At 44.4% G+C, this 72,089-nt stretch overlaps 1 long non-coding RNA gene across 1 annotated transcript; it reads right to left on the reverse strand.

Moving 5' to 3' along the window:
- Positions 1 to 10,967: 10,967 nt before the first annotated feature.
- On the reverse strand, positions 10,968 to 39,326 carry LOC134986915 (uncharacterized). Its single transcript, XR_010193075.1, has 4 exons — positions 39,228 to 39,326; positions 20,348 to 20,467; positions 16,833 to 16,913; positions 10,968 to 11,054 (listed from the first exon to the last, which is right to left on the reverse strand). It is a non-coding gene; the product is annotated as an uncharacterized LOC134986915 (long non-coding RNA).
- Between the last annotated feature and the right edge of the window lie 32,763 nt (positions 39,327 to 72,089).

Raw genomic sequence — 72,089 nt, forward strand, 5'->3', positions numbered from 1 at the left:
ATGTAAGGTTTTTGAGATATTTAGAAAAATGTAAATTCAATAATTATAGTATTTAATCGCAGTAAGTGCTCAGCGGCACTCGGTAAGTGCCCCTGATCTATGCACATGCACTGGACATAAAATAAACTTACGAAAGTATGTCTGTGTTGCTGGAATCAAGTATAAGGATCATGGATGAAACCTTTGTTGTGACTTAAAGGTAGTTGCACTGCTGTTAGGTTTGCAAGGTGTATTCACAAAGTACTGCTGTTTTCTGCAATTATGGGAAAGCAGAGACACTAAGGGGGATATCCAATTAGCCCTGGTTTTTTACCGGGGCTAATTGTCCCGATGGGGGCTATCTAAGTAGCCCCGATAAGCCTGCGCGTGCCTCCGTTAGGCGAAGCAGAATCCCCGGAAACAGCCCCGTTTTCGTCGTGAAACGGGACTGTTTCACGCGAAAACACACAGGTTTCACTGAACCTGTGTGTTTTCGGGAGAAAGGTTTGTTTTTTTTACAAGCGATCTGTCTGGATAGCCTGTTAAAAAAAAAATCGGTGAAACATCGGAAAAAAGTCTGATAAACGGCCGTTTTTCGGACCCAATGTTTTAACGGGCATAATTGGATATCCCCCTAAAAATCACTATATGGAAGATGTATCAGAGCTTGGAGACATATAAAGTGGACAGAGATAAAGTACTAACCAATCAGCTCCTAACTGTCATTTTTGAAACACAGGTCACTGGGACAAAGTTAAGACAACCTATTCTGTTCCAATCAGGTTTGTTCCCACAGTGGTGGATCAAAGTTTAACACATCTGAAGATTTACCCCTGATGAAGTCTCATCAAGAGACGAAACGTGCTGGGTATTACTTGCAAGCATGATCCCCATTCTTCGCAACAGAAAGTGTGGAGATGATTATTAATCAGTTAACGAATACTGTTAATTGAATGTACAATTTTTATTCGCTATATATTTGTCCCCCATCGGGACATGTTTTTATAACATTTTCTAAATGGAATACTTGTTTTGAATGATGTTGGCTCAGAGGAGCTATATATTTAGGTCTTAACATATAGATATATTTAGGTCTTAACATATAGGCACTATTTCACTATTGTTTCATATATATATATATATATATATATATATATATCCAATATGTGGACCGGCACTCCACTAAATAATGAACTTGCTGCTCCGGTGCCTCCAATATCAGGTAGCTTGTAGACAATCAAGAAAAAACTGCGGCACTCGGAGACTTAAAGCAAAAAACGGTGTATTAAATATAACACATGAACTCCAACGTTTCGGGGCCGGCACGCCCCTTCGTCAAGGATATACAGCAATAAAGAAACAAGTGAACCCACTTACCTAAATACCCCGGAGAAGCCCGCCAAGTGAACAAGCGCTTCACGGAGCTCCGTCTCCAGAGCCCGGTTCCGGCGCACACCCTGCGCGTCATTGGTGACGTGGTGTCGGGTTGTCTTGGTAACACAGACGCCCGGCGCCTCTGTCACCTCGCGCTGAAAGATAAACAAAGTGTGAAAAGATTACAGACACCGCTTAGAAAAGCCCAAAGCAAAAAGGTTGCTCTATATAACAGATGATTAAAAGGGACACTCTGATACCTTCCCCTGTGGCACATATGATGCTATAGCTATATCAGTATTAATAAAACATGTGACCTGTGCAAAAATCACCCCTGGCAGTGGCATTGGACTGTGTAAACCAGTCGGTTTGTGCAATGTGTCGTTTAGAGTAAAAATTATGATAATGATAATGAAAAAATACTGATAATAATAATAAAAGTAGTCGAAGTGACTGAAGGCACTACTGGAGTGTATTGATAATGTTGAAAAATAAAAAAAAGTGTTTAAATTAGTAAAAGTGAATAGCAAACCCAAACTAAATAAACAAAGTGATGTGTGAATAAAAACTTAAGAGAAAAATATTGTATGTCGCATCACATTGTATATGAAAATTGTACTTAAACAGTGAATGCTGATATCTCACTGGGGATTTATCAGAATGTCCCCCTGCATAAAGGGGAATCAGATTTCCAAGTCGATCATATGGCTGATAAACAGATGAGGGACAAACGGTTCATCTTTTTTGAATGCATGCATAATAATTCACAGAAACACATTCCAGGGCATGAGTTCATTAAGACCTCGGGGATTAATTGTCGCCAAGTTAAAAATCCATTTGGCCTCTAATTTCAACAGGAAATTATCTTCTATTTTTTGGAATCTGATCAATCACCATTTGCTTCAGATCATCAATAGGATGTCCTTTTTCTGCAAAGTGTTTTGCCACAGGTTGATCTGAGGGCTTTCCGTTTAAAACTTGTTTGATGGCCGATCGGTGGAGGGCCATCCTTTCTCTAACGGATCTGATGGATTTGCCCACGTAATATAATTTACATGGACAAATGATGATGTACACAATGTGTGTGGACGTGCAAGTTAATACATGATTAATCTTGTAGGACCGATCTGAATGGGGGTGTTTAAACGATGTGCCCGTAACCATGTGTGAGCACGTCGTGCACTTGGGGCATTTATAACACCCTGGAGGTCGTTTCAAAAAACCGACGATGTCTTTAGGGCCAGGTCGAAAGTCCGTGATGTCTGTATGGACCACTTGGTCCTTTATACTCCTCCCTCGGATGAAACACATGAGAGGACGTTTGTTCGCCAGATCACTTAAGGATTTGTCGGTGGATATTACCGGCCATAACGCCCTGACTGCTCTAGGCAGTACCGTGCTGGCTGTGTTATGTCTACTTACAAACGGAATCACTTCTTCCTCCTATTTAGGCCGAGTTGACAACAGGCTATTTCTTGGCAAGGCTAAGACTTCAGATTTCTGTTGTAGTAACACGTCAAGGTTATACCCCCTGGCTACAAATTTTGTGATCATGTCATCTAATGTCTGTTCCACTGTTGATCTGTCACTAATGATCCTGCTGGCTCTGATCATCTGAGATCGCGGCAATCCCCTTTTGAGGGATCTAGGATGATGACTGTTTGATCTGAGAAAAGTGTTTTGTCGGTGGGTTTGATGAACAGTCCCGTGGTGATACAGTTCTCTTTTATAGTGACTCTAACGTCTAGGTAGTTAACAGACGTGTAACTGGTTTGGTATGTGTATTTAATAGGCAAGTTTCTGGAGTTGATACTGTCCATTATGTTACAAAAGTCGTGTTCCGAGCCCGTCCAGATTATGAAAAGGTCGAGATTATGGGCCGGCCCAGGGGAAACTCCAAGTTCTTATGCACCTTAGGGACCGTGAAGAACACCGGGACTACTGGGTGATTCTGTTTCAATGCGTTGCACAGTTTCGGTGAAATAATTCCTGTGGTTTGAGCTTCATCTAGGAGTTTATCCAATTCTCTCTTGTAGGATGTGGTCGGATCTGCTGGTAATACCTCGTAAGTCGTTGCATCAGACAACTGATTATGAATATCTTCTTTGTAGTTGATTGTATATATATATATATATATATATATAGAGAGAGATTGTTTTGAAGGCGGCACTCAAAGACTTACACAGATAGTGAAAAAACATCCACGTGTGGATGTTGTTTTAATGCGTGTTACGTTTCGGGGACGTATCCCCTTCCTCAGACAGTGAAACAGTGCAATAGTGCAGATATAAATACATGTACAAATCAGTGCCACTTACCCCCCTTCCATGACTCTCAGCTGTGTGCCTCGCGGTGTTCCAGACCTCCCATGTCCCGCACTTCCGGTTTCTCCGTTACCCGAGCACAGGAAGTAGCGTCATCGGGTCAGCCGGTTACCATGACGACGCGCAGCTTACTGCCACGAAGGAAACAAATATATGAATGCACATTCATAACATCTAGATACTAGATAACCATAAACCACATAGTGAAACACAATTCTACGTGTTGGCATAAAATACTTTAGACATACAAGATATGGTTGCGCCCAATATGGGCTAGAGTATGCCTGCTATAAAATCCTTTAAAAAAAACAATCAAAAAAAATGTGCAATGTGTGCGTGTGCAAACTGCAACGGACAACCTATTACTCAAACTTACTGTTTGGCGAAGCCATAAGAGTATACTACTTTTACCAATTATCTTACACCTCATTATTGTCATCTGATGTTATACTTTTAATACTAGTTCCTGAGTGCCACTGTTCGATTATAGTTCTAAATGTCGTTGTTGCAAAACACAGGAGGGGATTTCCAATGAACTAATGTGGGTTCTACTGATATAAATTGAAAATACAGGAGTATTGGGCGCAACCATATCTTGTATGTCTAAAGTATTTTATGCCAACACGTAGAATTGTGTTTCACTATGTGGTTTATGGTTATCTAGTATCTAGATGTTATGAATGTGCATTCATATATTTGTTTCCTTCGTGGCAGTAAGCTGCGCGTCGTCATGGTAACCGGCTGACCCGATGACGCTACTTCCTGTGCTCGGGTAACGGAGAAACCGGAAGTGCGGGACATGGGAGGTCTGGAACACCGCGAGGCACACAGCTGAGAGTCATGGAAGGGGGGTAAGTGGCACTGATTTGTACATGTATTTATATCTGCACTATTGCACTGTTTCACTGTCTGAGGAAGGGGATACGTCCCCGAAACGTAACACGCATTAAAACAACATCCACACGTGGATGTTTTTTCACTATCTGTGTAAGTCTTTGAGTGCCGCCTTCAAAACAATCTCTACATGTATGTGGGCATGTCCCACAGGGAAGGCACCTGAGCAAGCTGTTCATAGCAGGAGTGCCGGAGCCAAGCAGTTGTGTATATATATATATATATATATATATATATATATATATCTTGATATCGCACACATACTGTATCCGGAAACCCCCCTTTAGAAATCCTGCGCTTGCTCCTAGGATGCAGATTTCCATTGCCCATCCAATGGTTGTCAGTCTTGTATGCGGCTCCGGACACCCAATAACCAGCCAGTTTGCTGCAGTCTTTGATCTAAAGTGGATAGAAACAATGGGGGTAATTCAGACCTGATCGTAGCAGCAAATTTGTTAGCAGTTGGGCAAAACCATGTGCACTGCAGCTGTGGCAGATATAACATGTGCAGAGAGAGTTAGATTTGGGTGGGTTATATTGTTTCTGTGCAGAGTAAATACTGGCTGCTTTATTTTTACACTGCAATTTAGATTTCAGTTTGAACACACCCCACCCAAATCTACTCTTTCTGCACATGTTATATCTGCCCCCCCTGCAGTGCACATGGGCCCTCATTCCGAGTTGTTCGCTCATTGCCGAATTTCGCTATATTGCGATTAGTCGCTTACTGCGCATGCACAATGTTCGCAGAGCGCATGCGCTTAGTTATTTTTCTCAAAAGTTAGGTATTTTACTCACGGCATTACGAGGATTTTTCTTCGTTCTGGCGATCGGAGTGTGATTGACAGGAAGTGGGTGTTTCTGGGCGGAAACTGGCCGTTTTATGGGTGTGTGTGAAAAAAAGCTGCCGTTTCTGGGAAAAACGCGGGAGTGGCTGGAGAAACGGGGGAGTGCCTGGGCGAACGCTGGGTGTGTTTGTGACATAAAACCAGGAACGAAACTGACTGAACTGATCGCAGTGGCAGAGTAAGTGTCGAGCTACTCAGAAACTGCTAAGAAATTTCTATTCGCAATTTTGCGAATCTTTCGTTCGCAATTCTGCTATGCTAAGATACACTCCCAGAGGGCGGCGGCTTAGCGTGTGCAATGCTGCTAAAAGCAGCTAGTGAGCGAACAACTCGGAATGAGGGCCATGGTTTTGCCCAACTGCTAACAAATTTGCTTCTACGATCAGGTCTGAATTACCACCAATATTGTGAGCTGTAAGGTGTTCAAAATTGACTGGAAATGAATAGAAATTAATGGTTTTAAGGTTAATAATACTCTAGGATTACAAAATATGTTATTTCATTTTTTTTGTAAATTTTTGGAAAAAATACAATACCAAAACCAAAACCAGTCATGGCCAAAATCTAAAACTGAATCCAATAGCAAAGCTGGATGATGAATTAGAACTAAAACCAAATAAAAACCAACAAATATGGTCGGCACACATCTTTAATTTAAGGGACTGTAAATAAATACAGTATGTATCTGTTCTGGGCATAATGAGAGAGGGTTAACACATTATCCTGAATAATCACTTGGTATGGTTTTCAGATAAAACAACAGTGTATTCGCTTTATGGAAAGGTGTGAGAAAAACATGCTAGTGAAGTCTTTCTATATAAATATATAGCATTCTTGGAACAGGGGTCTTCCACTCCATCTGTTCCTTGTGTACAGAGTTAGATCCTGATGCCAGTTATGAGTATGTTACATCATTACTGTATTTAGAGCTTTCAAACTTAAAAGAAAGATTATCTGTTACCATAAATGGCAAATATCTACAGTGCCAACCATGTACTGATTCACACAACCTCACCACAGTGTGTCCTTGTAACGGGTTGGGGCTTAAATGGCGTAGGTCGGGATGCCGGCGGACAGAATATCCACCACGGCATCCCCATGTTTAGAATCCCCGACAGGGGTTGGGAAAGCATGCTACCCTTCACCCCCTAACACTCCTGTACCACAGCCTAAACCTAACCCCCCTAGCTGCATCCTAACCCTAACCCTCCCCTGTAGCCTAAACCTACCCCTCCCCACCGTGCGCCTTACCTCTCCGTCGGGCCGGCAGTCACTCATTCGGGATCCTGGCACCGGGATTGCAATGTCATTCGGGATGCTGGTGCCAGCATTCCAAGCAGTGTTGGGACTCCTCTGGCGTCGATATTTTGACAGCCAAGATCTTGACCGCTGGAATATTTACCAGATTCCCTGGTAACATCCCCAGGTGTCTGGCTCATGCAGCTGATGACATGACAGTAACTATTACAAGTGTGACTGACAACTAATGCAGTGCAGATTATACAAAAAAAATTAAAAAGGGGATACTACTGGACAATATTTCCCTATGTGCCTCAAATGCCCTATGTGTCACATGCCCCACCAGCGTGTTCAACTACATGCTCCTCTGTGTGTCCCCATACATTGCACTATATCATAACACTTTATCACTGCACTACATTCCCCTATCCACTGCACTACATCACTATACAACATCCCCTACACGCTGAACTACATCACCACACTACATGCCCCTATACACTGCACTACATACCCTATATGCTATACTACATCACTACACTACATCCCTTTATACAGTATGCTACACAACATTAGTTCACTACAGGCCCCTATATACTGCAATACATTACTACACTACATACCCTATATGGTACACTACATCACTACACTACATCCCCCTATAAGCTACACCAAATCCCCCTTTCTTGGAGACAAAGTGGAGGTTTATACTGCTAACTCGGTGCACAGTGCGCTTCTATAGCTTGTACAGTGCACTGTACGCTAGTTGCAGCACTGCATGGCAAAGAAGAGAGTTTAAGACAGTAGCCGACATAGGAGAGATCCCAGGTACTGGAGCTCACTCGCACAGCATCAAAGCCAGCTGCGGGCATACAGGTGGGTCAGAGACATTGCCCATGGAGCCATCTGCTGCCTCAATGGAACAACACAGCACCGACGGTAAAAAAAAAAACCAAAACCCCTGCTCCTCTATAACTCCTTGGCGCCCCCTCAAATTCTGCACCCGGGGAGCATGCCCCCTTAGTTCCCCCCAAGTTACGGCCCTGACTAATGTATGACTATACTATGCTATACACTGTATGACTACTATGCTATACGCTATATGACTACTATGCTGTACACCATATACCAATAAAATAGTATAAGAAAATCGGAAAAACGTTATTCAGAATTTTTTTTAAATTGTAGATTTAATTTCCTTTTTTGTTGATTTTGCAAATAATTATTTAATAACAAGAAACCTTAATAACTCTATTTTGCCTTGAGTCCTATTGGAGAAAGAGCGCTATATAAATAAAATTATTATTATTACTATTTTAACTTGGCAAAGACAACAGCAAAATATTTAATATTGTATGTATTAATACTGTCTATACTGTATGGAAGTCTAATCAGAACTATGTTATTGACTGCTATTGTAGTGGAAACTATCAAGTACCCAATACACCTTCTGCTTAATGCTTCCCGTACAATCTTTTGAAATACCTTTTAAAAGTGACAACTGGAGTTATTGCCTGACCTAAGCCGCCTTCAACAGAGAGACGCATTAATACTAAGTAATATTTCATTTCAGAGCGATCGCTACATTGATAAATTATGTAACAAGACTTTGCTGGCAAAAAGAAATATTATAGCGGAAAGTTATATCTCAGGCTTTTATTAAAAACAAACCCAATATTAAACATGGAGACTTGCTAAATGGAAGAACAAGATGTTCGTGGATGTGCGCTGTCTGGTGTTCAGCCAGCACAAAAAGTTTTGAAGGTAGCAATGTTTTACCAGTATAAAATAAAGATTGATTATGCTGTCATGCAGCAGCGCAAGATACATACTTTCCAATCAAATATTTAATATTTAGTTTTACTTGTCCTTAAGGTTTTATTTGGAGTAAGTGAAATATCAAGAAACGTCCTCTGTGCTTTCAACTTGTAACTTTGACTTGTGCACCTGTAACTTTTTTCTATTAATAACACTACTTTTGCATTATTATATAATCAAAGGCAATTATTATTTATTCAGCAAAAAGCATGTTCGTATCTATAATGGATACAAGCTGGGTACAACGGGGCCCCTGAGTCCAAGGTGGCCCTCACCACACACCGTACCTCATACGCTGCACTTACCCCTCTACAGACGGGCACAGAGATCATCTGGAAAATTGTGCCTGCGACCAGAGCCGGTTCTAGGCATAGGCAAACTAGGCAAATACCTAGGGCATTTGGAATGCCTAGGGGCACAATCAGCTTCTGCTGATTAAAATGATATGCAGCATGCCTATAGTCTGTGTGTGACTACGGCTCTATCTGCATATGAAATGCATTACTAATGTGCGCCATTATGTGTATAAGGTGTACTACAGTACTTTGTGGCATAACATATAGAAAGGGCACTACTGTGTGGTCTAATGTGAATAAAGAGCAATATGGTGTGGTGTAACGTGAATAAGGGGCACTACCGTATGGAGTAACGTGATACTACTGTGTGATGTAAAGTGAATAAGAGACACTATTGCATGAATATATTTGCAGTGCTGGGTGGCGTCATTTCAACTGGGGGTATTATTGAATGTGCGCACTGTTTCTATTTAAAATATAGGGGGTAGCAGCACCAAAATGAGGACTGCTATGGGTGAGGGGTGATGGTGCTGGGAAAGGAGTACAGGGGCAGAGGCGGAACTAGCATCTGTGCAAGGGGCACCAGCCGAAATCTTGCCTAGGTCATCATATTGGTTTGGGCCGGCTCTGCCTGCGACATTTTTCTAGACATTTCTCCACCATCAGAGTCTACTCAGCATATACACCGGTGACAGAAGGCGCTCAGCACAGAGCCTGTACACCAGCCCCCTCCTTTCTTAAACCAGCTCTTGCAACAATCATATTACATACTACCAGCGGCGGCTCCTACCTTTGTGGAGGATGGGGGTTGCCGCTGGCCAGGTCCCAGGAGAGGAGGAAAACCGCTGCTGCTGCCAGCCGGGTCACTTGACCACACATGCTTAGTCAAGCCACCACTTGACTGCTCCCAGGAGATCGCAGCTGGAGGGAGGAAACACCTCCCAATTGAACTGCCTGTACTGGGGTTGACTGGCAGGTAGGACTTCTAATAGAAGTCATCACTGCCAGGGGATGTAGCTGTGCCCTGCGGTCAGGAGATTACCTCCCCCTGCATCCCAAACACACAGAATCCAGACAGTCTGTATGCCGAATAAATGGGACTGTTCCCACTCGTGGGTGTCCACGACACCCATAGAGTGGGAATAGGACATGTGGCGAGCGTACTTCATTACCCTTCCCCACCCCCCTTCCCCGCCGCCGGCATTCTGCATCAGGATGCTAACCGCCGGGATCTCGGCTGCCGGTAATGCCTACCCAACCCGCTGCCAGTCACTGTGTAGCCAGTGCAGTCACAGACTGCACCTGGCTCACTCCCTGCAGTGGCAGATGTTACTGGGGAGGCTGCAGCTCTGCAGCCTATAGGTAAAATCCGCAACTACATACTACTAGTACACAGAGTTTACCACAGTCCCTGCTGCTGTGGAGTTTAGTGTATGTTTATAGACTTTGGGAAAAATCAGTTTAAGGGAAGAATACAGAAGTACATGCAGGATACACCTGGTTAGAATTAACCTTAGAGCTGTGAGGCACCAATGCTAAACATTGTGCTACCATGCTGTCTGATGAATATTAGCCACACATGTATGCATTGTTATTTATTTTATGTTCCACAGCACTTCACAGAGAATTTTTAGCCATTCACATCAGTCTCTACCCAAGTGGAGCTTACAAGCTATATTCCCTACCACATGTACCATGCGAGCCCCCTTCTCTCCGCCATAATGCCAGAGTCTACTGCGCATGCGCAGGTCTCCGGGAACATGGAGCAAGTGCCTTGTTCCTGGAGACATCTCCAGTGCGCATGCGCAAATCACTCGGAAATGGCCGCGGTGGCCATTTTCCAAGTGATTTTTGTCCGCATTGCAGGACTGCCTTTGTGGGTGCAGTATGTGCGGTGTGGGCACACACTGCACCCATCTTAGAAATGCCTATGGCTCTGCTACTGCGTTTTACCAATATCCAACATACCAGGCGGTTGATTTTGCTTCTTACAAAACTAACCTGTGTGTGTTTTTGTGCGGTAGAGAATTTAAACTGTTAGCGCCAATGGGGCAAGGACTGATGTAAATGAGTATTCTCTTTTTCAGCACTGTGTAATATGTAAATCTTTGCTAATTAATATAGTACATCATAGACCATAATACTTGTGAAAGATCATAAAGGAGAGAAATGTTGAATTAAATCATGCAACTTACCTAAATGAATTGGATTTTTATTTGTGCATGTCCCCAGTTCTCTCTGCCAATACACTGAAATCAGTGCAGGTATAATTAAACTTTAATCTGATAAGGAACGAAAAACAGTTTTTATAAGACAGAATATTTTTCTTACATAGTATTATGATATTTTTTTTTTATTTTTTACTACAACTATTGAGTCATGTATTATTAACTTTATATACTGCATATTAGGTACAATTATTTTGGGAAGAATTAATACCCAGTTTGATTTTTCTATAATAATAATTTTCTGCTTATCATTTTCCATCAACAGACACAAAGCTGACAGACACTCTAGATTCACTGGCTTGATTAACGCATATTAACTTTCTAGAGCATAAAGCTTATCAGTATTATTACCGCACAGCATCAGGACATCAGTGGATCAGACAGTTGTTACAGAACTATTTCTTGAGCATGAATATTCTAAGGGTCACCTGCAGGTACTTCCAGCGCACTTCCGCTGCTAACAGACAGATGTTGCGAGATTCCGACGTGTTTCACAAGCCCTTTCCTATCACTGTTCTGCATATTTAATGTTAAACTGAAATATAATTCAATAAGTGTTTTGTTCATATGTTTGTAAATCCAGTCATCAGGACACAGAGACATGTGAGTTCACTGCTGTGCTGCTTTATTCCATCACCAACTACAGGCACACTGCACACTGGACCACCCACTTCCCAGCATCCCCCTGGTCCTAGGGACCATCACTGAAGATTCAGGCTTACACATGTTAGTATGGGAGTGTCTACAAATATTAAGCATTCTAATACACTAACATCACATCCTCTTTTCTTTAAAGATAAGCCCTGTACGTTTCAATGCAACAATTAACAACGTCATATTAAGAACATCATCTAACACGTTTCAATGAGTCTCTCAGGTCTGCGTATTTCCCTTTTGGGTCTTTCACACACAGTCTGTGTTTCATCGACCATGTTGGACCTTTCTAGAATCGTGGTTTGTTCACCATTATGAGGATCATCATACATGTCAGATGAAGGGCATTCTTCAGTCATGTTCTCTTCATTATGGTTAGGTTGAGATCTTAAATCCACCCGATTTCTTCTTACTTCCGTTCCATGCTCTGTACGTATAGTATAAGATCTTGGTGCTATTTGTGCTTGCACAATACCTTTCTGCACCCAAATACCTTTCTCGTGATCTCTGAGACGGACTTGGTCACCCGATTTTAGATCAGATAAGCGTTTTGTTCGTCTGTCATGGAACAGTTTCTGTTTCGCCTGTTGACGTTCCTTACTCAGTCTGACCAACGCTGAGTTATGTGTATTAAGCAGTTCATCATGTATAGGGAGATTTGCTCTAATCCTCCTTCCCATCAGCATTTGTGCAGGAGAAAGTCCATTCTGTAAAGGTGTACTGCGGTAGATTAAAAGACTTTTGTAGAAATCTTCTTTACCTTCTTGAGCTTTTTTCATGAGACTCTTTACAGTTTTTACTGACCTTTCCACCAACCCATTTGAGCGTGGATAGTGGGGACTTGACATAGTATGAACAAATTCCCACTCATCAGCAAATTGTCCAAATTCAGCACTAGAAAACTGAGGACCATTGTCAGTGAACACTTCCATAGAAACACCATGCCTTGCAAAGATTGACTTCATGCAATTGATTACGGCTTTACTAGTAGTTGTATGTAGTGTCTTCACCTCAGGGTAGTTAGAGTAATAATCAGTCACAACAATGTATGTTTTCCCATTACAATCAAACAAATCTGCGCCAACTTTCTGGTACGGTCTCTCTGGCACTGCGTGAGGACTCAGTGGCTCGACTTGTTGTTTCGGTCTATACGTAAGACATAATTCACATGTAGCTGTAGTCTGTGCTATGTCTTGGTTCATTCTTGGCCAATACATAACTTCACACGCTCTCCGCTTACATTTTTCTTCTCCTAAGTGGCCTTCATGTATCTTGCACAGCATAGTTTTTCTTAGTCGTGCAGGTATGACAAACCTATTGCCTTTGTAAATAATACCATCGACAACTGTAAGGTCACTGCGGTACATCCAATAATCATGAATAGACAGTGGGCATGCATGTTTTTCTGCTGGCCAACCTTTCAGAATGATATCTTTCAACACTTTCATTGTGTCATCTGTCTCAGTTTCTTTACTAATCTGTTCTTGTCTTGCAAGAGACACTGGAAGAGAAGCTACGATCAAATTAACATAGGCTTCTATCTCTTCATACATCAGACTTTTGGAACCTTCACTTTTGTCCACAGCACGAGAAAGTGTACCAGCAATGTACATGTATTTGCCGGGACAGTACAGCAAGTGTACATAATATTTCTGTAGTCTGATAAGCATTCGTTGAATTCTCATGGGACAGTCATGTAATGATTTAGTCATGATAGCTACCAATGGCTTGTGGTCAGTTTCCACTGTAAATGTTTGACCATACACAAACTGATGAAATCGCTCACATGCATATGTGATCGCTAGAAGTTCTTTTTCTATCTGAGCATACCTTGTTTCAGCACCTGTCAGTGCTCTTGATGCATAGATTACTGGTTGCCATGTATCCTCATGTTCTTGTAACAGCACTGAGCCTAGGCCAAATTGCGAAGCATCTGCTGAAATTCTTATTCTTTTCGCAGGATCAAAGAATTTTAGCACTGGTTGCTCTGTAATGATCTGTTTCAAGTTTTGCCAACTTTCTTCTTGTTCATGTGACCACATCCACTCGTTATCTTTGTCCAACAACCATCTAAGAGAGGCTGTTCGTTCAGAGAGTTGAGAAATAAACTTTCCTAAGTAAGTAATCATTCCTAGGAATTTTCTGACGTCGTCTTTGTTGTTAGGACGTTCCATGTTCACTGTGACTGATATTTTCCTTGGGTCTGGTTTTACACCTTGATCCGAGACCACGTTGCCCATAAAGGTAAGTGTATTCACGCCAAATTCACATTTGTTCTTGTTTAGCTTTAGATTCACTTTCTTGACAAGTTCCATTACTTGTCTCTATCTAGAATCATGTTCTTCCTTTGTAGATCCCCAAATAATGTCATCCCTCATTGTTTCAACACCTGGAATATGTTCAAAAATCATGTGTATCTTTTTGTGATATACTTCTGGAGCAGACAATATTCCATATGGTAGTCGAAGAAATCTGTATCGACCTTCTGGTGTATTAAATGTACAAAGCTTTTAGCTGGCCTCATCTAGCTTCATTTGCCAGAATCCTGAAGATGCGTCCAATTTACTGAACCATTTTGCTCCCGCAAATTGCGACATGATTTCATCTCTGGTTGGTAGTTTGAAATGTTCTCGTTTACTAGCTTTTTTTAAATCTCTGGGGTCTAGACATATTCTGAGTTGTCCATTTTTATTTTCAACAATTACTAAGGAGCATACCCATTCAGTAGGCTCATCGACTTTCTGTATCACACCCAAGGCTTCCATGCGATTTAACTCTTATTTCAGTTTTTCTCTCAGTGCAAACGGCACTTTTCTAAAAGGGTGTAGCACTAAAGAAACTTGCGTGTCTATATTTATTTTATGCTCTCCTGGCAAACAACCTAGACCTTCAAACAAGTCTCTGTATTCTGTAAACATTGATTTGCAGTCATCTTCTACTTGTGATGTCACCATAAAAACTTTCTTTAGCAAGCTTAGTTTCTCACAAGAACTTAATTCTAGAATCGGTTGCACATTTTTATCCACAATCAGTACAGATGTTTTAAACTGTTGTCCCCTATATTTCAGTCACTAAGCATGTACCTTTCACAGGAATTTCCTCCCCAGTGTACCCTGTAACGTTCACTTTGGCTGGATGAATTTTAGGTTTTACTCTAAAAGTCTTATAGTCTTGAAATGATATTAAATTCACCTGCGCCCCAGTATCAAGCTTAAAGGGAATGACAATCTTGTTCACAGTTAAAGGGACAATCCATTCTTTCTTATCTGCACTGCAAAGTTCAATGCAATGCACAAAGAATTCCTCTGCTTGTTTAACAGCATGCACATTGGTTGTTTCCCTTTTCAGTTTACAGCATTTGGCAAAGTGATTAAGTCTACCACATTTCATGCAGGTTTTACCATAAGCAGGGCACATTTTAGGATTGTGAGCATTTGCACATCTACTATACATTTCCTTATTAGACTGTGGCTTAGACGGCTTCATTCTTGAGAATGGAGGTTTGCTTGGCTCTGTTGTCTGCACTACATGTACATCAGCATCAGCTTCCTTGTGCAACGTTTTGGCTTGAAATCTAGTTATTTCTGCAGATCTGCACATAGTCACTGCCTTTTCTAGTGTTAGGTCTTGCTCTCTCAGCAATCTCTCTCTGAGTCTATTATCAGGTATTCCACAGACAATACAATCTCTAATTAGTGAATCCTTTAATCACCAAACTCACACGTTTTACTGAGTGATTGCAGCTCTGTAACATACTGATCAAATCCATCTACAGACTTCTGATCACATGTGAAAAACTTATATCTTTCATATGTCACATTTTTCCTTGGCACAAAGTAATCTTCAAACTTTTGCATTATAGAAGATAGCACCATATTATGCCCCTCAGCAAACTGAAAACTATTATAAATGTCCAGCACATCCTCTCCTATCACATAAAGGAAAATGGATGCCTTCGTTTTGTCAGCCTCTGTATCAGCTCCACATGCAGCAAGATATATATTAAACCTTTGCTTAAATCTTTTCCAGTTTTCAGACAAGTTACCAGACATCAGCATGCCGGTTGGAGGAGCCAGTTTATCCATGGTTACTCACTGTTTGAAGAGAGGAGCACACGGCAGGTTTTGCAGACACTGAGTATCACAGCCTTTCAGACTTCTGCAAGATTCTTTCACACTCTGAGAGCACTAGCAGTCCAAGTTAAACTTCTTCTGACACCATGTTTTGTTCATATGTTTGTAAATCCCGTCATCAGGACACAGAGACATGTGAGTTCACTGCAGTGCTGCTTTATTCCATCACCAACTACAGGCACACTGCACACTGGACCACCCACTTCCCAGCATCCCCCTGGTCCTAGGGACCATCACTGAAGATTCAGGCTTACACATGTTAGTAAGGGAGTGTCTACAAATATTAAGCATTCTAATACACTAACATCACAATAAGTATATTAAAATGTTTATTTAACGTACTGTATGTTGTTTTCTTATTACATGTGGCTGGTTATTCATCAGTCTAACTCCCACGTAATGTAATTCTTACACACATACAAAGCATTTACTTATGTGCAAAAGAGATACAGTCATTAGGTCAACAATAACAATGGTGACAAAACAATGACGACAGTTATGATGTCAGTATTGTTAAAATGTTGCCAGGTAACGTGACGGCATTCTCAGAATGCTGACATTAGGATTAAGTTGTGGGATATAAGGGTTTGGGTTAGGCACAAGGGTGAGGTTAGGGTTAGGCTGCGGGAAGGTTAGGTTTAGGCACTAGGGGGAGGATTAATGTTAGGGATTAGGGATCGGGCTAGTGTACTCACTGGAACACCACCCTGTCATATGGCTCCGCTGTAGCTGACACACATCAGCTGGAACCTAGAAGACACCGCTGGAGCCTCTGCAGCCATCGGTGGAAGGTAAGTCATCTCTGGACAACCAGGGACAATATGTTGACATTTCTTTAGTGTAGACATGCATGTTAACATTAGAACATGTGGACATTCTCATGTTGACATTATGAATGTTGACATATAATTATCACCCCCCCCTCCGAACACCATTGCTAAACGACACAACTGCACTGTGGGATGTCTTCATATCATAAACAAGGTTGTATTGAGGATCTCCTGGACTATTATCTCTGTTTAACTTTTGTGCTCACTAACCTCACCTGTCAGTGCTGTTGTCATCTCTGCTCAGCTGCTGGTCCCATGCAGCCTAATCGTCAATGTCCTGGTCCATAAGGCTGATTCTGAGTTGAACACAAAGTGGCTGTAATTGATCAATTGACCAAACAGAAACAGACATCTCGCCATTTTGCAGGATTTTATTGGGTTTTGCACAGTTTACCTAAACTTGGCAAACAAATAGTATAGCAATTCCCACTAGTGTTATTAATGAGCACTACTCATAACTGCTAGTCGGGATTCCGGTCACAATACCAATGCCGGGATCCTGAACCCTGACTATCCCGCCGGTCGGCATGCCGACCAACAGGGACTATTCCCACTCGTGGGTGTCCACGACACCCATAGAGTGGGAATAGAACGTGTGCGGAGCGCAACGAGCCACCGAGCCCGCTGTGGAGCGAGCCCACAAGGGGTTTCGCTGCGCTCGCCCCCCTCTTCTGCAATCTACAAGCCGGGATCCCGGCATTGGTATGGTGACCGGCGGCCTCCCAACCCAACACTGCTAGTCCATGGCCACAAACTGTTCAAGGCTAAATTATAACCAAAGATTTAGATAAATAGATAGATGATGACTCCAGTCCAATTATTCTTATAATATTTCATTTACAGAGCTCACAATGTGCTCACCTGGTGACAAAACTCCTTGACCAACACCTAAAAAGGCCAACAATTGTTTCATTGGCATAATATTGCCTTTGCAATTTGGACCGACAGGAAAGCACACTGGGAGTAATTCAGAGTTGATTGTACCAGCAAATTTGTTAGCAGTTGGGAAAAAACCATGTGCACTGCAGGGGGAGCAGATATAACATGTGCAGAGAGAGTTAGATTTGGGTGGGTTATTTTGTTTCTGTGCAGGGTAAATACTGGCGGCTTTATTTTTACACTGCAATTTAGATTTCAGTTTGAACACAACCCACCCAAATCTAACTCTCTCTGCACATGTTATATCTGCCCCCCCCCCTTCCTGCATTGCACATGGGGGGTAATTCCAAGTTGATCGCAGCAGGACATTTTTTAGCAGTTGGGCAAAACCATGTGCACTGCAGGGGAGGCAGATATAACATGTGCAGAGAGAGATAGATTTGGTTGTGGTGAGTTCAATCTGCAATCTAAATTGCAGTGTAAAATAAAGCAACCAGTATTTACCCTGCACAGAAACCAAATAACCCACCCAAATCTAACTCTCTCTGCAAATGTTATATCTGCCCCCCTGCAGTGCACATGGTTTTGCCCAACTGCTAAAAAATTTCCTGCTGCGATCAACTTGGAATTACCCCCATGATTTTGCCCAACTGCTAACAAATTTGCTGCTGCGATCAACTCTGAATTAGGCCCACTGTCTTTGTCTTTGTTTATTAAAATGTTATCTTTGTTTATTATAATTTTCAGAATACTATGAAATTAAATGGCTTTTTAGAAAATGGCCGGATTCTGTGATCTAAGTGTGTTCAACACTTTCTGCAGCTACTGTACTTTGTATATCAAACTCTAAAACGAAATAAAACTACTAAAAAGTAAATGGCTTGCACTTCCTTCGAGAAATTTGGTACAGATCTGCACACCGTAATCACTGAGTCTCACAAAATGTGCCTCTATTAAGTTTTATATTTAGCCATGCAAATTATGCAGATAAGCAGTTGTGTCATTCAGAGCTGCATCAGGTGCACGGGGCATATTTTCAGTGCTGCTCATTAGTTTAACAACTGTAGCATAAATCAAGACTTTGAGTTGAAAAATCTTTTTAATCTTTTCCAATCTTGCTCGAAACACCGTCTACTTTGCACAGTTTCCACAAAAGCCTCCATATTGCCTGTTAAATTATTTCTATTATGGAAGTTTGTTGGACGCAGAAACAAAAGAGTCAACCCCTCTGTGATCATACTAATGCGGCAGCTTAATGTTTCATTAACTTTTCCCAAGTCAGACACTTACGGGTATATTTACTAAGTGCAGGATTTTGAAAGTTGAGATGTTGCCCATAGCAACTTACCTGATTATAGCTATTAACTTCTAGAACAGGGGTGGGGAACCTTTGGCCCTCCAGCTGTTGTTGAACTACACATACCAGCATGCCCTGCTACAGTTTTGCTATTTGGCCATGCTTTAAGTGTTGCAGGACATGCTGGGATGTGTAGTTCAACAACAGTTGGAGGGCCACAGGTTCCCAACCACTGTTCTAGAAGGTGCTAGATAAATGATCAGTAGAATCTGATTGGTTGTTATATACAACATCTCCACTTCTAAAAACCCACACTTTAGTCAATACACCCATTACGCAGTATTCAGACATAAACCTCTCAGCAGGAAAAATGTATGTAAAGAATCCTCCCTTGCGGGTATATTTATTAAAATTATTTGTACTAAAATAATGTGAAAAAGGGTGTTTCACAGGAATGTACTAAAGGGCAATTGGAGGAGAATTTGCTAAATTTTCCTTCAATTCCTTAATTTCACATTCCAGATTGCATTTCCCATTCTTATAAAAGGAAAGACGATCTGGCCGAATGTACTACAGGTTGAGTATCCCCTATCCAAATATTCTGAAATATGGAATCTTCCGAAATACGGATTTGTTTGAGTGAGAGTGAGATAGTGAAATCTTTGTTTTCTGATGGCTCAATGTAAACAAACTATGTTTAACACACAAAGTTATTAAAAATATTGTATTAAATGACCTCCAGGCTGTGTGTATAAGGTGTATTTGAATCATAAATGCATTCTGTGCTTAGACTTAGGTCCCATCGCCATGATATCCAATTATGCAGGGGCAAACGCAGGATTTTTTGAGGGGGGTTTCCGTATTATATATATATATATATATATATATATATACACACATACACACACACACACACACACACACACACATGCAGTATGGCGGCACTCAGAGTCCTTCAATGCTAAGAAAAATCTGCTTTTATTTTCAACGTTTCGGGCCCATGCCCTTCGTCAGGACGGCATAGGCCTGAAACGTTGAAAATAAAAGCACATATTTCCCAGCATTGAAAGACGTAAGGATGGGGACGTTAGGGCGACTACTGGTGTCAGTGATTATATATACACACAATCTACACCAGTATGTATAGTAAAAAGGTAATTCTTTAGTATGTAAAAAAAAATATTTATAACAATAAGAGACAGCAAGGTTTAAAATATGTCACACAGGATTATATAAAACAGACCCCAAAAAATGTAAGAAATTGAAACAGTTGAAAAAATACGCCTAAATTTAAAAAGTCAAACTACCATATTTAAAACAGAGTAGTTAAAAAGTATTTTGGAGAGTAACCATAGAAAATGCTTATCTTTTTGAGGTGAGGTGCATTCAGGATTCCCAACGCATTTTGTCCGCTGGACTTTGGAGTTGTGGAGGGGTGGGGTACCCAGCAGTGGTGGTAGGGGCATTGCCAGTGAAAATGGGGCATGTCGACATGACACGACCCCATTTCTCGTCACTCTGGGAATATTAATTTACATTCCATATGCACCTTACCTTTATGGTGGTTTCTCTTAATAATGAGGAACCTCTGAAGAATTGTATCCTCCCTGGTCAGACAGCGTCTTTAGTCAGTATTTACTATTCATGTAGGAAATCACATGGTCTGGAAGATGCCTGTTTATGTAGGAATATAACCAAAGTAATTGTCATACAACAGATGATCAATCAGACCCATGCCACTAGTGTCACCTTCTACTCCCTGCATCTCTCAGCCACACCATCATATCCCCCCCGATACTCTCTGCCACACCGTCATTTCCCCATAGCGTCTCTCATCCTTCGTTCCTCCACTCCTTCATTTTGTGTTTCTCAGCCTGCACTCCCCCTCCTTCATTCTGTGTCTCTTAGCCTGTGCCCCCCCCCCTTCATTCTGTCTCTCTCAGCCTGCATTCCACTCCCCTTCATTTTGTCTCTCTCTGCCTGCATTCCACTCCCCTTCATTCTGTCTCTCTCAGCCTGCACCCCCCCCCCTTCATTTTGTTTCTCTCAGCCTGCATATCCCCCTTCATTCTATCTCTCAGCCTGTATTCCCCCCTTCAGTCTGTCTCTCTCAGCCTGCATCCCCCCTTTATTCTGTCTCTCTCAGCCTGCATCCCCCCTCCCTTCATTCTGTCTCTCAGCCTGCATTCCCCCTCCCTTCATTCTGTCTCTCTCAGCCTGCATTCCCCCTCCTTCATTCTGTCTCTCAGCCTGCATTCCCCCCACCCTTCATTCTGTCTCTCAGCCTGCATTCCGCCCCCCTTCATTCTGTCTCTCAGCCTGCACCCCTCCTTCATTCTGTCTCTCTCAGCCTGCATTCCCCCCTTTCATTCTGTCTCTCTCAACCTGCATTTCCCCCACCTTCATTCTGTCTCTCTCAACCTGCATTTCCCCCACCTTCATTCTGTCTCTCTCAACCTGCATTTCCCCCACCTTCATTCTGTCTCCATCAGCCTGCATTCCCCCCCCCCCCCCCATTCTGCCTCTCTCAGCCTGTATTCTCCCCCTCCCCCTCTTCATTCTGTCTCTCTCAGCCGGCATTCCCCCCTTCATTCTGTCGCTCTCAGCCTGCATTCCTCCCCTTCATTCACTCTCTCTCTCAGCCTGTATCCCCCCCTTCCCCCTCTTCATTCTGTCTCTCTCGGCCTGCTTCCCCCATCCTTAACTCTGTGTCTCTCTCACTTACTTACCCTCCACTCCAGGCAAAGCAAGGCAGGCATGCATGCAGGAGGCGGAAGCAGCAGCTCTTCCTTCCTGCTATGATGCTGCGCTCCCAGCTCGCAGCATTAAACAAGGAAGAACCGCTGCTTTTGGCTGTGTGCCCATTGGACAGACCCGGCCCCGGGTGGGTGTGTAGCTAGCTCATGGAGTCAGCGGGGGTGCGGGCTTGATTGCGGCGCTTCTTGCCGGGGAGTAGGGGGTGTGGATGCCGGCGCCGCGGATGTATCTCTCTCTGCCAAATCAGTGGATGGGATGGGGGTGCGGGTGTGAGTGCGCGGCTCTATTTGGTGTCACCCCATGGAAAGGTGACATTAGGGTGTGGGCCGCACCCCTGCTCCCCCGTCATGGTGCCACTGCATCCCTGCAATGTATTCGATTTTCGAAGTGCGGATAGGGGCAAATTTTACACATTCCATCTGTATCAAAATATTAATAAGATCCAGTCACTGAGTCTAATAAAGTTCAGAAACAATTAGCAACAATGTCTCACGACATCTGTCTCCAGATGATACTTTGGGAAATGTAAGCCTTTTGTGCAAATGGTATAGCTGTTATCCTAAACAAGAATCAGATAGAGGATATATGTATATACTAATAATAATCCAGAACTACTAACGAATTTATAATGGGTGCAGTGTGAGCAGTGCACACAGGTACCCCGGGTCCAAATTGACCTGCACCGTACACCCTGCACCCATTATTTTTAATACTTTCCCAACGGAGTCCCACTGCGCAGCAGTGCTGCTGCAGAAATCACTGGTGAAATGGTGAGGTGCCATTTTCCCAGTGATTTGTGCAAGCGCAGTAGAAAAATCACTGTGAGAATGGCCGCGGCAACATTTTCCCACCGATCTGCACATGCGCTATACACTCTGGGACTGCGCTAGGGTGCACTTACAGCATTTTAAAGCTAGCTAACCAATGCTACTAATCAGCTTGGCTGCAGTTCATTTCATGGGCAGTACAGATGGTGTAATGGTTAGCATTACTGCCTCACTGCACTGAGGTCATGTGTTCGATTCCCACCATGGCTCTACCTGTGCGGAGTTTGTATATTCTCCCGTACTTGCGTGGGTTTCCTCCCACAATCTACTGGTAGGTTAATTAGCTCCCAACAATTTTTTTTTTAACCCTACTGTGAATGTGTTTGCGTGTACATGTGGTAGGGAATATAAATTGTAAGCTCCACTGGGGCAGGGACTGATGTGAATGGGCAAAATATTCTCTGTAAAGCGCTGCGGAATATGTGTGCGCTACATAAATAACTGGCAATAATAATTCTATTAATAATAGTTTCTGACCTTAAAGAAAACCTGGACTGAATCAATGTTCAACTGCTGTTTCACATTTAAACAAGTGAAATCATGCCACAATATATTTTTCATGTTTTAATGTATGAGCATTATGACAGTGACTGATTTTTTATTTTAACATACACTGTTTTGTTAGTCATATAGTGTATCTTCCACCCAGTGGCGGAACCAGTGAGCGGTGGGCCCAGGTGCGACAAAATGCTTTGGGCCCCCCCATCCCATCCAAGTCCACCCCCTCACCCCTGGAGAGGATCTGGTGAGGGGGACCTGCTCAGGGCCAGGGAAATGGATACCTAACAACAGTGCCGTAACTAGACATTTTAGTGCTGTGTGCAAGAAACGGCATCGGAGTCCCCCCTCTATGTAAAAATAGGGGCAGTGCAAAAAATATGGGGCGTGGCTTCGTGGGGAAGGGGTGTGGCCACAAAATTATACCAATTCATATAACGGTGCACAGTAGTCTCCATTATTCAAATTACGCAGCACAGTAGCACCGCTACACCAGGTTGAGCCCCTTTTACAGATTACGGTAGACAGATTCCCCTTTTTACACATTACGGCAGACAGCGTCCCCTTTTTACACATTACGGCAGACAGCGTCCCCTTTTCTACACATAACGTCAGACAGCGTCACCTTTTTACACATTACGGCAGACAGCGTCCCCTTTTTTACACATTACGGCAGACAGCGTCCCCTTTTTACACATTACGGCAGACAGCGTCCCCTTTATAAACATTACAGCAGAGTCCCTTTTTTTACACATAACAGCAGACAGCGTCCCCTTTTTTACACATAGCGGCAGACAGCGTCCCCTTTTTTACACATTACGGCAGACAGCGTCCCCATTTTACACATAATGGCAGACAGCGTCCCCTTTTTACACATTACGTCAGACAGCGTCCCCCTTTTTACACATAATGGCAGACAGAGTCCCCTTTTTACACATAACGGCAGATAGCGTCCCCTTTTTTTACACATTACAGCAGACTGCATCCCCTTTTTACACATAACGGCAGACAGCGCCCCCTTTTTTACACATTACGGCAGACAGCATCTCCCTTTTTACACATTACGGCAGACAGCATCCCCATCTTACACATTACGGCAGACAGCGTCCTCTTTTTACACATTATGGCAGACAACTCCCCCTTTTTACACATTAAGGCAGACAGACAGAATATATAGATAGATGGATAGATAGATAGATAGATAGATAGAAAGAATAGATTATATTTACTGTCTCCGCTGGCAGTTAGGCTCCTCGGTGCAGTTTGATGGCGAATGATGATCCCGGGCAGGGGAGAAGAAGGAGGAGGGAGGGGGACTCGGGAGCCGCAGCAGCGCTATGTAATTGGTGGAGGCGCTGCTGCTGCTGTCCCTCTCCTTCACCATAGGCTGTCCTCCGACACTGTGAATGCTGGGAAGTGCAGCTCCAAAACGGAATCCCTCACTCCTCCTCCTCCAAACAACGCGTTTCGGTCAATCGGTGACCTTGCTCAAGATTGGATCCAATCAGTAGTCAGTGGTATTCCGTTGACTACTGAGGACCAGGTTGAGGACTTCCCGTTGACCACTACTCGCTGTACCCTGCTATCCAACCAGCTGCTTATCCATGTGCAAATAGTTTTTCCTAGGCCAATCTCCTTTAATTTGATCATCAGTCTCCTGTGAGGAACTATATCGAAGGCTTTTGCAAAATCTAGGAAGACCACATCCATTGCTTTTCCTTGATCAAGATTATTGCTCACTTGCTCGTAGAAGCTAATTAAGTTAGTCTGACATGACCTGTCCCTCACAAATCCATGCTGGTTCTTGCTAATAATCCTAGCGGACTTTAGATACTCCTGTATGACGTCCCTTAGAATTCCTTCCAATATTTTCCCCACTATAGATGTTAAACTAACTGGTCTGTAGTTTCCCGAAAGATTTTTGGATCCCTTTTTAAATAATGGCACTACCTCAGCTATACGCCAATCCTTCGGTACCATGCCTGATCTAATTGAACTATTGACAATCAAGTATAGGGGTCGTGCTAGTTGTGAACTAAGCTCCATAAGAACCCTCGGGTGAAGTCCATCAGGACCAGGTGATTTATTCATCTTAATTTTGCTTAGTCTCTCCTGGACTACTTCTTTGCTTAAACAAGTATCTAACCATGAATCATTACTGTCACAATTGTTATGCTCTACTCCCACCATCAGTTCTTCACTGGTGAATACTGATGAAAAGAATTTGTTCAGTATTTCCGCTTTTATTTCATCATCATCATTTATCAATTCTCCTGATTCAGCTTTTAATGGACCTATATTCTCCTTTTTTAACCTTTTACCATTTATGTATTTAAGAAACTTTTTAGGATTGGTTTTACTCTCTATAGCGATTTGCTTTTCATTTTCCATTTTAGCTGCTCTTATTGCTTTTTTGCATTTCTTATTACACTCCTTGTAATACTTGAAAGACTCCTCCTTTCCATTAGATTTAAATGCTTTGAAAGCCCGCTTTTTTTATCCATTTCTGCCTTAACCTTCTTGTTAAGCCACATCGGTTTGAGTTTAATAGTCTTGCGTTTACTGCCCATGGGAATAAAGTTGTGAATATTGCTATCCAGCAACCCTTTTAAAACATCCCACATTTCTGAAGTGTTTTTGTTATTAAACAGAACCTCCCACTCTATGTCGTTAAGTGCACATCAAAGCATACTGAAATTAGCTTTCCTAAAGTTAAAAGTTTTGGTGGAACCCCTGTAGCTATGTTTCCTGAAACTGATGTCGAATGTGATCATATAGTGATCACTGTTACCCAAAGTCTCCCCAACTTTAGTGTTTGATATAATGTCCACATTATTAGTAATTACTAGATACAGGGTAGTTTTACCCCTAGTTGGGTCCTCGACTAATTGAGACAAGTAGTGATCCCTAAACATATTTAAGAACCTGCTGCCCCTCGCTTTAGCACATGAATCGTTACTCCAGTTTATATCAGGGTAATTAAAATCCCCAATGACAAGGATGTCCCCCAATCCCGCAGTCATTTTGATTTGCTGCAATAGTCGTTCTTCCTCATGTATGCTAATATCTGGCTGTTTGTAGCACGTGCCTATGATTAGTTTTTTTGCATCAATTTCCCCACTTGAGATTTCTACCCATAGTGTCTCCACATTATCGCCAGTCTCCTCATAGATAACCTCCTTTAGGTATGGTTTAAGTGATGGTTTAACATAAAGACATACACCTCCTCCTCTTTTGTTAGCCCTGTCCCTCCTAAAAAGAGAATACCCCTCCAAGTTAGCAACCCAGTTGTGAGAGTCGTCCCACCATGTTTCCGTAATACTTATAATGTCATACTCAGCCTTTGATGCTAACTATTCTAATTCCCCCATTTTACCTGCTAGACTTCTTGCATTTGCAAGCATACATTTTACTTTATCGGTTCCTTTATTTGTTTTCCTAAAGATTTCCCATCCTGGTTAACTAGTGCATCCGTAGAGTTACTGATACAGACTGTCCTACTCGCTCCCTCTCCAACCCCACCGTACTTAGTATTGCCCACCTTACTTTTCTCTTTGGTCAACCCAATGTTCCCGTCTAAAATCACCGCCCTGACATAAGTATTTTCCCTTAAGTCCCGTACAACATTTTCTCTAGTCTGTAATGATGACACATAATTGTTATTATTTAATGCTTTAGCAATACCTTTCTTACCACCCTTAATAGAACCCATGTAAAAACCCTTACCGGCTGCACTTTCCCTCCCCCTTCACCCCCATTTATCTCACTACCACCATCCATACTGTACTCGCTGCATGACCCATAGTTTCTAGCTAAACCCTCCCTCATGCTCCTAGTTTAAAAGCTCCTCCAACCTACTAACCATCCTACCCCCCAGCACCACAGCCCCTTCCTCATTCAGGTGCAATCCATCATGAGAAAAAAGATGGCGCCTAACTGAGAAGTCCGCCCAGTGTTCCAAGAACACAAACCCCTCTTTCCTACACCAGTCTCTGAGCCACACATTTACCTCCCTAATCTCCCTCTGTCTCCCTGGGCTGGCGCGTGGCACTGGTAATATTTTGGAGAAAATTACCTTAGATGTCCTTTTTTTTAGTTTGTGGCCTAAGTCCCTATAATCTTTCTTAAGGACATCCCACCTACCACTAACTTTGTCGTTGGTGCCAACGTGCACCAAGACCGCCGGGTCTTTCCCAGCCCCTCCCAACAATCTATCTACCCGGTCCGCGATGTGCCGTACCCGAGCACCCGGGAGACAACAGACCGTACGGCGATCACGTTCCCGGTAGCCTCCCTAGCTTTCATCCCATCTGAGCCAGAGGGACCACTCTTCCGGTTGCTAGAGTGAGCAGTCTCCTCCAGCTCCATCATTTCGTCGCTATCATCCACCCAGGGTCAGTGCTAGGGTGTTCGGCGCTCTCCTGCAAACTATAAATTTTGCGCCCTACTACTGCCGCATCATAGTCATTGGCCAAAATTTAGTAGGCCTTAAAAGGTGATAATGTGAAGATGGATAAAGAACCAGCCAATCAGCTCCTAACTGACATGTTACAGGCTGTGTTTGAAAAATGACAGTTACAATAGGAGCTGGTTGGCTGGTACTTTATCTCTATTTATCCATCTCCACTTAATCACTTTTAAGGCTTACTACAAGGGGGGGGGGTGGGGGGGTGGGAGGAGGTGACAATGGGAGGTAGAGAGTGACCAGCAGAGGGTGAAAAGAGGATGACAGGGAGAGGGTGAGAGTCAGTGGGTGACAGGAGAGAGAGGTGATGGGGAGGCAGTGACGTGCAGAGAGGTGAGGCAGGAGGGCAGAGCCTTTCCTGTCATACTAACATATAAGACAAGTTTTGACTATATAAAGTATATGAAAACTACAAATAAGATATAAGAAATATCTTTTTGTATTATTCTAATAATTTTTATATTCAAAACTCTGAAGTAAAAAGTCTGTGAAAGTTACGAAAATGCCGCCCCTGCCTATTTTTTCCGCACATCTCTGATCAAAACTCACCAGATTTCCAGCAGTATATACTGCTGCACCTGTGTATAATGCCCACGTGAACCCTAGGGCTCATATATTGTGTAAATCTGGCTCTGGTACTAGACAGTGCCACCTGAGCAATTTACCTCACCGCACGTCCACCTGCAGGTGGCAGATTTTACAGGGCGTACTGCAACCCCTAGTTAAATCCGTCTACTTGCCTGGGACAAAACGTCAGAGCTTCTCATCCCCCATCCACTACAAAGAGCCAAATTTGGAGCAGGAGGAGGGGAGCAGCAGATCAATCTACAAATCCCTCGCCAGGTAAATTTTGGGAAATGTAGCCCACAGGCTACAATAACTATTGCTATCTAAAGATGGTGTCAGCTACTGGGGCCATATAACTCCTGAAAACATTGGTCAATTGCTACAAATACTTCCATATCCTTTACTATTATCATCATTGACTTGTATGGCACAACAAAGGGTTTGCACTACCATACAAAGTTAATAAACAGGAACAGCATAAACAGAACAAGAAAAAAGTGACTTACAGTACAAATCATTGCAGGACATGGCAAGGTTTACAAACATTGTGGCATAAGCAGTCATCGTAACCAAATAAGCAGTGGGACGGCAGAACCATTGAAAGCAGTGGGGAGAAGATGATGGTATATTGGGCCCTACACACTGGGCGACATAAGTAAAAGATATGAATGATCTTGTTCATTAATCAACGAGATACCGTTCATATCTTTCAGTGTGGAGGCACCAGTGATGAACGATGCACGGCACTGCGCTCGTTCATCGCTGGTGCCCCGTTGCTTGTACATGCAGGCCAATGTGGACGATCTCATCCATATTTGCCTGCACCGCTATGGAGCCAGGTGACAGGGGAAGTGAAGAAACCTCACTCCCCCTGTCACTGCCCCCCCCCCCCCCCGCCGCCGGGTCGCCCGTCGGCCGTATCTGCCGTTGGGCAGCTCGGCGGCGGATCGTTAAATGTGTAGGGCCCTTAAGTGTGCATGGTGTGTAAAGTATACACAGTAACTATTGGGAAAGTTCTACCAAGTCCAAACTCTATGGGGGAGATTCAAATGTTAGAAAAGACAGTTGGGAGTCTTTTTCCCCCCTATCTAATAGACAGGAAAAACCAGACACCCAACTGACTTTCAAACATTTGAATCTCCCCCTATATGTTTCATGTCAAACTGCTTTGGGACATCCCATACAATCAGGAATGCCTTCAAGCCAGTTTTTCCTAAAAATCTATGGGGTATATGCAATTGCGGTCGAATTCCTGAAATTGTCGAATTTCGGGAATTTTTCTCCAAAAAAAGTAATTTGACAATGCAATTCAGTACTTTCCGACAAAAAAACGGACTTTCAAAATTCGACTTTTTGAAATTCGACTTTTGACAAATTCGACTTTTTTTGCAATGATACACATGCTGCAATTCGACCAAAGCCTATTCAATGGAAGTTTGGAAATTTGACAACAGTGCTTTTAGACAGTAAATTCGCCATTTTCAATCCGCCACACTTTGGAGGGTGAAACTAATAAAAAAAATTTAAAACATGTTTTTTTTTCTTGGTAATATCATATCTATTTATATTAGAAGGGATTAGGTACTTGGTTTGTCTTTTTTGGAGGCACAAGTATTATTTATATATTTTTAAAAATAATATTTTTTTTTTTTTTTTTTTGGATGGAATGGTAAAATCCCTGAAAAAAATGGCGTGGGGTCCCCCCTCCAAAGCATAACCAGCCTCGGGCTCTTCGAGCTGGTCCTGGTTCTAAAAATGCGGGGAAAAAATTGACAGGGGTTCCCCCGTATTTTTAAAACCAGCACCGGGCTCTGCGCTTGATGCTGGTGCAAAAAATACGGGGGACAAAAAGAGTAGGGGTCCCCCGTATTTTATACACCAGCATCGGGCTCCACTAGCTGGACAGATAATGCCACAGCCGGGGGTCACTTTTATACAGCTCCCTGCGGCTGTGGCATTAAATATCCAACTAGTCACCCCTGGCCGGGGTACCCTGGGGGAGTGGGGACCCCTTCAATCAAGGGGTCCCCCCCCCAGCCACCCAAGGGCCAGGGGTGAAGCCCGAGGCTGTCCCCCCCATCCAAGGGCTGCGGATGGGAGGCTGATAGCCTTGTGAAAAATGTCAGAATATTGTTTTTTCCAGTAGTACTACAAGTCCCAGCAAGCCTCCCCCGCAAGCTGGTACTTGGAGAACCACAAGTACCAGCATGCGGGAGAAAAACGGGCCCGCTGGTACCTGTAGCTCTACTGGAAAAAAAATACCCAAATAAAAACAGGAGACCGACACCGTGAAAGTAAAACTTTATTTCATACGTCGACACACACATACTTACCTATGTTCACACGCCGACATCGGTCCTCTTCTCCAAGTAGAATCCAGGGGTACCTGAAAAGAAAAGATAAATACACTCACCTCATCCATGGTACAGAGGTAAATCCACGAACTTGTCAAAAAAACAAACCGGACACCCGTACCACACGGACTGAAAGGGGTCCCATGTTGACACATGGGACCCCTTTCCACGAATGCAGAGAGACCCCCTCGTGACAGCTGTCACTGAAAGGTCTCGTAAGCCAATCAGCGAGCGCAAAGTCCTTGCACTCTGCTGATTGGCTCTGTGCGCGTCTGAGCTGACAGCGCATCGCAAAGCCTCTCCATTATATTCAATGGTGGGAACTTTGCGGCTAGCGATGGGGTCACCCGCCGGTCAGCGGCTGACCGCGGGTAACCCCACCGCTGACGGCAAAGTTCCCACCATTGAAAGTAATGGGAGAGGCTTTGCGATGCGCTGTCTGAGGTCACACGCGCACAGCCAATCAGGTGAGCGCCACGGAAGTAGCGCTTCCTGATTGGCTGAAGGGACCTCAGTGACAGGAGTCACGTGGTGTCTCGGCATTCGGGGAAAGGGGTCTGATATGTAAACATGGGACCCCTTTCAGTCCGCTGGTACGGGTGTTCGTGTTTTTTCTTTAACAAGTACGTGGATTATCTCCCGGACACTGGATTGAGGTGAGTCTAATTTTTTTCACAGGTACCTCGGATCGTCGGAGACTGTGGCAGTCGGCGTGTCAACATAGGTAAGTATGTGTGTGTCGGCAGTGTGTAATAAAGTTGTACTTGTCACGGTGTCGGTCTCCTGTTTTTATTTGGGTATTTTTGTTCCAGTAGTACTACAAGTACCAGCGGGCCCGTTTTTCTCCCGCATGCTGGTACTTGTGGTTCTCCAAGTACCAGCTTGCGGGGGAGGCTTGCTGGGACTTGTAGTACTACTGGAAAAAACAATATTCTGACATTTTTCTCAAGGCTATCAGCCTCCCATCCGCAGCCCATTGGATGGGGGGGACAGCCTCGGGCTTCACCCCTGGCCCTTGGGTGGCTGGGGGACCCCTTGATTGAAGGGGTCCCCACTCCCCCAGGGTACCCCTGTCACGGTTGACTAGTTGGATATTTAATGCCACGGCCGCAGGGCGCTGTATAAAAGTGACCCCCGGCTGTGGCATTATCTGTCCAGCTAGTGGATCCCGATGCTGGTGTATAAAATACGGGGGACCCCTACTCTTTTTGTCCCCCGTATTTTTTGCACCAGCATCAGGTGCAGAGCCCGGTGCTGGTTTTAAAAATACGGGGGATCCCCTGTCAATTTTTACCCCGCATTTTTAGAACCAGGACCAGCTCGAAGAGCCCGAGGCTGGTTATGCTTTGGAGGGGGGACCCCACGCCATTTTTTTCTGGGTTTTTCCCGTTTTTTCCCGGTTTTTTAATTCGCTGCAAAATCCGGCAAATCGGCCGTTTTTCGCCCGCGGGACTGTCGAATCCGTTTTTCATTGAATATGGTGAATTCCGGCAGCCACCTGCCGGAATTCACCTGTCGAATTGTGTCGAATTAAAAAACGTCGATAATTTGCCGCGATTCGCCGTGAATTGCATATACCCCTAAATCTTTAGGAAAAATGGTCGGAATTGTTATGAACTGCTGTGGTAACCCTCCCAATGACTAATTAAGCAATTGGAATTTTCTAATTAGCTTATTTAGTCTTTAATTACTCACCTTCCGCAGCACTGCCTCTCCTGCAGTTCTCTTCTTCTTCAGTGTCACAGAGCAATTTTCCAGGGACCTGTCGGGCACAGGACAGGTACCTACTCTACCTCCTCCTCCACGCACACTACACTGCAGCCAGGGCCAGACTGGGACCAAAAATAGGCCCTGGCATTTTTGAAGCACACAGGCCCACCTCGGTGTCAGCATCTGACTCCTCCCCTTACTATTCCTGACTCCTCCTACTTCTTAGTCTATGCTCTTACAAATATAATTAATATTATAACAACATACAAGTGTACTTCTCATTTACCGGCCACCTGGAGATGGAAAGATATTTCTACAAGAAATTGCAGACACTGTTGCTGGCCTGGTTCTGGATCATCAAAGATGGCTCATCCTCGGGGATTTCAATGCATGGGTGGATGATGAGCTATCACGCCTTGGCCAAGACCTCCTGTGCACAATGAATGGTCTGGGCTTCACACAGGTCATTCCCTCTGCCACACATAAAAGTGGTCACACTCTCGATCTTGTCTTTCAGATTGTATTAGAAGTCACTGACCTAAAAATAAACCCAGTTATCTGGTCAGACCACTACTCCCTTTGGTTCTCAGTTGCAACCCCTCAAATAAGATCTCTGCCCGTGGAGGTGGCCAGGTATCGTCCAAGGAGGGGTATGACTCCCCAGGCTCTTGCAGCAAATCTGGATTTCTCTGCTATACTGGGTGCCTGTGAAGATCCCTGTTCCCTAGTCCGTTATTATAATAGGGATGTTATGGCTGCAATTGATATTATCGCCCCTATGCGTAGAAGACCTCGTAAACCACAACGTCAAGCTCCATGTTCGACAACAGTGTTAGTGAGCTCAAGAAAAGGGGGCGTAGACTGGAAAGATGATGGAGGAAGACTAACCTAGTGGATGACAAAATAAAACTAATAAAGCATAACGAAGAATGTCAATCGACAATCACTCGTAAGAAATCACAGTTCCTGTCAAATGAGATCACAGCAGCAAACAATAGGCCAGCTCAACTTTTCCGCACAGTGGAGATGCTTTGCAAGCCAGCATGCCTGCAGACTGATGAGACCCTCTCCCAGGCAAGATGCAACGAGTTTGCAAACTTCTTTGCAGATAAAATATCCACCATCTGGGCTGGAATCTCCACAGTGCCATCAAAGGAGTGCCAAACTACAAAGCCTGCCAATATAAGCTACCTGCCTTCATGGACCAGCTTTGACCCAGTGGATGTAAAGGACACTGCTGAAATTGCTCGGATTTTGCATCCCACCACCTGTGATCTGGACCCAGCCTCAAACAAGCTTCTAATAGGTTGTATGGATATAATTGGTCCTGTCTTTGCAAAAATTGTTCAATGCTCTTTGCAGACAGGCATTTTTCCTGGACCCCTAAAGGAAGCAATTGTTAGACCGCTTCTTAAAAAACCTAATTTAGATCCCGACTGCATGACCAACTACAGACCAGTATCAAACCTTCCTTTCCTATGAAAGGTTATTGAGAAAGTGGTTGCAAATCAACTAGAAACCCGCCTGACAACCCATGATATTTATGATCCATTTCAATCAGGATTCAGAAGACGTAGCACTGAAACAGCCCTGGTGTGTATGTTAAATGATCTTCTGATGGCAAGAGACAGAGGTGACTGTTCAATATTAATCCTTCTGGATCTCTCGGCAGCATTTGATACCGTGGACCATGGGCTTCTGATTGAGCGACTGATACATTTCTGTGGTCTGGATGGCATAGTCCTAAACTGGTTCAAATCATTTCTCACAGGTAGGTCACAGAGTATCATCTGGATTATACTCCTCGCCACCAGTGCCATTGCCATGTGGTGTCCCACAAGGTTCTATACTATCCCCCATGCTTTTTGCAGTATACATGCTCCCATTGGGTGAAATAATCAGGCGCCATGGCCTGGTCTACCACTGCTATGCAGATGATACACAACTGTACTTGTCCTTTGCTCCGGGCACTGATAAACCAATAGCAACCCTAAATGGCTGCCTAGCTGAACTACAGGAGTGGATGAGCACCAGTTGGCTGCGACTGAACCCGGATAAAACAGAGGTCCTTATGATACGACCACAACATCAAAGGACAAGACTGCAGCATAGCCAACCAACTGGATTTACACTCGGGGATTCAGAATTACAGACCAGTGATCGTGTGCGGAATCTTGGCGTTGGCCTGGATGGTGGCTTGACACTTAAACATCAGATATCAGCCGCAATCAAATCCTCATTCTTTCACCTGAGGAACATAGCCAGAATCAAGCACTTAATTCCCTCAGATGATATGCCAAAAGTCATCCATGCATTTGTATCATCTCGATTAGACTACTGTAATGCCCTCTACCTTGGTCTCCCAGCAAAAGAATTGCAACGCTTACAGCTGGTGCAAAACACAGCTGTCAGGCTGTTAACCAACCAGCCCCATTCTAGCCACATAACACCCATCCTCTACTCCCTTCACTGGCTGCCTGTAAGATGGCGAATCATCTTCAAGATTGGCTTACTGAGTTTCAAAGCATTACATGACCAGGGCCCAAGGTACCTGAAACAGCTTCTGACCCCATTCTGCCCCACTCGATTACTGCGATCTGTAGATGAAGGACTTTTAGCAGTACCTAGAATCTACCGTAATTCATCTGGGGGTTGAGCTTTTAGTCATGCGGCTCCGACTCTATGGAACTCACTTCCTCACACAGTGCGAGAGGCCCCAACTATAGAATCCTTCAAAAGTAGACTCAAAACTTTCCTGTTTACTCAAGCATTTCCATAGTGTCCCTTTTAGTATCTTCATGCTTCTGTATTTTATGAAAATGTACTTCATTATTTTCTGTACTATATTATGCTATGTATTTGTTAAGCGCCTTGAGTCCTATTGGAGAAAGAGCGCTATATAAATAAAATTATTATTATTATTATTATTATTATTATTACTACATCATTCTGTATTAAAATACACACAACCATTGGTTGAAGTGGAAATGTTGAAGTGGGGGTATGGAAAAATAAAGGTTGTAACTAAGCGTGTGCTCCAGAAAAGGGGCGTGGACATGCACCCGCCCCATTCACTAGAATGAGAGCATCTGTGTGCACTCCCGGCGGGGCTAAGCGGCGACCAATCAGACAGAGAGTGTCCCATAGAGGTACTGCCAAAAATATGGGTGTGGCCAATTAAAATGGGACGTGCTACACAGACATATGCCCCCAATAGTGCAGTGCTAGATCCACAATTGCCCCCACAGTGCCAGGTATACAATTGCCCCCACAGTGCCAGGTATACAAATGCCCCCACAGTGCCAGGTATACAAATGCCCCCACAGTGCCGGGTATACAAATGCCCCTCAGTGCCAGATCCACAAATGCCCCACAGTGCCAGATCCACAAATGCCTCCACAGTGCCAGATCTACAAATGCCCCACAGTGCCAGATCCACAAATGCCCCACAGTGCCAGGTATACAAATGCCCCCACAGTGCCAGGTATACAAATGCCCCCACAGGGCCAGATCCACAAATGCCTTACAGTGCCAGATCCACAAATGCCCCCACAGTGCCAGATCCACAAATGCCCCACAGTGCCAGGTATACAAATGCCCACACAGTGCCAGGTATACAAATGCCCCCACAGTGCCAGATCCACAAATGCCCCCACAGTGCCAGATCCACAAATGCCCCACAGTGCCAGGTATACAAATGCCCCCACAGTGCCAGATCCACAAATGCCCCCACATGCCAGATCCACAAATGCCCCCACAGAGCCAGATCCACAAATGCCCCACAGTGCCAGGTATACAAATGCCCCCACAGTGCCAGCCAATTGCCCCCACAGTGCCAGGTATACAAATGCCCCCACAGTGCCAGGTAAAAAATTGCCCCCACAGTGCCAGCCAATTGCCCCCACAGTGCCAGATCCACAAATGCCCCACAGTGCCAGATCCACAAATGCCCCCACAGTGCCAGATCCACAAATGCCCCCACAGTGCCAGATCCACAAATGCCCCACAGTGTCAGGTATACAAATGCCCCCACAGTTCCAGATCCACAAATGCCCCACAGTGCCAGGTATACAAATGCCCCCACAGTGCCAGATCCATAAATGCCCCCACAGAGCCAGATCCACAAATGCCCCACAGTGCCAGGTATACAAATGCCCCCACAGTGCCAGGTAAACAATTGCCCCCACAGTGCCAGCCAGTTGCCCCCACAGTGCCAGGTATACAAATGCCCCCACAGTGCCAGGTAAACAATTGCCCCCACAGCAGTGCTGCAGCAGCTTACCGCTGCTGCTGCTCCTCCGGCTGTGACTGAGACTGTCAGGAGCTCAGAGCGCGCCAGTGCGGCTATGTCTGGCTGCGTGTAGCGGACTTAAAACCAGCCGCCGGTTCATGAGCCAATCAGAGCTCGCGGACCGGCAGCGGTGGCTCCTGATTGGCTGCCGGTCCGCGAGCTCTGATTGGCTCACGAACCGGCGGCTGGTTTGAAGTCTACTATACGCCGCCAGACATAGCCGCGCTAGCGCGGTCTCCTCTCCTGACAGCTGAGACACGCTGCCGCCGGACTGAGCGGCAGCGTGTCTCAGCGAGCACTGGACCGGCCCACGTGGCCATCGGCCCTTCTGGCATTTGCCAGAAGTGCCAGGTGGCCAGTCCGGCCCTGACTGCAGCCAATACCCTGAACCTCCCTCTCCACACACTACACTACCGCTGCTATGCTGCACCCCTCTCTATACACATTACATTACACTACCGCTGCTACCCTGCACCCCTCTCCATACACACACTACATTACACTACCACTGCTACCCTGCCCCCCTCTCCAAACACACACTACATTACACTACCGCTGCTACCCTGCACCCCTCTCCCCACACACAGTACACTACCGCTGCTACCCTGCACCCCTCTCCCCACACACTACACTACCGCTGCTACCCTGCACCCCTCTCCACACATACACTACATTACACTACCGCTGCTACCCTGCACCCCTCTCCACACACAGTACACTACCGCTGCTACCCTGCACCCCTCTCCACACACACTACACTACCGCTGCTACCCTGCACCCCTCCCCACACATACACTGCATTACACTACCGCTGCTACCCTGCAGACCTCTCCACACACACTACACTACATTACACTACCGATGCTACCCTGCACCCCTCTCCCCACACACTACACTACCGCTGCTACCCTGCATCCCTCTCCACACATACACTACATTACACTACCGCTGCTACCCTGCACCCCTCTCCATACGGTATCCGTTCACATGGTATACCATGTTATGGTCGACAGTCATTAGGTCGACCACTATTGGTCGACATTGACATGGTCGACATGGACACATGGTCGACACATGAAAGGTCGACACATGAAAAGGTCGACATGCATTTTTTTAACTTTTTTTTCTTTTGGGGAACTTTTCCATACTTTACGATCCACGTGGACTACGATTGGAACGGTAATCTGTGCCGAGCGAAGCGAAGGCACCATGCCCGAAGCATGGCGAGCGAAGCGAGCCATGCGAGGGGACGCGGTGCACTAATTGGGGTTTCCAGTCACTTTACGCAAAAAACAATACCAAAAAAAGTTAAAAAACTCATGTCGACCTTTTCATGTGTTGACCTTTCACGTGTCGACCATTTTCACGTGTCGACCATGTGTCCATGTCGACCATGTCAATGTCGACCAATAGAGGTCGACCTAATGACTGTCGACCATAACATGGTGGACCATTCATACCGGAACCTCTCCATACACACACTACATTACACTACCGCTGCTACCTTGCACCCCTCTCCAAACACACAGTACATTACACTATCGCTGCTACCCTGCACCCCTCTCCACACATACACTACATTACACTACCGCTGCTACCCTGCACCCCTCTCCCCACACACTACACTACCGCTGCTACCCTGCACCCCTCTCCACACATACACTACATTAAACTACCGCTGCTACCCTGCACCCCTCTCCCCACACACTACACTACCGCTGCTACCCTGCACCCCTCTCCCCACACACTACATTACCGCTGCTACCCTGCACCCCTCCCCACACATACACTACATTACACTACCGCTGCTACCCTGCACCCCTCTCCACACACAGTACACTACCGCTGCTACCCTGCACCCCTCTCCCCACACACTACACTACCGCTGCTACCCTGCACCCCTCCCCACACATACACTACATTACACTACCGCTGCTACCCTGCACCCCTCTCCATACACACTACACTACATTACACTACCGCTGCTACCCTGCACCCCTCTCCCCACACACTACACTACCGCTGCTACCCTGCACCCCTCTCCATACACACACTACATTACACTACCGCTGCTACCCTGCACCCCTCTCCAAACACACACTACATTACACTACCGCTGCTACCCTGCACCCCTCTCCCCACACACTACACTACCGCTGCTATCCTGCATCCCACTCCACACATACACTACACTACCGCTGCTACCCTGCACCCCTCTCCCCACACACTACACTACCGCTGCTATCCTGCATCCCACTCCACACATACACTACACTACACTACCGCTGCTACCCTGCACCCCTCTCTCCACACACTACACTACCGCTACTACCCTGCACCCCTCTCCCCACACACTACACTACCGCTGCTACCCTGCACCCCTCTCCCCACACACTACACTACCACCGCTACCCTGCACCCCCTCCCTGCACACACACTATCGCCGCTACCCTGAACTCCACACACGACACTGCCACTACCCTGCACCCTCTTTGTCTGCACACACTACACATGCTGGAGCTGGCCCAATGGTCAGAGAGTGCCGCAGCGGGGAACAAATGACAGCAGAGCGCCAAAGCAGATGAACATTCCCCTTTTTCTTTCCTCGCACCGCTGGGTTTTCAAAGCAGAAAACCCAGCCCGCAACATACTGTTAATATTCCACTTCCGCCCCCTCCCCCACCCGCAGCACACACTTTATTTGCCACACCCCAGCACAAATTAATATGACACCCCACTTCCCCAGCACACATGAATTTGATACTTACTATCCCCCTTCCCCGGCACATGCATACATGAATATAATACTAACCCCTTCCCCGGCACACACACAAATATAATACTAACCCCTTCCCCCACAACATGCACACATGAATATAATACTACCCCCCTCCCCAGACACATGAATAGAATGCAACTAACCCCCCCCCCCCCCCTTCTTTTGTTTGTCAGCAGCAGACTGTACCTGAGTGTCAGCTCCTCTGTAGCTGGTGGCTAGTGCTGCAGGCTGTCACACTGGCTGGCTGCTCCTCCTCTCCTGTCTCCTCACAACAGCTTGCTCCTCCAGACAGTGCACACACAGTCACATGTATGTCATGTGACTTCCTGTGGTGTCTCCTATTTGACTTCATAATAACTGATGGAAGGGGAGAGACGGGGGTGGTGCCGAAGACCTGCTGCGTCTTTAGTGACATAAGGGAGGGAAGAGAGGAGTTGGGGGAGGCGACGCTGCTGCCTGTCTTCCACTGACATGGGCAGCGGGGAGGAACAAGGAGGAGAGGGACGGGGAGCTCACTCACACTAGGAGCTCACGCTGTCACAGTGACAGAAGAGCTTCTGTTCACACTTGCGGCGCCGCTGCCTGTCACAGTGTGACATGTGCTGCGGCAGCCAGAAGCAACACGGCGCATCAGCAAGGCAGCAGAGCGGGGATGCGCCTCTCCATCCTGGCGCCTCTCTGCTTTGCGGACCTTGCTGAGTGGGTTGCGCCGGCTCTGCATCCACCGAATCTTCGTCCAATCGGGCAAATTTGTTTGGTTTTGATAGATCCGAGATGTCGTGCCTCCCCCTCTTTTTCTCCCTTCTAACAGTGACCCAACTGCCTACCTGATTTTCCTCATCTACCAGTAACCCCTGCTGCAACTCCTCCTCCGTTCTATCTAAACTTTGCTCGAGATCCACCTCCACCTCCCTCCTCTTCCTTCCCCCCCGTGGCCGCTGCGCTCCTCTCCTCGGCGGGCGTCGGTCAGCGGCATGTAATGAGTCAGTTTGACTCATTACATGCCGCGCTGGCTTTGGGCCCTTTGACAGTGGCGGCCCCAGTGCAAGGCACTGCTTGCACTGGCGGCATTTCCGCCACTGCTTCCACCATTACTGTCACTCCTTTAGCGTGGGTCTCTAGCAATGTTTATCATGTGATTATTCTAGAGTGTTAGGACTAGCTGACATTATAACTACTATGAACAAGAGTTTAACATACAAAATTCCAAAAAATGTTGAATGATGAAAGTTCCTCTACTTCGACTGCAGCACTGGCATTATGTAAGAAACGCAGAGATGATTTATGGACATACTTCAGTTATTGTCAAACTGAAAGAAAGATGCAGTGTATCATTTCCGATGAGGATGGAGTGATGTGCAGATTTAAGATGACTGGATAAACATAAAACATCACAAATTTGAAGAGACACTTGAAGGCACACCATCGCACAGTGTCTGCTAAGGTAAATATATATTATGTGTGTTGATTTGATAACATAACATTGTCCAAGAAAACTGTCATATTGGTAAAGGTGGGTTGTTTGATCCAGTCACACAGCAATCTTGGCCAGGAGGAGTCAGATGTGGAAGTGAAGAAAGAGAAAATACGTGAGGCTATGTGTGGACTGTAAGTGATCTAATTAGATAGGTACAGTAAGTTTATGATGGTTATGTGGGCAGTGGTGGAATTTAATAAGGGAATGCTTGAAGGGGATGTGGTCATGTGAGCATCGCTCGGGATCTCGGCATTCACCATGCCGACGCTGGGTTCCTGAGCAATCAAAATGCCAGCAGACAGAAAGCCAGTGCACAGGGACTATTCCCACTCGTGGCTATCCACAACACCCATAGTGTGGGAATAGAACCAGCTGCATGGCAAGCACAGCAAGCCCGCAAGGGGCATTGTTGCACTTGCTCCCACTGCTGGCACTCTGCTGCCAGGATCCCAGTGTCAGTATGCTGACCTCCGGGATCCGAGCGCCGGTCTCCCAGCCCCAACCCGCTTGAAGATTTGGAAACTAGAAGAGTATTATTGTGCATGGATTACAGTCAGTGTCTTGTGTAAGATGTGCCCGTATTTTGGATGTTTTCTAAATGTGTGTAACATGAATTTGAGTTTGAGTTGAGACAGATTGAATGTGGGGAACAAAAGGACAGTTCAGAGTCAGGGATGACACCACCTAAACAGTTTACTGGGTTGATTGTAAAGTTATCAACAATGATAGATATAGCAGGTTGGTAACAACTATTGGCCAATGACATCCAAGATGAAATGGGAGAAAGTCATTCAGTGATGTGAACCAATACAGATGGTGACAAATCTGGGGAGAAACATTTGTGGTACCCAACTAAGATCTTGATTGACCTTGTGATGCCTATATAAAGATACCAGCTGTTCTACCCGTTCTTCGCACAGGAGTTTCTGAACATTCATAAATGAATGTTAAAAAATTGGTAAATCTATAGAAATTAAAATTTGAGACGTCTTAATGTAAGTAAATATTAATCCATGGTTCTTGGCGTTACCCTAGGTGCACCTGTAGCAGATAAGGTAAATTGTCCATTTGGGCGTTATCGTTCACGCAACGCAAGCCACGCATCAGCAATGATGTCATTATGTCAACCCCCTGTTCATCCCCTTAGGGGAGGATTATTAAAATTCTATTTACTTATTCTTCCTATATCCCACCTGAAGAATACCTATGTTACATTTCAGCTTCTTGACATATCGGGAAACAGGAGAATTAGTGATGAGTGAGTGAGTGAGTGAGTGAGTGAGTGAGTGAGTGAATGAGAGATACGGTAAAAAGTGACAGGACCATTTTTGTAGTTTATTAAATTCTACACACTGGAGGTGCAATCCAAATTTTGATCCAATTGTCCGTTTGGGTGTTATTGTTCATGCAACTCAAGCTACGCATTTGTAGTGACGTCATTATATATACAAAAAACAGAGCGGTCCTCATGCGCTGCTAGTCTTTTCCAAGCAAGTCCCAATGGTGGCAACTTGCGTATTGTCAGTATAGATTGAAGAGATTCCAGGAAACACAATTTAGTGGTGGAGTATGAATCACTGTAGAAAGAGGCCTCCAAACTCACCCTAGCATAGTGAGATACGTTCACATAAAGGTTTCTTTTATCGATTGTTGCAACACTTTCTTCCCACAATAATGATCTCATATGAAATGACTCTCACCTGGGTCATATGACCCTACATGCATCAAAAGGTTTCTTTGTTACTTGATGTCCTCCCCCACCATTTTCTTTGATGGACCGGGTGCAGAATACAGCTTCCACAAGGACTCCAGAAAAATGTACTTAAAAATATCTATCTATCTATCTATCTATCTATCTATCTATCTATCTATCTATCTATCTATATACAAAAAATATGTAAAAAGTCATACAGGTTCCTGGTATGATGGTAAAGGTTTGTTCCTCTCTAAACCCTAAGGCATAAGGACTACAAAAAGAAGAAAAAAAAACAAAGATCTTCTCACCACACTGTTCCCGTGAAATAAAGACAGTTTGGAATAAAGTGCTTACTTCAAAGGCAAACCTAAATGGCAATAGGGTAAACAGTGAGTGGATACTGCCTTCAGGACACCTAAGCACCAACGCATTCTGGAATGCCTTCCTTCCTCAGGGTGTAAAGTCAAACAAACCAAATAGGCTTTTTATACCCTAAAATCCTGGTCACATGATTTATCCTACCAATCGTAACACACAGCTTCAAAAAGTACCACATCATTAATCACTAAATTCCCTGGACATAATACTTGTTGCTAATTAACATATATGATATTTATGCATCATAATATCCACCCAATATAATTAATAACATACTTTATATATACAAAAACTGTAAATTGGTTAAAATAAAGCAAAGGCACAGATTCAGGGAATGGCAAAAGATGTTATTCTTTCAGTTAAGCAAAGTCCATTCCTCCATCGTCCATAATACTTACATTGGAGGCATTTCCATACCCATAAAACACAGCGTCCCATAAATCAGAGATTGGCCTCCCATTGTTATGGAAACATCACGTCCATCAAGTGTAAACAAATCCCGTGCTGAGATCCCTATACAGTATGTTCCAGTTTCGGAAATCCCATAGCGTCACTTCCTGTTTGTGGAACAGAAACAAGAAGTCAATACATGCTGAATGGAACGCATGCATCATAAGTCCAGGATCCAAATCCACGGGTATAGTCATATGAAAAATAAATGAAAGCACATCAGCAATGTCATAATGCCAAAGTGATCACAAGTCACAGTGCACGATCATCTTAAATACACTGCAATAATAGATTATAACAATCTTTTATGTATATTCTGGATCACCCACATCTATCAATACAAAATATACAGAATTTCACTAAGAGTAAAATGTCATTCTCATAGAAACCACTTGGTTTCAAACTCCACGTTAAGTCCCTTGGGAACAAGGGTTCTTAGCTCATAGATGCTCCTCATCTCCTCCTTAGCTAAAATTTATTCTTTATTATTAGTTCTCCAATCAGATTTTATTGTTTTTATTCCATAAAAACTAATCAGGTTTTTAATGTTGCAGTTATGTTTCTCTCTAAAGTGTGATGATACATTGTGGGTTTCCAGGCCCTTTTTTATATCGCGTACATGCTCAGCTAAACGCACTTTGAGCATGCAAGATGTTCGGCCCACATACTGTGCTTTACATGCACATTCCAAAAGATATATACAATCCTTAGAATTACATGTGATAAAGTAATTTATGGTGTAAGACTTCCCAGTCTGGGTTGATTTATACTCAGTAATCTTACTTTCTCTACTTCCACACATACGTCACATTTGACACATTCCGCACCTGTAGAAGCCCTTGGATTTATTTCTAGTCAGTATTTTGGATGTGGATATGGCACTTTTTACCATACTGTCTTTTAAATTACGGGCCTTCCTGTAAACAAATCTGGGGTATTCTGAAATATAAGGTTTTAATAGAGGATCCTTAACCAGAACCCCCCAATGTTTCCTAATAATACCCTCTATTGGTTTATATTGGCTATTAAAACCAGTAATGAAGGGAACCACTTCATTCCAAACAGTTCTACACTTCTTAGTTTTTCCTTTCAGGGCACTTTCCCTATCCATTTTTAAAGCCTCCTCCTTTGCTTTCTTAATTTCTTCTTTATCATACCCTTTCTCTATAAATTGATTACTCAAAGTCTCTGCTTGTTCCTGATACTTATTAGTATCTGTACAGTGACACCTTATCCATTGAAATTGGCTGATGGGAATACTTCTTAGCAAATTTTCATGGTGGTTGCTATTATGTTCGATGAATGAGAAACAATCCGTGGGTTTGATAAAATTTTTTGTGTTTATACTGTTACTTTCCACATATATATTTAGGTCCAAAAATTCCACTTGACTATTACTGATATTGAAAGTCAGAGCTATATTATTGTTATTGGTATTCAAATATCTGCAAAACTGGTCCAGGGATGATCTATCACCCATCCATATAAAACAAAATGTCGTTGATGTAACAACTCCAAGACACCAGACTGGCACCAAACTCATGTCCACTCCATACATATTTATCTTCCCAATAGGCCATGAACTAGTTTGCATAGCTTGGTGCCAAAAGAGGAAGCGGGAAGTTTCAACTTTAAAAGGAATCTACCTTTTATCCCCGACATAAAAAGGGTTGTTTTGTTGAGGCATTTGAGAGATTAATAAAGGAGGACTTAGAATCACTTCAGTTCAAACCGAATCGAAAAAAGAATCTAAGGATGAACAGGAGGCAATTAGAACATTAAGTAAAAATAAGAATATTGTAATAAAACCCACAGATAAGGGGGGAAGTGTAGTGATTATGAATTGGGATGATTACAATGAAGAGTTTATGAGGCAACAGTTGGACAAAGAAACATATAAAAATTAAGGACCAACTCTAGAGGTATACCTGGAGGTATTTTGAAAAAATGTAAAACATTTTTAACATTGTACACTTCTAAAAGAGTTATAACTGAGGAGGAAAGATTATTTATGACCATCAAAAATCCATCAATCCCTGTCATATATGTTTTACCTAAAATCCATAAGTGTAAAGAAAAACCTCTGGGACGGCTGATTGTTGCTGGTACAAACTCCTGCCTATCTCATTTATCTTTATACACAGATCATGTATTCCAACCATTAGTTAGGTCTACACCTTCTTACCTAAAGGACACCTTCGATACAATCAAGAAGATCGATGGGATCCAATGGGCAGCAGGTTTTTTTCTATTAACGGCAGACGTGGCATATTATATACAATTATTAACCATGAAACAGGTTTGGAGGCCACAGAAACCTTTTTGAGACTAAGTGATATGACTGAGTATAAGATACAATTTATCCTGGAAGGTATTTCTCTTATCCTTCAAAACAACTTCTTCTGGTTTGATGACAACTTTTATCTGCAGTTAACTGGAACGTCCATGGGCACCAGACAGGCACCAAGCTATGCAAACTTGTTCATGGCCCATTGGGAGAAAAAATATGTATGGAGTGGACATGAGTTTGGTGCTGGAGTTGTTACATCAACGACATTTTGTTTATATGGAGGGGTGATAGATCATCCCTGGACCAGTTTTGCAGATATTTGAATACCAATAATATAGCTCTGACTTTCAATATCAGCAATAGTCAAGTGGAATTTTTGGACCTAAATATATATGTGGAAAGTAACAGTATAAAAACTAAAAATTTTATCAAACCCACGGATTGCAACTCATTCATTGAACATAATAGCAACCACCATGAAAACTGGCTAAGAAGTATTCCCATCAGCCAATTTCAATGGATAAGGTGTCACTGTACAGATACTAATAAGTATCATGAACAAGCAGAGACTTTGAGTAATCAATTTATAGAGAAAGGGTATGATAAAGAAGAAATTAAGAAATCAAAGGCGGAGGCTTTAAAAATGGATAGGGAAAGTGCCCTGAAAGGAAAAACTAAGAAGTGTAGAACTGTTTGGAATGAAGTGGTTCTCTTTGTTACTGGTTTTAATAGCCAATATAAACCAATAGAGGGTATTATTAGGAAACATTGGGGGGTTCTGGTTAAGGATCCTCTATTAAAACCTTATATTTCAGAATACCCCAGATTTGTTTACAGGAAGGCCCGTAATTTAAAAGACAGTGTGGTAAAAAGTGCCATATCCACATCCAAAATACTGACTAGAAATAAATCCAAGGGCTTCTACAGGTGCGGAATGTGTCAAATGTGCCGTATGTGTGGAAGTAGAGAAAGTAAGATTACTGAGTATAAATCAACCCAGACTGGGAAGTCTTACTCCATAAATGACTTTATCATATGTAATTCTAAGGATTGTATATATCTTTTGGAATGTGCATGTAAAGCACTGTATGTGGGCCGAACATCTCGCATGCTCAAGGTGCATTTAGCTGAGCATGTACGCAATATAAAAAAGGGCGTGGAAACCCACAATGTATCATCACACTTTAGAGAAAAACATAAATGCAACATTAAAAACCTGATTAGTTTTTGTGGAATAAAAACAATAAAATCTGATTAGAGAACTAATAATAAAGAAGAAATTTTAGCTAAGGAGGAGATGAGGAGCATCTATGAGCTAAGAACCCTTGTTCTCAAGGGACTTAACGTGGAGTTTGAAACCAAGTGGTTTCTATGAGAATGACATTTTCCTCTTAGTGAAATTCTGCATATTTTGTATTGATAGATGTGGGTGATCCAGAATATACACAAAAGATTGTCATAATCTATTATTGCAGTGTATTTAAGATGATCGTGCACTGTGACTTGTGATTGCTTTGGCATTATGACATTGCTGATGTGCTTTCATTTATTTTTCATATTACTATACCCGTGGATTTGGATCCTGGACTTATTATGCATGCGTTCCATTCAGCATGTATTGACTTCCTGTTTGCATTCCACAAACAGGAAGTGATGCTATGGGATCTCCGAAACCGGAAAATGAAGGGATCCCAGCACGGGATTTGTTTACACTTGACGGATGTGCTGTTTCCATAACAATGGGCGGCCAATCTCTGATTTATGGGACACTTTTTTTATAGGTATGGAAATGCCTCCAATGTAAGGATTATGGACGATGGAAGAATGGACTTAAACTGAAAGAATAACATCTTTTGCCATTCCCTGAATCTGTGCCTTTGTTTTATTTTAACCAATTTACAATTTTTGTATATTTAAAGTATGTTATTAATTATATTGGGTGGATATTATGATGTATAAATATCGTATACAGTATGTTAATTAGCAACAAGTATTATGTCGAGGGAATTTAGTGATTAACGATGTGAAGCTGTGTGTTATGATTGGTAGGAAAAATCATGTGACCAGGATTTTAGGGTATAAAAAGCCCATTTGATTTGTTTGACTTTACACCCTGAGGAAGGAAGGCATTCTGAAGCGCATTGGTGTTTAAGTGTCCTGGAGGTAGTATCCACTCACTGTTTACCCTATTGGCTTTCAGGTCTGCCTTTGAAGTAAGCACTTTATCCCAAACTGTCTTTTTCCCCCTGGGAACAGTGTGGTGAGAAGATCTTTGTGTTTTTTTCTTCTTTTTGCACTCCTTATGCCTTAGGGTTTAGAGAGGAACAAACCTTTACCATCATACCAGGAACCGGTGTGACTTTTTATGTATTTTTATACATAAAAATATTGGGAACTTATATATATATAAGTTCCCAATAGAAGACAGCGGCACTTGAGCATTTGTGCAGTCAAAAACGTGTATTCAAGGTACACATAAAGCCAACGTTTCGGGGCTCACATGCCCCTTTGTCAAGGTGTGTATATATATATATATATATATATATATATATATATACTCGGCGGCGCGGCACTCAGCTATGTCAGAAAGAAAGGCACGGAAAGCTTCTTTCCGTGCCTTTCTTTCTGACATAGCTGAGTGCCGCGCCGCCAAGTTTCTACATGCATCTATCATTGCGAGGGCATCAGCGACAATTGCATTGACTTAAAGGGAGTGCCAGACCCTGGAGCATACTATATATATATATATATATATATATATATATATACCAACACATATAAAACCACAGCACTCAGCTGTGGTTTTATATGTGTTGGTATATTGCAGGGTTAATCTTTGGTTAAACTCCTATTAACTGTGGCCACAAGCTTTGTTCATGCACCCCTATGCAAGCCCAATTATCTTAAAACCTGAGTCAGCTGTTCTTTAGTAATTTATCTGCCAGTGTCAGGTGACTAGTGTACCTTTAAAAGCCAGGAAGTATCTGCTAGATACACATTAAACCAAGTAGGCATGTTTGCAGTTATATTATGTGTGATACAGTTGCTAGGTTTTAAATTTTGAGACTCTGTGATAGTGTAGGACCTTCATGAAGATGGGTTTGCAGGCTTCCGTGCATTGGCCAATTCACTAACTAAACCCCCATTTATTTATTGATGTTGTGAAAATAAGTGAGCTTGCTTTGGTGAGTGCTGAACTTTCTGTTTGTATATATATATATATATATATATAGGCTTTTATGTGAGAAAAAGACTTTTAGTGAAATAAAAATATTTTTAAGTACATTTTTCTGGAGTCCTTGTGGAGGCTGTGTTCTGCACCTGGTCCATCAAAGAAAATGGTGGGGGAGGATATCAAGTGACAAAGAAACCTTTTGATGCATGTAGGGTCATATGAACCAAGTGAGTGTCATTTCATATGAGATCATTATTGTCGGAAGAAAAGGTTACAACAATTGATAAAAGAAACCTTTATTTGAATGCATCTCACTATGCTAGGGTGAGTTTGGAGGCCTCTCTCTACAGTGATTTGGACTCCACCACTGGATAAATTGTGTTTCTTTGATTCTCTTCCATCTATACTGACAATACGCAGGTTGCCATCATCGGGACTTGCTTGGGAAAGACTAGCAGTGCTTGAGCACAGCTCTCTGTTTTTTGTATATGTATGGTGTTCTTGTGAGCAGGGACTGAGCTGCAGCTAGAAAGGTGCAAGTTACTTCACTTTATATTTGCTATTCAATGACGTCATTATGTCAACCCCCTTTTCATCCTCTTAGGGGAGGTTTATTAAAATTCTGATTATGTAGTTTTCCTATTTCCCACCTGAAGAATACTGTCATGCCTTCCAGCATAGTTGTTAGACTAATTTTTATGGGATCAGTACTAAATGCCGCTGGTCGGAATCCCGGCGGTCGAAATACTGACGCCGGAATCCCGACCACACAATGCCGACAGGGGTGGCGAGCGGAACGCAGCACCTTGCGGGCTCGCTTCGCTCGCCACGCTGCGGGCACGGTGCCTCGCTACGCTCGGCACACTATTATATTCTCCCTCTATGGGTGTCGTGGACACCCACGGAGGGAGAATATGTCGGGATTGTGGCGGTCGGGATTCCGGCGTCGGTATTTCGACCGCCGGGATTCCGTCCGGCGGCATCTTGACCGGATCCCATTTTTATTTATGTGCCACAGTAACCTGTATAATCAGCTCCCTCCAGTGGTCAGCACAGAAAATTTCAAAGTTGTCTGTTCTTTTTTTGTCCCTCCTAACTTGTTGTAGTTAGCTAGCTATGCATGCTGGGTCAAGGGAGCTGTGAGTTGCCATTTTTTTTTATCACACATTGGCTATACCCATCCTCTAGCTGACAATTGTACTAGATGGTGAGTTAATGACTTTAATTGTATCAACATAGGCTTGTTTAGTCAGCCAGACATGCTAGCTATATTGGCAGCACTGCAATTTATGTTTGTACATGTAATACCAGTTAGGTTTGTATACTCATGTCACAATGACTGTATATGCTTGAGTGTACTTTTTACATGCATATTGTAATTGCATCTTATTGTTTTATTTACTGTTTTACCACTTTCATCACAATTGTATTACATCATCTCATCATTTATCACATACTTTTATGATTCCTTTAACTAAATAATAAACACCATTCTTCAGACATCGCTTCTGAAAGGATTATTGAAAAGTAAAAGGCGGTTATACTGTAGGCTTTGAATTTGCTTCAAGCACTGTAGCTTAGTGAGAGGCTGACCAAATACCTATGTTAAATTTCATCTTTCCAACATATTGGGGGGGCAGATGTATTAACCTGGAGAAGGCATAAGGAAGCGATAAACCAGTGATAAATGCAAAGTGATAATGCACCAGCCAATTACCTTCAATATGTAAATTAACAGTGAAGAGCTGATTGGCTGGTGTGTTTATCACCTTGCAATTATCACTGGTTTATCACCTCCTTATGCCTTCTCCAGGTTAATACGTCTGCCGCTGGGAAGTTAGAGTATTATTGATGAGTCAGTAAGTGAATGAGTGAGTGAGTGAGGGATTTTGCATATATATAATCTAATAAGGACAGTTAGTATTGTAATCAAATACACAGATGTAGCCACACTCATTGTGGCTACGTTTAGGCATGATTGCGCCTCATTTCCCGTGACCCTGTGCACATCTAGATGTGCATGTTTCTTAGAAACCCACATGCCCCATTCAAACTGAATATATATATATATATGAGTTTATAGATATTGGGGGTTATTCAGGTTGAAACGGAATTGTGCACTCACAGGTCCCGCACTGCGTGTGTGTTGGCCAGGGAGATGTGATCGCATCTCAGTTATGCAGATGCTTCTGCCTGATTGACAGGCTGAGGTGTTTGCAGGGCGGTACGGGGCCATAGTGCGGCATTGCAGGAGCGGTTGGATGGGTGTGGAGTGGGAAATGGAGGTGGGTTCTGGGTGGCCACATGATGTCACACGCTGTCGATGTGACCTGGAAAATGGTGGCACTGTACCTGCCTTTGCAACCTGGCTACGGAGGCAGGGGGTCTTCCAAAAATCAGGGATGCAATCACAATGTGTCACGATCCGGGTATCTGGACGCCATTACTTACCCTTCAGATGCCTCCTAAGGCTGGCTCAGCATTCCAGGACCGGATCCCGCTGTTTCTGAGTTTCCACATGCAGAATGTCAGAGTGGTGATTTCATCAGCCGCGGCCTCCGCTGTGCCCGCGTGGTTAAATGTGCGCTTGTCAGTCTGGCGTCTCCTGTCTCCTGTGGCCGGCGTCGCCATTACTGTTTCAATTCTCACATGGATTACAAACCAAACTTCCCTCCAAGTGTCTGCATGGGCGCAGCCATCTTGGTTTTTGTCATCTGATCATTTCCACCAATCTGCTGTCTGTATTGTTGATTTGCATAATTGCCTAGCCAACCCCTTCCTTGCTGCAGGTATAAGTAAGCTGTGCCTGAACAAGGAAGGCGTCAGTGCTTTGGTTGTCTAACCTAGTTCCAGTTTGTCTCTCTCCTGTGGTTGTCTTCCAGGTTCCAGCTCCTGTCTCCAGACTTCTGCTATAGAGACCCGCACCAGCATTCCATCTGCGGTGTAGCCTGACTCTCCGATCCATTCTGGACTCACCTGTTTCCAGCTACAGCAATCACCTGCTTCCAGCCGAGCTTCCAGCAGTGTACAACTTCTCTTAAAGGGCCGGTGTCCTTTCTGCAGTTTACCACTCTCCACCGGTATTATTATTTCATCGCTCTCAAGTCAATCACCTGCTTCCAGCCCAGCTTCCAGCAGTGTACAGCTTCCCTTAAAGGGCCGGTGTCCTTTCTGCAGTTTACCACTCTCCACCGGTATTATTATTTCATCGCTCTCAAGTTCGTTTATTATTTAACTGGTTCCAGCCAGTATCCACTCCGTACCAACAACAGTCTGGTTCCAGCCAGTATCCACAGCAGCCGTTTTACCTTCAGCAGCCCAGCCTTTCCTGGAACACCAGCTGGTACGATCCTGGGTTCTCTCCATTGCTACAGTCAGGCCTGGTAAGGACTTTCCAACTAGAAGATTATTAGAACTGTCTCACACTACCAGTGCCTGTGGCCCTTGCCACCCTGTAGTACCCAGGAACTGTATTATTGCCCTGCTGACTTTTATGTTTTCTTATTTTCTGCTGTGTTACGGAGTTTGTCATAATAAACATCATTGACTTTTATCCTGGTTGTCGTGGTCACGCCTTCGGGCAGTTATTCTACATGTTACTTACATGTCTAGGGGTCTGATACAACCTCCCAGGTTCCGTTACATCTCAGCCCCTACAACTGAGGTTGCCTCCCGTCAACTCAGGCCCTCAGTTGTGACAGTAAGCACTGACCTAATGAATCCAGCCGGAGACCAGGATCAAGCGGCCAGGCCGATGCAAGAACTGGCAGCCCGACTTGAACATCAGGAGGCTGCACAGGGCCACATCATCCGCTGTCTCCAGGATCTCTCCACACGGCTGGATGGGATTCAAACGACCCTCCGTGGACCTGGCACGTCCGGTGCGTCCACTACAGTGACACCAGCTGTAACCCCACCCACCTTACCCATTTCCAGTCCACATCTTCATCTTCCAACGCCAGCAAAATTTGATGGATCTCCAAGGTTCTGCAGGGGATTTCTCAATCAATGTGAAATCCACTTTGAGCTTCTACCTGGCAATTTCTTCAGTGACCGTACCAAAATTGCCTATATCATCTCCCTTCTCAGTGGCTCAGCCCTTGACTGGGCATCACCTTTATGGGAGAAGTCTGATCCCCTGCTATCCTCCTATACTGACTTTGTAGCTACATTCAGGCGCATCTTCGACGAGCCAGGCCGGATAACATCTGCTTCATCTGAGATTCTTCGTTTACGCCAGGGAACACGTACCGTGGGACAGTATCTTATACAGTTTAAAATCCTGGCATCCGAACTGGCATGGAACGACGAGGCCCTGTATGCTGCATTCTGGCATGGCTTATCAGAACGCATCAAGGATGAGTTAGCTACCAGAGACTTGCCCTCTAAGTTGGATGAGCTAATTTCTCTTTGCACGAAGGTTGATCTACGTTTTAGAGAGAGAGCAACCGAGCGAGGAAGATCATCTACTCCTAAATCTTCTGCTCCTCCTTCTCGTCAACCATCTCCATCCAAGGATGAGCCTATGCAAATTAGTCGTTCCCGTCTATCTCCTGCTGAGCGCCGAAAACGTCTCTCTGAGTCTCTCTGTCTCTACTGTGCAGCTCCGTCGCACACTATCAATGCCTGTCCCAAACGTCCGGGACTCCAGATCCTAGTTCGCCAAGGAGAGGGCCGGCTAGGAGTGATGATCTCCTCTCCATCTCCTCATGACTGTAACCTCCCAGTGTCGCTCCAAATTGCTCAACGTTACAGGAACGTCATTGCCCTCCTTGATTCCGGAGCAGCTGGGAATTTCATAACCGAAGCTTATGTTAAACGGTGGTCCCTACCCACCGAGAGACTGTCCTCGTCCATCTCTTTGACTGCCGTGGATGGCAGCAAGATTTTTGACGCAGTCATTTCCTTAAGGACTCTTCCAGTTCGTCTGAGAGTGGGAGTTCTTCATTCTGAGTATATTTCTTTTTTAGTGATTCCAAGAGCCACACATCCAGTGGTTTTAGGCCTTCCATGGCTCCGTCTCCACAACCCATCAATTGACTGGACGACTACGCAAATACTGGCATGGGGTCCCTCCTGTGCTGGGACTTGTTTAGCCAAAGTTCTTCCTGTTTGTTCTTCCTTCCCCAGGTCAACTGATGTTCCGCCTCCTCCATATCAAGACTTCATGGATGTGTTCAGTAAAGCCTCTGCTGATATCCTTCCTCCTCATAGAGAATGGGACTGCCCAATCGACCTCATTCCAGGGAAGGTTCCACCGCGAGGCCGAACTTATCCGTTGTCTCTGCCCGAGACACACTCCATGGAAGAGTACATCAAAGAGAACCTGGCGAAGGGTTTCATCCGACCATCTTCTTCTCCAGCCGGCGCAGGCTTCTTCTTCGTTAAGAAGAAAGACGGTGGTCTGCGTCCGTGCATCGACTACAGGGGTCTGAACGACATTACCGTCAAGAACCGATACCCTTTACCCCTGATTACTGAGCTCTTTGATAGAGTTAGTGGTGCAACCATTTTCACAAAGCTGGACTTGAGGGGTGCCTACAATCTCATCCGAATCCGTGAGGGTGACGAGTGGAAGACCGCCTTTAACACCCGTGACGGACATTATGAGTACCTCGTCATGCCCTTCGGATTGAGCAACGCTCCAGCAGTCTTCCAGCACTTCGTGAATGAGATCTTCAGGGACATCCTGTACCGCCATGTCGTGGTTTATCTAGACGACATCCTCATCTTTGCTAATAATCTCGAAGATCATCGTTTCTGGGTAAAAGAGGTTCTTTCCCGTCTCCGTGTCAATCACCTCTATTGTAAATTGGAGAAGTGTGTGTTTGAAGTTAAAACCATTCCGTTTCTAGGTTACATTGTGTCCGGTTCCGGACTAGAGATGGATCCTGAGAAACTCCAAGCAATCCAGAATTGGCCTATACCCTTAAGCCTCAAAGGGGTCCAGAGGTTCTTAGGGTTCGCCAATTATTATAGAAAATTTATACGAGACTTTTCCACCATTGTGGCGCCTATCACTGCATTAACCAAGAAAGGTGCTAATCCGTCCAAGTGGTCCGAGGAAGCTACACAGGCCTTTCACCTTCTGAAGCAACGGTTCATCTCTGCACCAGTTCTGAAACAGCCTGACACCGACTCTCCTTTTATCTTAGAGGTAGATGCCTCCTCCGTTGGAGTAGGAGCAGTGTTATCCCAGAAGGCCAAAGATGGACATCTACATCCTTGCAGTTTCTTCTCCCGGAAGTTCTCCCCAGCTGAGCGCAACTATGCCATTGGCGATCAGGAGTTGCTAGCCATCAAGCTCGCTCTGGAGGAGTGGAGATACCTGTTGGAGGGAGCTTCCCACTCAATCACCATACTTACCGACCACAAAAATCTTTTATATCTCAAAGGCGCACAATGTCTCAACCCTCGTCAGGCCAGATGGGCACTTTTCTTTTCCAGATTTGACTTTAAACTCCAGTTCTGTCCGGGTTCTCAGAATCGTAAGGCCGATGCCCTTTCCCGCTCATGGGAGCAAGAAAATGAGTCCGAGTCTGCAGACAAGCATCCTATTATTAATCCGTTGGCATTCTCCACGGTAGGGATGGACTCTACGCCTCCACCAGGGAAAAGTTTTGTTAAGCCAGTTCTAAGGAAGAAGCTCATGCATTGGGCCCATGCTTCCCGTTTTGCTGGACATACAGGCATTCAGAAAACCCTTGAATTTATTTCTAGGTCCTACTGGTGGCCAACTCTGAAAAAGGACGTTATGGAATTTATTGCCTCCTGCCCAAAGTGTGCCCAACACAAAGTCTCCCGCCAGTCGCCTGCGGGGCAACTGGTTCCATTATCTGTTCCCCGTCGACCATGGACCCATTTGTCGATGGACTTTGTTTCCGATCTACCTATCTGCAACAAGTTTAATACCATCTGGGTGGTAGTTGACCGGTTCACCAAGATGGCACATTTCATCCCTCTCACCGGTCTTCCGTCAGCTTCCAAGTTGGCTCAAGTGTTTATACAAGAGATCTTCCGACTTCACGGTCTTCCTGAAGAGATCATCTCGGATCGTGGAGTACAATTTGTAGCCAAATTTTGGCGAAGTTTGTGTCAAGCCCTCCAAGTCAAGTTAAAGTTTTCCACGGCTTACCATCCTCAGACCAATGGTCAAACCGAGAGGGTGAATCAGGACTTGGAGGCCTTCCTCCGTATATATGTGTCTTCCTCTCAAGATGACTGGGTTCAACTCCTTCCTTGGGCCGAGTTCAGCCACAACAATCAATACCATTCCTCATCTTCTTCTACACCATTCTTCATTAATTATGGATTCCACCCTAAAGTCCCAGAATTCCAACCGCTTCCCGCAACTTCTGTTCCAGCAGTGGATGTCACCTTGCGTCAGTTTTCAAATAACTGGAAGAACGTCCGCGCAGCCCTGCTTAAAGCCTCATTCAGGTATAAAAAGTTTGCCGATAGGAAGCGTAGAGCGGTTCCTGCTCTCAAGGTGGGTGATCGTGTGTGGTTGTCCACGAAGAATTTGAGGTTGAGAGTTCCCAGCATGAAATTTGCACCTCGCTACATCGGACCCTTCAAGATTGAACAAGTCATCAATCCTGTTGCCTACAGGTTACAGTTACCATCCTTCTTGAAAATACCCAGGACATTTCATGTTTCTTTGTTGAAACCGCTGATCCTGAATCGGTTTCATTCCGCACTTCCTCCAGCTCCCAAAGTTCAGACTCAACGGGGAGTCGAGTACGAGGTGGCCAAGATTTTGGACTCACGTTTCCGCTACGGTCAGTTACAATACCTCATTGACTGGAAGGGCTATGGTCCTGAAGAACGCTCTTGGACCAATGCCTCAGACGTCCATGCTCCTGCCTTGGTCCGAAATTTCCACGCAAAGTTTCCTTTAAAGCCTAAGAAGTGTCCTGGGGCCACTCCTAAAGGGGGGGGTGCTGTCACGATCCGGGTATCTGGACGCCATTACTTACCCTTCAGATGCCTCCTAAGGCTGGCTCAGCATTCCAGGACCGGATCCCGCTGTTTCTGAGTTTCCACATGCAGAATGTCAGAGTGGTGATTTCATCAGCCGCGGCCTCCGCTGTGCCCGCGTGGTTAAATGTGCGCTTGTCAGTCTGGCGTCTCCTGTCTCCTGTGGCCGGCGTCGCCATTACTGTTTCAATTCTCACATGGATTACAAACCAAACTTCCCTCCAAGTGTCTGCATGGGCGCAGCCATCTTGGTTTTTGTCATCTGATCATTTCCACCAATCTGCTGTCTGTATTGTTGATTTGCATAATTGCCTAGCCAACCCCTTCCTTGCTGCAGGTATAAGTAAGCTGTGCCTGAACAAGGAAGGCGTCAGTGCTTTGGTTGTCTAACCTAGTTCCAGTTTGTCTCTCTCCTGTGGTTGTCTTCCAGGTTCCAGCTCCTGTCTCCAGACTTCTGCTATAGAGACCCGCACCAGCATTCCATCTGCGGTGTAGCCTGACTCTCCGATCCATTCTGGACTCACCTGTTTCCAGCTACAGCAATCACCTGCTTCCAGCCGAGCTTCCAGCAGTGTACAACTTCTCTTAAAGGGCCGGTGTCCTTTCTGCAGTTTACCACTCTCCACCGGTATTATTATTTCATCGCTCTCAAGTCAATCACCTGCTTCCAGCCCAGCTTCCAGCAGTGTACAGCTTCCCTTAAAGGGCCGGTGTCCTTTCTGCAGTTTACCACTCTCCACCGGTATTATTATTTCATCGCTCTCAAGTTCGTTTATTATTTAACTGGTTCCAGCCAGTATCCACTCCGTACCAACAACAGTCTGGTTCCAGCCAGTATCCACAGCAGCCGTTTTACCTTCAGCAGCCCAGCCTTTCCTGGAACACCAGCTGGTACGATCCTGGGTTCTCTCCATTGCTACAGTCAGGCCTGGTAAGGACTTTCCAACTAGAAGATTATTAGAACTGTCTCACACTACCAGTGCCTGTGGCCCTTGCCACCCTGTAGTACCCAGGAACTGTATTATTGCCCTGCTGACTTTTATGTTTTCTTATTTTCTGCTGTGTTACGGAGTTTGTCATAATAAACATCATTGACTTTTATCCTGGTTGTCGTGGTCACGCCTTCGGGCAGTTATTCTACATGTTACTTACATGTCTAGGGGTCTGATACAACCTCCCAGGTTCCGTTACATCTCAGCCCCTACAACTGAGGTTGCCTCCCGTCAACTCAGGCCCTCAGTTGTGACACAATGTAATTGTGATCGCATTGCTGCCGGGTATTTGCAGGCTGGGTGGCCTTGCCCTGTGCTGGGCAGCCTCCAGCATGCGATCGCAGCCAGTTGCAGTTTTGCTAAAAACGCAAAACTGCAACTGAAGCTAAATGTGGGCCATAGTTATAATATAATATATAAGATATATTATTTATTTATTACCAGTTATTTATATAGCGCACACATATTCCGCAGCGCTTTACAGAGAATATTTTGTCCATTCACATCAGTCCCTGCCCCAGTGGAGCTTACAATCTATATTCCTTATCACATGTACACACAGACACATTCACACTACTGTTAATTTTGTTGGGAGCCAATTAACCAACCAGTATATTTTTGAATTGTGGGAGGAAACCGGAGAACCCAGAGGAAACCCACGCAAGTACGGGGAGAATATACAAACTCCGCACAGTTAGGGCCATGGTGGGAATCGAACCAATGACATCAGTGCTGTGAGGCAGAAATGCTAACCATTACACCATCCGTACTGCCATATATTGGGGAGAGGGAGAGGGAAAGAGGGAGAGGGAGAGAGAGAGAGAGAGGGAGAGAGAGAGAGAGAGAGAGAGATAGAGAGAGAGAGAGAGAGAGAGAGAGAGAGAGAGAGAGAGAGAGAGAGATAGGGGTGTCCAGCACTCACTTAGCATATCATCTGGTCCCGGTGCCCGAATGAAGAAATAATGCAGTTTGAAGAAAATAAATGGCACTCGAGGACACAATTAGTTTAGATGCAAAAGAAGGTCAACGTTTCGGAGACCTTTAATCTCCGTTGTCAGGACATATTAAAATCAACTTAACACATCACATACCTTAAATGCTGTACCACCCAAGTGCTCCCGGCGCCCGCGTCCGCCTCCCATCTCATTCCCGCTGACGTCACCGGAAGTGACTCCTTCTTTGCGTCATCCGCCAGCTGGCCAGTAGGAGGGGGAGAGAGGGCATTCCTGCACAGTGCATAACCCGTCACCATAGAAATGGACTGCATAATGAACAGAGTTGCACAATTAATAAACATATCAATAGATGGCCTCAGCGGACATATACAGGGCTGTGCTTAATATCTTATGTCAGTGGAAAAATTATAGTAAACTGTGTATAGTATCACAATTGGAATAAGTACACATCCTATATACAATATAACTGAAGCCAAACATTAGCATAATCAGTATTATGGCTAATTATTACCTCAAGGATCCTAAAAAGCTACTATACGACAATTGTTCATTTAAAACAAATGGCTGCAAGGTTTGTAATGTATAGATCCATTTTGTCTCATGTTGTAGGAGTATATTATGCCTATTCCCTCCCCCTTTGCATGGGGGATCCCGATTCCAATCAATCATCTTATATCTCAAAGTAGCAGGATTATGATGAAAATCACGAAAGTGTCTAGCTACCGGTTGTTCGTTAATTTTTACTCTGGCGCTAGAACTAGTTTCAGTATTATCAAGTGCTTTCCTAATGCTGGACCTGTGGGCTGCCATCCTCTCTTTAAAACTATGGATGGTCTTACCCACATACATAAGACCACAGAGGCATCTGATGTAATAAATTACATGAGTACTAGAACAGGTCAGGGGATATTTAATTTTAAACCTTTTGCCAGACCGTGGGTATGCGAAAGTGGCTCCTGTCTCTAAATACTGGCAAGTGGTGCAATTGATGCATTTGTAATTTCCTGGTTTCCTAGTCAAAAAATGGGTGATGGGATTTTCTACAAACCAGTTATATCATTATGTACAACAACATCTTTGATGTTACGACCCCTGCGGTAACCAGGCATCAGGGATTTATTGACCAGGCAAGGTAGGGTCACTATTAATCACAGGCCAGTATTTTTTGGCTGCCACCATAAATTCATCAGAATTAGCAGTAAATTGCTGTGGCCAAATCATCTTATTCTGCGCTGAGGGTTCTCTTTTTGCTTTAAGTACCATATCCCTAGATTGTGATAATGCCTTATTCCTAGCTGCTCTAAGGATTTTAGGGGAATAACCTCTCACCAGAAACTTATTCAACATTAAATTAATTTGTACCTCGGCCTCTTGATGATTGGAGCATATCCGCATAATGTGCAAGAATTGCGAATAAGGTAGTCCACGTTTTAGTGAGGGGGGGTTATGACTATCTGCATGGAGGGACGTATTTCTGTCAACTGCTTTGTGGTATACACTGGTAACTATTTGTTGGTCTACTATGGACCCTGAAAAATCATGAAAATGGACATTCTCTGTACTGGATTCATAAGTAAACTAGTGATGTGCACCGGACATTTTTCGGGTTTTGTGTTTTGGTTTTGGATTCGGTTCCGTGGCCGTGTTTTGGATTCGGACGCGTTTTGGCAAAACCTCACCGAAATTTTTTTGGCGGATTCGGGTGTGTTTTGGATTCGGGTGTTTTTTTCCAAAAAAACCTAAAAAACAGCTTAAATCATAGAATTTGGGGGTCATTTTGATCCCATAGTATTATTAACCTCAATTGCCATAATTTCCACTAATTTCTAGTCTATTCTGAACACCTCACACCTCACAATATTATTTTTAGTCCTACAATTTGCACCGAGGTCGCTGGATGGCTAAGCTAAGCGACACAAGTGGCCGACAAAAACACCTGGCCCATCTAGGAGTGGCACTGCAGTGTCAAGACAGGATGGCACTTCAAAAAAATAGTCCCCAAACAGCACATGATGCAAAGAAAAAAAGAGGCGCACCAAGGTCGCTGTGTGACTAAGCTAAGCGACACAAGTGGCCGAAACAAACACCTGGCCCATCTAGGAGTGGCACTGCAGTGTCAAGACAGGATGGTACTTCAAAAAAATAGTCCCCAAACAGCACATGATGCAAAGAAAAAAAGAGGCGCACCAAGGTCGCTGTGTGACTAAGCTAAGCGACACAAGTGGCCGACACAAACACCTGGCCCATCTAGGAGTGGCACTGCAGTGTCAAGACAGGATGGCACTTCAAAAAAATTGTCCCCAAACAGCACATGATGCAAAGAAAAAAAGAGGCGCACCAAGGTCGCTGTGTGACTAAGCTAAGCGGCACAAGTGGCCGACACAAACACCTGGCCCATCTAGGAGTGGCACTGCAGTGTCAAGACAGGATGGCACTTCAAAAAAATTGTCCCCAAACAGCACATGATGCAAAGAAAAAAAGAGGCGCACCACAGGTATAGAATGTAGATGGATAGTATACTTAATGATGACACAGAGGTAGGCACAGCAGTGGCCTTCCGTATCGTACTGCTATATATAGTATACTGGTGGTCACTGTGTCAGCAAACTGCAAAACTAAAATGCACCACAGGTATAGAATGTAGATGGATAGTATACTTAATGACGACACAGAGGTAGGTACAGCAGTGGCCTTCCGTACTGCTATATATAGTATACTGGTGGTCACTGTGTCAGCAAACTGCAAAACTAAAATGCACCACAGGTATAGAATGTAGATGGATAGTATACTTAATGAATGACGACACAGAGGTAGGTACAACAGTGGCCTACCGTACTGCTATATATAGTATACTGGTGGTCACTGTGTCAGCAAACTGCAAAACTAAAATGCACCACAGGTATAGAATGTAGATGGATAGTATACTTAATGAATGACGACACAGAGGTAGGTACAGCAGGGGCCTACCGTACTGCTATATATAGTATACTGGTGGTCACTGTGTCAGCAAACTGCAAAACTAAAATGCACCACAGGTATAGAATGTAGATGGATAGTATACTTAATGAATGACGACACAGAGGTAGGTACAGCAGTGGCCTACCGTACTGCTATATATAGTATACTGGTGGTCACTGTGTCAGCAAACTGCAAAACTAAAATGCACCACAGGTATAGAATGTAGATGGATAGTATACTTAATGAATGATGACACAGAGGTAGGTACAGCAGTGGCCTACCGTACTGCTATATATAGTATACTGGTGGTCACTGTGTCAGCAAACTGCAAAACTAAAATGCACCACAGGTATAGAATGTAGATGGATAGTATACTTAATGAATGACGACACAGAGGTAGGTACAGCAGTGGCCTACCGTACTGCTATATATAGTATACTGGTGGTCACTGTCAGCAAATTGCAAAACTAAAATGCACCACAGGTATAGAATGTAGATGGATAGTATACTTAATGAATGACGACACAGAGGTAGGTACAGCAGTGGCCTACCATACTGCTATATATAGTATACTGGTGATCACTGTGTCAGCAAAACTCTGCACTGTACTCCTCCTATATAATATTAATTATACTGGTGGTCCCCAGTCCCCACAATAAAGCAGCACACTGAGCACAGATATGGAGTGTTTTTCAGGCAGACAACGTATACTGGTGGTCACTGCCAGCAAAACTCTGCACTGTACTCCTGCTATATAATACAGCTGCTCCCCAGTCCCCACAATTAAGCAGTGTGAGCACAGATATATTATGCAGCACACTGAGCACAGATATGGTATGGAGCGTTTTTTTCAGGCAGAGAACGGATACAACTGGTGGTCACTTATCAGCAAAACTCTGCACTGTACTCCTCCTAACAGCTGCTCCCCAGTCCTCCCCACAATTAAGCAATAAAGCAATCAAGTTCAAGAATAAACGGAGAGGACGCCAGCCACGTCCTCTCCCTATCATCTCCAATGCACGAGTGAAAATGGCAGCGACGCGCGGCTGTTTATATAGAATCCGAATCTCGCGAGAATCCGACAGCGGGATGATGGCGTTCGGGCGCGCTCGGGTTAGCCGAGCAAGGCGGGAAGGTTCAAACCTGCCTCGGACCCGTGTAAAATGGGTGAAGTTCGGGGGGGTTCGGTTTCCGAGAAACCGAACCCGCTCATCACTAAAGTAAACTTGATGTTGTCATCCTGGATGTTTAAATCCTGCAGGAATGTATTCAACTCGTGTTCTGTACCACCCCAAAACATGCAGACATCATCAATGTAGCAACAATAGAATATAATATTTTGTGCTATATCATCATTTTCAACTGCAAACATAAAGATATTCGCAAAGCTTGGGGCTTCACATCATCCCATTGCACACCCAAGCAACTGGATGTACAATGAGCCATCAAACAAAGAGTAATTCCTGGTAAGGGTCAATTCCATTAATGTCAAAAACAAATCCAAATCTGGACCCTTGTAGTTGGCATTATTGGTCAAATGTCGCCTTAGAGCCTGCAAGCCTCTCTGATGGGGTAAATTGGTATAAAGGCTTACTACATCAATAGTACACATAATAGTTTTAGCCTTAACTGGATTCAGACCTTGTAATTTCAGAATAAACGATGTGGTATCCTGCAAAAAGCTCCTCTCTGCCTGTACAACTGGCTTTAAATATCTAGGAATTGAGACACAGCGTGGAACAGGGAATCTCTAGCGGCAATAATAGGCCTACCTGGTGGCTTTTGAGGATCCTAATGAAGTTTAGGAATCAGGTAAAAGACTGGGATCTTAGGCCAGTCTTGTATCAAAGAATCCCTAATTTTATTGTCAATGAGACCCTGTTCTACTGCTGTGTTCAATACTGTACTTAATTCCTGTTGGAATTCTACTGTAGGATCATGATCAAGTTGTTTGTACACTCTCGTACCTGACAGCTGTCTCATTGCCTCAGATCTATAATCACATACATTCTGTACCACTAGCCCACCTCCCTTATCCGCTGTTCTTATAACAATATCCTGATAGGAGCTCAGCGCTGTAAGTGCTTTACGTTCTGCTAAAGTGGTGCTTAACCTAAGAATTACTAATTTTCATTACCTCATTTTCCATGAGCTGGGAAAAAACTTGTTTAGCAATATTGGAGGAAGGGGGGTCAAAGGTGGATTTTTTGTAAAAGGAGGGTACCTTACTGACTTGATTACTTGACTCTCCAAAGTGATCTCTAAGCTGTAGTTGACGGCCAAATTTATAAATCATCACTACTAGAAAATGCATCAAAGTAATTAGTAGGAACGAAGGTAAGGCCCTTATTAAGGACCGCTAACTCAGAGTCTGTCAAAGTTCTGCTTGACAGATTGAACACTAAGTTTTCTTTTTGTACTGCCTTTTTCCTTTCGCGGGCCCACTGGCATCCACGTCTGGTAAAGTTCCTTTGGGCCTGTCGGCTTTTGCCCGAGTGGTAACTCCTAAAGGTGGCTTTTGTAAAGAGGATGGTTCACTGTGCCCAGCACATTCTTGGTCACTGTTGCCCGATGTACCTCCACTGGAGGTTTCAGAGTCTCTTAGTGGTCGTCTATGGAATCTACGTCGTCTGGGATGGTCACCACCCGGGGTTCGGTTGTTATCCCAGCTGTAAACTTTCTGTTCACTATAATCTTTTTGTACAGTCACTAAATTGGCTTTTTTAAACTTAATAAGATCAGTACGGTACTTATCGATTTGTTCACTCAGTTTTTGTATCCACGGGGTAGAGTTATCTGCTTGTAATTTATCCAAGTACTTACTCTCTATTTGATTAATCTGCTGCTTGGTTTTAGCTAATTCTTTAGCCGCCTTCTCAATCACAAGCAGGATCAGATAAAACAAATATTTATTTAATATCGCCGCCCACTTGCGGCAAAATTCAGAATGATATCTCCCGATAGTTGGAATATTCTTGACTCTGAAGCCCCTAGGGATAAAACAATCTCTGTAGTAGTCTGATAGGGTAACCCCATGCAAATAAAAGTCAGTTTCCCGTTTCTTCAATTTCATCAATTGTGCGTAAATTTGTTCCGCAGTTTCCTCCCCTGCCATAGCAGACAGGTTATCTTTAAACAGGATAGCTTCAGCATCACTGTCGGAAAAGGAAAATAATTTGCCCTTTTGCAAGGTTAAATGGCTGAATCCTGACACATGGGGAACATCACTTTCTTGTGCAGACTCCATCCATATACAGCACAGTCCGTTAGCACAGTAAAATTAGTCCTACAAAGGGACTAGCTAAAAAACAGCAGGGTATCACCTCAATGAATGTCCAGTATGTAAATAATCCACAAGCTGGCGCCTTGACTACGGGGGTCATTCCGACCCATTCGCATGCATCGGTTTATCGCTGTGGTGCGTACGGGGGTGAATGCACATGCACGGCGGCCGCAGTGCGTGTTCGCGATGTTGCCCGGTGACAGGGGTCACCGGGTTACGTTGCGTCTAAAGATGGAAGCGGTCACAAAGCGAACCGCAAAGAAGATTGACAGGAAGAAGGTGTACCTGGGCGGATCCGGAGCGTTGGAGACTGTTTTCGGGGAATGGTGAGGAAAACGCAGGCGTGTCCAACAGAACGGAGGGTGGATGTCTGTATGTGTTGTTGGTGGGCTTGAGAAAGGGGGTTGCACCCTGAAACGTTGCCCCAGCCTGAATAATAGCCCAGATTTGTGACTCTGTGCCTGTGTGTATAACGCTGGGCGTGACTAGGAGCTCTCATTGGGTTAGCAGCAGGTCTATCACACCCAGTCCACAGCTGATTGGGCGAGAAAGACCCTCCCACACAGGTTACATCCAATGGGAGGCTCTGCCCTTTGGCTGCTGTGTGTTCCCAGAGCAGGATTAACAATGGTGCTGATGGAGCTGCAGCTCCAGGTCCACACCCCAAAATAGACCCACCGCATCTGCAGCAACATACCCTCCAACAATTTACACATAAAAATCGGTAAAAATTTGAAAAGGGGGCGTGGCCACGGGTAAAGTGGTGTATCCACGACCCTTTTCCTATACTTTCAATGGAAGTTTGGAGAGCCAAAAATTGGTACAGACCATAAAAAAAAGGTCCTGTTCCTGCCAAAAAGGTACAGCTGGAGGGTATGCCACTGCATCTGCAGCAAGCCTCTGCGCTGTAGATAGGGAAAAAAAAAAATCCTTTTACTGCAGCATCCTATGTCCTGCTGCCAGTTCGCCTGCCCCCTCCGGCAGTGACATAACTAGAAATTTTTCTCCCCCAAGCCAAAAAATTCTCTGCCCCCCCCCCCTATAATTGTCATAAGTAAAGCGGTCGGTGCGCGCCACAAAAAAGGGGCGTGAGCTTGTGGAAATGGGTGTGGCTTTGCACAAAGGGGCGTGGCATTGCAGGAAAAGACTACCTTATACCCCAATTTTGCAACCTGCACGCCCAGACTTTGGCCACTACAGGAAAAAAATTAATCCTGATTCATGCCCCTTACATTATTTGTCATTTTTCATCCATATAGTAATGCCCAGTATACATTATGCCACATACTGCAATGGCCCTTAGACATTATGCCACACATAATAATGCCCATGACACAATATGCCACACACCATAATGCCCCCGACACATTATGCCACACACCGTAATGCCTGTGACACATTATGACAGGCATCACAATGTCCGTTAAACATTATGACACACACTGCAATGCCATATACATTATAGCACATACCACAATGCCTGTGACACATTATGACCCACACCGCAATGTCCGAGATACATTATGCCACACACTGCAATGACCCTGAGACCTTATACCACAATGCCCGTGATATAGTATACCACACACCGTAATGCCTGTGACACATACCGCAATGCCTGTTATACCCTATGCCACACACCGCAATGCCTGTTATACATTATGCCACACACTGCAATGCCCGCTGACCACAAAGTTCCCACCATTGGTTACAATGGAGCGCATAGGCGCTACATTGTAACACTGCCGTGTGCCGCCTGTCAGACAGTACAGGAGCACACAGCCGATCAGGAGGGTGCCACAACGTGGCGCTCCCTGATTGGCTGAAGAAACCCACTTAGACATAAGTCAGAGGGGGTTTCTGGCATTCGGGGAAAGGGGTCCCATGTGAAAACATGGGGCCCCTTTCAGTTCGAGGTCGGGTGTCCATTTTTTTATTTTGACAACTACGTGGATTACAAATGGATTACAAGAAGAAGAGGCTTCTACCCTGGATTTTGTGAGTATAATTTTTTCAACAGGTACACCATGGATTCTACATGAAGAGGACCGACCCTCGTGTGAACATAAGGTAAGTATGTGTATATGGTGGTGTGGATGTATGTATTAAAGTTATACTTTCAAGGTGTGTGTCTTATGTTTTTATTGGGGTATTTTTTAGTAGTAGTACTACAGGTACCAGCGGGCCCGGTTTTCCGCCGCATGCTGGTACTTGTGGTTCTCCAAGTACCAGCTTGCGGGGGAGGCTTGCTGGGACTTGTAGTACTGCTACTAAAAACAATATTCATTTTTTTACACAATGGCTATCAGCCTCCCATCCGCAGCCCATGGATGGGGGGGACAGCCTCGGGCTTCACCCCTGGCCCTTGGGTGGCTGGAGGGGGGGGACCCCTTGATTGAAGGGGTTCCCACTCCTCCAGGGTACCCCGGCCAGGGGTGACTAGTTGGGTATTTAATGCCACGGCCGCAGGGCGCTGTATAAAAGTGACCCCCGGCTGTGGCATTATCTGTCCAGCTAGTGGAGCCCGGTGCTGGTTTCAAAAATACGGGGGACCCCTACGCTTTTTGTCCCCCGTATTTTTGGAACCAGGACCAGGCGCAGAGCCCGGTGCTGGTCTTTAAATATGGGGGAACCCCTGTCAATTTTTTCCCCATATTTTGGCAACCAGGACCGGCTCAAAGAGCCCGAGGCTGGTTTGGCTTAGGAGGGGGGACCCCACGCAATTTTTTTTTTAAGTTTAAACATTTTTTTTTTTTTACAAGGTGCACAATGAAGCCCAGCATGGATCTCTCAGATCCGGCCGAGATTCATTGTATTAAAGTCGGCAGTGTTTTACAAGTCACTCACGTAAAACACTGCCTAAAAAAACGAATGACATCGACATCGGAAAAACCGAAAATGCAGAATACGGCAGCTTAGTAAATTAGTCGTAATAAATTCAAAAAGTTGCATATTTACACTTTCGATGTCATTCGTGATTGAACTTTGACCTCAAACGGAAAATTACGAATGTTAGTAAATTTACCCCTAAGTGTCCAAAAAAAGAAAATAATTGTGTTGAAGGATAAATGATATAGCATCCAACAAAAACACCCCGTGTCTCTCTGAAAGGTCACCATTGGCCCGCAATCTAGCTGCTATTGCATCTCTGCCATGGTCATGCAGAATATTTGTGTATAGGCTTTGTACATCAAGCGTCATAAATGCATAAGTCTCTTTCCAAACAAAGCCTTGTAATAGTTGTAAAAAATGGGTGGTATCCCTGATGTTTGACCTTAAGGTAGAGACACGGGGTTGAACCTATACCCGAGATAATAGGACGCCCAGGAGGTGAACTAAGTGATTTGTGTATTTTAGGGAGGTGATAGTAAATAGGAACTGTGGGGTGCTTGATAAACAAAAAATTAAACTCCTCCCTGGAGATAATCCCATTACCAGGGCCTCATCTAACATGTGTTGGAATTCCCTAAGATAATTTTGTGTGGGATCAGACTCAAGTTTCCTATAAAATTCTGTGTTTTTCAATTGTCTATTAGCCTCATTAATATATTCCATCCTATCCTGCACCATCAAGACCGCCCCCTTTGTCCGCCTCCCTGAAGACTAGTGAAGTATCCTTTGTGAGATCCCGTAATGCTTTACGCTCCCACTTATTAAGATTAGCATGAGTCCTTCTATTTTTAGCCTTTCCCTGTTGACACAGATTCCTAAAGTCACTTAGTGTCGTTTTGTAGAAACATTCCACCGTGGCACTCTTATAGGTAAGGGGATAGAACTCGGATTTGCATCTAAAAACACTCCTATTTACATCAAACACCTTATTAGGAGCATCATTGGATGCTACAGAATTATCGTCCCACAGTTGTTGTAACATGTTGAGGGCGGGATCATCTCCTGAATCAAGGGTGATCAAAAGGCCCTCCTCATTGTGTCGCTGTAAATTGCGCTGCACAAAATACCGTTTTCTACATAATGTACGAACTAATACTTTATTATCGCTCTTAACCATTTTATCTATGTATGAATATACAATTTTTATGATCTATTAAACCTTGTGTTATTGCTATTGACCTACCTCTCTCATTAATGACCATCTAGCGCTAAAGTTGTTATTTATAGAGCAATAATAGCTCTTATTGTATACTCAAAATCACAGTCAGTGCAACAGCATAAACTGACTCTCGGGAATAAACAGCTCAGCAGTAATGTAAATTACTGTCGATTGTATCAATTTAGACAGTTGTTACTAAATATCTGTTTCTGTCCTTGTAAATAAAATAAGTTACAGTAACAAAGCTTGCAATACTTCCAAGCTTGAATATATTATGCTGAGTCTCAGTAATGAGGACTATGGGGGTAATTCAGAGTTGAACGCAGCAGAAAATTTGTTAGCAGTTGGGCAAAACCATGTGCACTGCAGAGGGTTGGGGGGGGGGGGGGGCAGATATAACATGTGCAGAGAGAGTTAGATTTGGGTGTGGTGTGTTCAAACTGAAATCTAAATTGCATTGTAAAAATAAAGCAGACAGTATTTACCCTGCACAGAAACAAAATAACCAACCCAAGTATAACTCTCTCTGCAAATGTTATATCTGCCATACCTGCAGGGCACATGGTTTTGCCCAACTGCTAACAAATTTGCTGATGCGATCAACTCTTATTTACCCCCTATATGTCCATAGGATATTAATAAACTAAAGTTCGGTAATTCCGCTGGGACAAATACACAGATGACAGGGAATCGAAGAATTAAACTAATTTGAGGTTAACTATAGTCGGTCCACCATTCATGTCAATCCTTAATAATCACTGCACCTGGTCCATTACACTGTTGTGCCCGCCTCCACATGGGCTGTGGCAATACATGTAAGTAAGCTCGCCTTTCAGTAGCGTGTATTTTGCTAATGCCATGTGGGTAAGGGTTATTTCCCCAAGTGACCTTGGGTGCCGAAGCTTAAGCCGCACTTGCTGCCAATCATTTTAGCGGTTCTGTATTGGTTGGGCTGGACTAATGCTTAATGGAGCAGGGACTGGCAGCTAGCGCAGCATGTCCCCTCACTGCTTCGTTGCGCTCACCATGCTTTGGGCCTGGTGGCAACCTTTGGTCACCACAGGGTTATATTCCCTTCCAGGTGGGGGTGTGGACCACAACCAGAGAGGGGTATTTTGGACGGCGGTCGGCATTCTGACCACCGGTATTTCACCGGGTGTTGGGATTCTGGCATTGGTCTCCTGACAGCTGGGATCCCAACAACTGGCAAATTGAGTGCCCCATGAATAGATGCTATATAGCTTTGTGGGTATTGTGATGTTTGTCTGTAATTTGTTGCATAAGCAGAGACAGTGCTTTGAATGACATATCAATTGATTCTGAGTTAAGAATTGTAAAATATTAATCTATTCTACCCCAACAGGACAAGTTCAAGAGTTCCTGAAAAATAATCTCTTTTATCCAGTGTCAGTGTGCATAATATGCAAATGTTTATCATTTGAATTGATGTATTGTGAACAGCTACTTATATAACTTTTATGGCCAAAAGTTTCTGAGGAATCCTTTCCTTTCCCACTTAACTGACGATTTTTCCCTTCAAAAGCGTTAACAACATTGTTTTTTTAAATTTATTTTATTTAATAAAGTTGAAAAAGTATTTTTTTAAATATTTAAACATTATATAATGCACATCTGCAGAACGGATCTCCTCGTCAAAAGCGGGGGGGACAGGGTGGGACGGCGCAGTTGCATGAAATCTGACCATGCCAGTTAATTAATAAAGGAAGTTTACTTTAAAAATCCTGGCTATATCTATTTCTCTTACGTCCATGAGGATGCTGGGGACTCCGTAAGGACCATGGGGTATAGACGGGCTCCGCAGGAGATAGGGCACCTAAAAAGAACTTTGACTATGGGTGTGCACTGGCTCCTCCCTCTATGCCCCTCCTCCAGACCTCAGTTAGATCTTGTGCCCAGAGGAGAAAGGGTACAATGCAGAGATCTCTCCAGAGTTTTCTGTTTTAAAGAATTTTGTTAGGTTTTTTATTTTCAGGGAGTCCTGTTGGCAACAGGCTCCCTGCATCGTGGGACTGAGGAGAGAGAAGCAGAGCTGGCTTGTAAAGTTGGGCACTGCTTCTAGGCTACTGGACACCATTAGCTCCAGAGGGAGTCGGAACACAGGTCTTACCTGGGGTTCGTCCCGGAGCCGCGCCGCCACCGTCCTCCTCACAGATGCCGAAGATAGAAGCCAGGTGAGTATTGAGGAAAAGACTTCAGGCGGCAGAAGACATCAGATCTTCATAAGGTAAGCGCGCAGCGGTAAGCTGCGCGCCATTGCTCCCAGTACACACACACATGCAGGCACTGAAGGGTGCAGGGCGCAGGGGGGGGCGCCCTGGGCAGCAATATTCCTCATTTTGTGGCAATATAAGCAGGATTAGGCTGTGGCACAGTAAATCCACAAATCCCCCGCCATTTTTTGTATAAGTTTACTGGGACCGAAGCCCGCCGTCGAGTGGGCGGGGCTTGATCCTCAGCACTAACCAGCGCCATTTTCTCCACAGAAACTGCACGAGGAAAAGCTGGCTCCCTGATCTCTCCCCTGCTGAACCTTCACAGGCTGGAAAAAAGAGGAGGGGGCACTTTGGAGACGCAGTGAGTGGGAATTAAGGCTATATATATAAAAAGCGCTATCTGGTATATATATTCCAGTGTTTTTAAGTGCTGGTGTGTGCTGGCATACTCTCTCTCTCTGTCTCTCCTAAGGGCCTGGTTGGGGTTTTGTCCCCTTATAGGTTAATCCCTGTGTGTGTGGGGTGTCGGTACGTGTGTGTCGACATGTCTGAGGCGGAAGGCTTCTCCAAGGAGGCGGTGGAGCAATAAGGGATGTGTTACATATTGAGGATGAACCCTCGGTCCCCGACACAAGGGTACACATGTTTAAGGAAAAGAAACAGATTATTAATTTTCCCACATCTCATGAATTAAATGATTTCTTTGGAAAAGCTTGGGAGACTCCGGAAAAGAGACCGCAGATTCCCAAAAGAATTTATATGGCATACCCCTTCCCTAAGCAGGACAGGGAGATTTGGGAATCATCCCCCACTGTGGACAAGGCCCTGACGCGCTTGTCCAAGAAAGTGGCGCTACCGTCTCCTGACCCTGCGGCCCTTAAGGACCCTGCAGATCGCAGGCAAGAAACTACCTTAAAGTGTATTTATTCTCATACGGGGGCTGTGCTAAGACTGACAATTGCGTTGGCATGGGTGTGTAGCGCAATTGCAGCTTGGACAGATGAGCTGACAGATCAACTTGATAATATGGATAAGGATACTATATTCTTAACTCTAGCCCATATAAAAGACGCAGTCTTATTTATGAGGGATGCTCAAAGGGACATTGGATTGCTGGCTTCTAGGGCC

The sequence above is a fragment of the Pseudophryne corroboree genome, chromosome 1 (genome assembly GCF_028390025.1).
Source record: "Pseudophryne corroboree isolate aPseCor3 chromosome 1, aPseCor3.hap2, whole genome shotgun sequence".
In the NCBI taxonomy this organism is placed as follows: domain Eukaryota; kingdom Metazoa; phylum Chordata; class Amphibia; order Anura; family Myobatrachidae; genus Pseudophryne; species Pseudophryne corroboree.